The following is a 72,089-nucleotide window of genomic DNA, read 5'->3' as shown; positions in this document are numbered from 1 at the left end:
CATTTCTTGATTGGCCAACCTATTAGCCTCTAACAGATCTTGATTTGCTTTCATCATCACTTCAAGCTCTCGCTGCCTAGCTGCAGCCATATTTTGTTGCATCTCAGTTAAGGCCATTATCATTGGATCTGGCTGTGAAGTATTTCCCCGCGGGTTAAGTCGGGGTCTTGCCAAATCTGCCAATATTGGATCGGTCGGGTCAATAGGAGGATCTGGGGATTTTCCAATCCCGACTCAGAAGCATTTCCTGATAAACAGTTTATACAACATATCAATTCAGAAATGCCAGATATCAATATAATCAAATACCCATACATGGGCGCATGCATAACATGGCTCCGTGCCAAACATATAAAACATAAACCTATCTGAATACTACATCATCATATAACGGCCATATATCAAACTGATAGACATGTACAAAACATATACAGGCCATATACAAAATAAAGGATCAATGATCCATCAAATGCGAAAATACTAAAATACATCAAACACTCCAAAAAGGTAGTAGCCTACAGCCACTCAAAATCCGGTCTGTCAACTGCCTCAGCCACGTGTCGTGTCCCTGCCTAGTGAGGACTCACCGGAAATCTGGGCCCCTGAAAATGTGTCCCCAAAGAAGAGCATATATCCATATCATATCAGAGATGTGCGCCGTCATTCCCAAGGGAGGACCCCAAGCGGAAATCAACGCACGTGTTCCCGAGGGAGGACCCCAAAGCGGAACCAGACATATCAGAGGAGTACACCATCAGTCCCGAGGGAGGACCCCAAAGCGGACGTCCGGGTACTATACAATCAATGGCCAGAGATTGTTACAGAAATCATATTACAGAAGTCATATCAGAGCAAAACATATCATGTTATCAAATAACTCTATATGAATGCATCTATACAAAGCATCTAAATCACAGTCATACAGTCCAACCATAGTTCACTAACCATGGTGGAGCACTCAAGTAGGAAAAGACTCCTTAAACATAGAGCTTACCACTTGAAGCTTTACCAATACGCTTACTTGTGGAACAAGTTACTTTTATCGCTTCAAGAGATTTCCGATCCTTCTCAATCCCTAGGCACACCTAGAGAATAATTTACAATGCATCAATAAAATGATGCAATACCATGATTATTTCATAAGCATACATTTTATCGCTTATTTTCCTTTCTTTATATTTTTGCCAATTCTATGCCAATACACAAGTCTAGACCTCTATACACCCGTTGGCGTTCTTTAATTTAATCAAGCATTTACTTAAGAATCTTTCACATAAATCATGTTATTTTTCTTTAAAAGTCGCGGGCGTACCCTTAGGGACTCAAGGTATTTTTCAACCATTTGTCAAAGCATTTCACTTCTTAGCTCATCCATTGGTATATTAAAATGCAACCCATTTTATTAGAATAAAATGTAACCAATATATATATATACCCCTAAACATCCTATAGTTCGCAACATAGAGCAAGTATTTGTAGGATTTTTTTCTAACTTTGGCATTTCCACCAATTAATCCATTTACACTACATTCCAACATATTTTACCTTTTCAAACATACAATAAAAATTTGCATGATAAACCCTATATAAGCCATGAAGGCCGAAACCTAGGGGAAGAGTGCACTAGGGCTTTTCAATTTTTTTATCACAAATTAATGCTTACTAAACACTATCATTCCTATACAACAACAATCCATCATAATTTTCACCTTCTAACATCAAATATTTCCCACTCAAAACATGCTCCAAATTTTCAAAACATAGATCACAAAATAATACCATAGAAATAAAGGTTTCTTACCTCTAATCACTTGTACAAAGCCTAGAGAATAACCTCCAAGCAAAGCTCCATCAAAAACCCACTTTTTCTCCTCCTATGAATAGTAATCCGAAAATAAGAGGAGGAATAACTCTTCACACACTCAACTATAGCTCAAATGGATAGGTGCAATGGATTCCTTGAGTGGTTCCTAATCAATTTCAAGTGGTGGGTCATAAGATTTGGTTGAGAATTCAAGAAGAAATCAACAAAACAAGCAAAACCCTAACCCCCCCCTTTTCCATGGCTGAAGCTCGGCCCTTCAAGAGAGAGAAGAAGAAATTTTTGCAATGAATAGTGATTCATTTAAGTGGCCAAGCTATTTAGGCACATGTGGCCCTTTTGTCGGATGTTTTTCTATCGCGTATTTCACTTAAATTTACCGGAAACTTAACTTAAAGCTACGGATATATTTTTATTTTTCTAAAGTTATTTAAATTAATTTTTATTTCCTAAGGAACAATATTCATAATTCACAGTATGGTTTTTGCACCGTTTTTAACGAAATGCACTGTGAACCACTAACTGTACTTTATTTAATTCTGAAACTTAACACTTATAAACTTATCATTTTCTTGGGCCTATATTGACTCGCTTGGCATATATTGGACTTTCTTATTCTTATTTCATCAATTATTTATTTCTGGACTCTACCGGTTGCTTAAACAGCAGTACAAAATACCCGGTAGAAACACTATTCACGAGATTTTCACGGAAAGTGCCAGACTATACAATTTTTCGTTCTGAACTCATATTTGTCATCAGAATTTTCAAATTATGTTCCTAAAATTATTTTGCTCATTTTAAGCTCTACCGGTTAATTCACAAAACTGTAAATTCTCCGGCAGAACGCACTGTTCATAACATAGTCATGATTACAGTCAAAATACTCGAAATCGCTCACTGAATCTAATTATGGCATTTAAATCCTTAAATTAAATCTCTAACTAAGATTTACCAGTTAGGGTCATTATAACCACCACCATTACCACCATCGTTGCCACAACCACTGCCATCACCACCACCCCACCACCATCATTGCCGTCGCTGCCACCACTATCGCCACCATTACCATCACCACGTCATCGCCACTGCCACACCGTCACCAACACCACCACCACCATCTCGTCGCAGCCATTGCCGTCACCACCACCACCACCATGTCATCACCAACACCACCACGCCACCAACCACCGCCGTCGCCACCACCACCACCGCCACCACCACCACTATCGCTACCATTACCAGCACCACTGCCGCCGCCACCACTACCATCACCGCAGCCGCTGCCATCACCACCACCACCATGCCCATCACCACTACCATCACTATATCATCGTCACTACCACCACGCCACTGTCACCAACCACCACCACCACCATCACCGCAGCCACTGCCGTCACCACCGCCACCGCCACCACTACCACCACCACCATTACCACCATCATTGCCACAACCACTGTCGTCACCACCACCCCCACCACCATGCTTTCACCATTACCATCACCACGTCATTGCCACTGCCACGCCGTCACCAACCACCACCACCACCACCGTCACAGTCACAGTCACTGTTGTCACCACCACCACCATGTCATCACCAACACCACCATGCCATCACTACCACACCACCAACCGCCGCCGCCGCCACTACCACCACCACCATCGCCACAGCCACTGCCGTCAGTACCACCACTACCGCCGCCACCGCCATCATATGAAAAGAAAAGTGATGATCCAAAAAAAATTATGCTTGATAGGAATTATTTTTTATTATATTATTTGTTGTGTTATCAAACGCAATTCTCATTGTAAGAATAAAAATATAACATGTTATCAAACACATTTTTTTTCTCAGAAACTGTTCCAAGGCACAGAAATAGAAAAAATTGTTTCTTTTCAGAAATAGTGCCAGGGAACAGAATGGTTGTCATGTACACCCTAAACAGAATAAAAACTCCAAATGCATTGAATGTGTTTCTTAGGTCATGAAGGAGACAAAACTTTGGAAAAGCGGACAAATTCTCACCTTCACTCACATTAATTATTTTTTATTTCTTTAATATACAATTGCATTTTGTCATTTCTTACAAACTACTTATTTGGGAAAAGTTTCCAAGTAAAGCCAAAATATAACCAAGTGTTTTGGATTCGTGTTAATGGCTTCACCTAAAAATTCATTAAAAATATAGGGTTAAGCATTACAGATATGCTCACTACAATCCTAATCCTTATTTGTTATTATTATACGCACACACTCATTTTGGCTTCTGCAGCTGTCTCCTCTGTAATCCACATATACAACAGCAACTTTAATCCAATAGCAACTTATCCACCTTCATGTAAAAACTCACTATAAATATTAATATAGGGTTAAGCATCATATATATGCTCTCTCCAATCATAATCCTTATTCGTTGTTATTATGCGCACACACTCTTTTTGGCTTCTGCCGGTGTCTCCTCCTTACTCCACATATCCAATAACAACTTTAAGAGGTAAACAATATAACTTCAGCATTTGCACTACCAACAAGACTCATGAAGAAATCAACGAGCCTATTGCTCATATGAATTTCTTGAACCTTAGGAAGGAAATGCTAGCATTTTCCATTGAACCTTAGGAAGGGAGTGCTACCATTTTGCCATTGAAAAATACTGATTGTTAAGTGTGCAATGTGACTACTACATATCATTTCTATGAATTTCTATGGTTTAACAACATTCCATGCTGCCAATACAAGTTTATTAAGTACAACAAATACCATTTGTTCTGTCATCAGATATAACTATTTGTTATGGCCAATCCATTTTCAAAACCAACCAAATGTTTTTATTCATTCTATTCTCCAAATCTTACACTTTCAACAAAAAGGTACAAATTTTTAATTAAAGTCGCAAACAATCAGGAAATAAACAGTATCATTCATACTTCTAATTATTGAAATAAGAAGAAGCAAGAGAAGATTGAAAATTGTGCACCATAATTGAATAATATTAATTCAATATTACTCAAATTTAATTAATTGCTTGAGAATAACACATCAGAATTTTACATGAATACCAGCAAAGTCTAATCAAACATTAAAAATCAAATTCCTATACAGCATATTACTCTTCTTGGACACACTCCATCCCTCAATCTGAATTGTTAGAAAAAGCTCCCAAAAAATGGAAAATAACGTTTTTTTTTTTTTTTTTTTTTGCATTTGCTTTTCATATCAGGTATCCTAAATTTTAGCAGATGACACAGCCATTAGTGTCCTCCTCTTCCACACTTGTAACATAGTGATGCTGATTAGACTGTAGTGGGGTCATGTGATAATAAAGTGGATAGGCTTCATAAAGCTTAACAGGTTCTGGAACTTTTATTGAATCCTTCTTATCATCTTCCTTCTTTTTTTCTTCTTTAGCAGGTCCAACAGAAACTATTTCAGTATGACACCATTTCCTTAGCTTCCCCACAATATGAACTGGGTCAATGTCTCCCACTAATGTTAATTTCTTGTCTTTCATGTCAACAGACACTGATTCAACCCCTGCAAGATAATAACAAACACAATTTCAATTAAAAATCAATATAAGGATACTGTAAAACTAATCCACTATAACAAAGCATAGTAAAATGTTTTGCTTTTATTGCAACTTTCTAGCCAAGAAAGAACTACAGGTTTATTTTTTTTATTTTTATTTTTGTCTCTGTTTGAATTTTGTTGATTGCTTCTAGCATAAAAAAACCAAGTGGTTTAGCAAAGAAAAGAGATTAAGAAGTTGAAATTCAATACCTGAAATGCCAGAGACTGTTTTCATAGCTTTTTGCTTGATTCTGTCATCATACAAGTCTGCCTTCAACACTACTTTCTGTCACAGAACAAACCAAAGAGCTTTCAGGACTCAACAATTACTTCTAAGTCTACAATATGAAAGGAAATCATAACAGACAATGAACACAAAATTATTGATTTCATACTTTGAAAGTCAAAAAGATGTACACCAATTCAGACCAAAAAATTTAAAGCAAAAAAAAATATATATATCAGTCATGAATGGAGACAGAACAAAACTCGTTCAAAAAAAATAAAAATAAATGGGTGATTTAATGATTAGGTGATGAAGGGAAGGAGATAAATCAGATAATAGAGATTGGTTTAACTTGAGGGTAAAATTCTAACCTTCATTGTTGTTGTGAAACTTGTGAGAGCTAAGCAATAATTGTTGGTGACAATTGCAAAGGAAGGCCTAGAAGAGCTTGGGGACAACTTTGAAGAGATAAAACAGTTGAAGAGGAAGTGTATGAGATATCTAAGTTTTGTAGTTGAAATGAAGTGGTGGAGTGAAGGTGAGGTTGAGCAAGATTTTATAGTAGGAAGTGGTGAGAAACATTGAACACAGTCAACACAAGTCAAGGTCAAAAGTGTAGTGTTCTTCCTTCGTGGATGGATCCATAGAAAATAATGGTGTCGTTGAGAACTTTCCGAGAGGTTTGGTTTCGCTGGCATTTGTGTCAACATCAAGGTATTTGTCCACACTCTGAATGCTTCATTCATGAATCACGCGCTTGGCACTGGGTCCCATCCCAAAGGTAGTTCCATGGTATATTTGGCGGCCATAATTCACCACAGAAAATAGACATCAAATTATATTTACCTATATATTTTTGGTTTTATTCCCCCACCCCCACTACTCTCTTCTACCGTGATCATGTAATCTAAATATTTATTAAATATAGGAAAAAACTTTAAAAAATAAACCCAAGTGATTTAATCCCTATGTTTTATTCATCACTTATTTCCTTTACGTAGTGTTTGGTTGAAGAGTTTGGTTGAAGAGTTTTCAAAAAATTTCCAGTGAAGTGCAACTATTTGTTATTTGTCCACGTTTGGTTAAAGGATTCATGAGATTTATCCATCAAACACAGTTGCCTAGCAATTGAGAAATGCATGTAAAAAAGTTAATAATGCACTGTTAATGAAGCCCTCTCCTAACATGGTATTTGTGTGAAAACTGGATAAATGGAAAAAAAGGATGAAAACAGTGACAAGTTTACCCCTAGCTCTTCTTAACCACATGTGAGCAAAGTCTCTACTCCTCTTCGTAATTTCTATTCTTTTTCTCATCAAAATTTTATTTTCAACCAAACATACTTCAAAATATTTAACCTAATTTTTTCAATAATATTTTGCGGTACCAAACAATTTTTTTTCAACTTTCCTACCAAACTTACTTTCCAACATTTTTTCTTATAATTATATTTTCCTAGTAAAAAAAAATATTTACGGAACCAAACACTACCTTATAATTTTTTCATTCCACCTTTATCACTATTATAAATTGGAATAGTCTGTCCATTTCGTCTATTAATAAATTACAGATAAGTAATTAAAGAATGAAAATTTTACTTTCACCTCTTCAAGCGTATATGACTTAATTCTTTGTAATTTTAAACTTGTCACTTAAATTTATTGTGAGCACAAGTGCATCAATTAACCCATAAATGTTAAAAATATTTTTGAGTAAATACCTTTTTTTGGTCCTCGGCAAATTTCACAATGCCCGCTTTAGTCTCTAACAAATAAAAAGGCTATTCGTGGTCCATAAGAAATTCAAAATGGATCCATTTAGTTAAAATTGTTGTCCCTCACAAATTCAAAAAAGAGACATATTAGTCCTTTAAAAGGACTAAAATGGGTCCACTTTGAATTTCTTAGGAACAACGAATAGTCTTTTTATTTGCTAGGGACTAAAACGGACATCGTAAAATTTGCTGGAACCGAAAATACTATTTACTCAATATTTTTACTCAACAGAATCCTACGAATGCTGCATATTGTTTTAGAAGAGAAAATATGTACATCTTTAATGAGTAGGTAACATTTTTCATTAGATTTAGAAAAAGAAAGAAAGAGAATCATTCAACGATTCTGCTTTTCAATTATATGATCGAGTCACTTTCTTTGAAGGAATTAATGGGGTGAGGATGAGGATCCAGAAAACGACAAGACACCCTTTGGCATTTGGAAAAGAAACAAATTATAGAAAATATTTTTTTTTTTGGTGGATAATTATAGAAAATATTTTCCTGTTACTGTTTGTACCTATTTTCAAAAATAAGGGAAATATTAGAATTGTCCTAGCATTAAACTTATCAACCATACTATATATTCGTGGGAGGGAGTTTTACAACATAAGAGACCAAAGAAATTTTTTTATAAAAAAACTGAGTTGTATTTCCACGCACTAACATAATTGTTTTCTGTACATTCATATATAGCAGAAGGGAGGAAGAAAAAGCTATGTAACTAACTATGAACTGGCAAAACTAAAAGAGTATAAAAATACCAAATACAAGAAAAGAAATTTAGATGAAATACAAGAAAAGAAATTTAGATGAAATACATGAATAAAAAAAAATACACTTATACTCTCCTTAAAGATGCAGAGTGAATGCTAAGAACTCCCATCTTATATAAAAAGATGAGCAAAAAACTATTTTGGATTAAGAGCTTTTGTGAATAAATCAGCCAACTACTTGGAAGAAGGGATTGGAAAAGTCTGAATGTGACATTTGTTAATGTGCTCACACACCAAGTGACAATCAATTTCTATATGTTTAGTACGCTCATGAAACACTGGATTGAATTGCAGCCTAGTTATCACAGAATAAATGTGCTGGATTGGAACAAGGGATATGTAGATCATGGAATAGAGAGAGTAGCCATAAAATCTCACAAGTAGCATTAGCCATTGACGTATACTCAACTTCAGCATATGATCTAAAAATAGTATTTTGTTTCTTTGATTTCCATTAGACAACAGAATCACCAATATAAACACAAAAACCCAAAATTGATCGACGAGTATCCGGGCAAGATGCCTAATCATAATCAGAAAAAATATTTAGTTGCATAAAGGAAACAAGCAAAAAGAATTCCCTGACCAACAGTAGCCTTCAAGTAAGCAAGAACTTTATGAGCAATCTAGGTGATGATACAAATTGACTAGGGTAATTTAAAGCAAAAGGTAAATCAGCCTTGGTGATTGTTAAATAAAGGAGATGTCGAATCAACCTACGATAAGAAGTAGGATCTTGTAAAGGCTCACCTTCATGTAGTGAAAGACGAGGGTTGATATCCATAGGAGAAGAGCTCAGGTTATAACCAAGAAGACCAGAATCGATTAAGATCTATGGAACATATTTAAATTGACATAGAGAGATTTCTTCGGAAGAACGAGAATCCTCAAGGCCCAAGAAATATTTCAGATCACCAAGGTTTTTCATTTTAAATTTGTTGTCCAAATCTCAATAAATTGGTGCACTGTAGTAGTATCACTAGAAGCAACTAAAATGTCATCTAACATATACTAGTGTGTTATGGACCCGTATAAGGGGCCCATTAAGTGATAGACCCAATAAGGGGCAATCTAAGATCTGAATCAGTGATAATCGCGAATAGATATCCATCAAGGATACTAATCCTAATACGATAGCATAGCAAGCAGGCTTGAGCCCCCTATCAGAGGCACCAAAGGCCCATCCACACTACCCACAGATAACCTCTATAAATACAAGGTAAACCCTAAAGGTACGTTACGCTCTCTCTTACTGTTATGTTGTCACTGTGCGCACACACACACCGCATTGGCTAATGCTGTTATAGTATTCTGTGCACAGTGATATGCTTGACTCAAGAGTATCTTCTTCATAGATACCTTGGAGAAGGCTGGACATACATACCAGCCTATTGGGCTGGACATCTCTGTCCCAAGGACAGAAAATTGGCGCTGTCTGTGGGGAATTCTTCTCTGAATTTGAAGTTCCCACCAATTTGACGAAGGATGGCAATCCAAACAAGGAGCAGTAGCCAACAGCCACCCCAAAACCAGAACCAATCGCTGGATCCAGTTCTGAAAGATGTAAATCAACCTCAACACCAGCCAGGAAACGGTGTGGATTATGATCATGTCAATGTCAGTGAAGATGTCTCAGACACCGCTTCCACACCAGCGCGTCATGATAGGGGTGTAGCTCCAATTATGGCTCCGGTAAGGAATAATCCTCCCCAGCATTCTGGGAATTTTGCTGCGCACGTTGCCCAATCAGCGGATCCTGACTCTCGGCTGGCTCAGAATGCGTTTGCTGCAATTATGCAGCGAGGACAGAGATGGAAAATCGTAATAACCTCCAGCGGCAACAAGACTTCCAAACGATACAAGGAAAATAACAGGGGAATGCGAGACCTGGAACAGCGCCTAATGGGGGCAACTCGACCAGGGGCGAGAGGAAACGAAGGCCAAGATGGCAATGGCCGGGAAGGAAATCGCAACTTGGTTCATCAGAACTGGGTTACTGAGGTGGAAAAGCGTGAAAGGCCCAATCCGGTGAACACGGTGAATCCGAACCTGGAGAACCAGACAGTGGATGGTCAAAACGCTGCTGTGTAGGCCTTGACTCAAAACGCTTTAGCAGAAGCTAATGGGCAGAGAGACCGGGATGGAATTCACCCCAACTAGAATGCACAGATCATCAGAGGGCGCGTGGAGCCCGGTGCGTACAGAAGGAAGTATAGCAGGGGGCAGTATAATAACAGCCCTTTCACTGGTGAAATATTAAACGCTCATTTCCCAGAGGATTTCGATTCGGCATGCTTGCCGAAGTACGATGGAAGTCAGGATCCACAGGTCCACATAGATGCTTTCGATACGGACATGTATATCCGAGGAATTGATGAACCCCTCATATCCCGGATATTTGCCATAACCCTAACTGGGGCAGCGCAAGTATGGTTTTCAACCCTTCCTGCTAATTCCATCGGATCTTTTGAGGAATTCGGACAAAAATTTCTCTTAAACTTTGCAACCAGCAAAAAACATCCAAAGTTCGAGTTCGCACTTGGACAGATACGTCAACAACCCGGAGAAACTTTCAAGAGGTACCTCAATCGGTTCAAGGACGCTGCATTGCGGGTGCCGGGTTTACAAGAGAATGTCCACGTACATCTCATTGTGGCTGGTTTGGATGGAGCATCCAGGCTAGCCAAGTCGATTTATAAAGACCCAGTGAGGACGTTGGAAGAATTCAGAACTCGATCGAAGAAGTACCTCGAACTCGAGCAAATGGAGATTGCAAATGCGCAATCTGAAGAGGGAAAAAGAATAAGCCCGAGAAGAAGAAGCCCGGCCCTGAAAGAAAAAGAACGAGTTTATAATAAGAAAAAAGACTCTAGGGCCAGAATCCCAGACGGCCAAGATTGAGTTGGAAGATATGAGAAGTACACACCGTTGAATGCACCACGCTCTTAAATCTGGAGGGAAGTGGCAATGACGAAGATGAAGAAAGTAGAAAGACCTCGGCCCATATTTGACAGAGGAGGTTTGGACAAGTCCAAGTACTGTGCTTTTCATGATGGACCGGGTCACACTACTGATCAATGCTGGGATCTCCGAGATGCTGTGGAGAAATTTGTTAGAGATGGAAGATTACGCCAGTATATGATCAAAACCCAGGGTTCCAAAAATAACAAAAGGAAGTCGGGAAACATAAAGAGAAGTAAAAGCTTGGTTCCTGAAATGAAAAGCAAGGATGAAAGAAACCAGAATGATGATTCCAACCATGGTGAGTTCTCGGAAGTGGAATTTTACTGCAATGTAATTAGTGGAGCCCTTGGAGGAGGAGGAGACACTGTAAGTGCCAGACGAAAATATTTGAAAGAGGTCCTCTCTATTCAAGACCGTCCTAAATTCAAGGAAAACCTAAGCAAACCAAACCTTCATCTGTTGTATTTCACGAAGGAGGACATGCATGGTGTGTTGCCGGGACACGTAGACGGATTAATCATCGCTGGAACCTTAGTAAATTGCCGGGTTAAGAAGATTTTCGTCGATGCAGGAAGTAGTGCTGACATCATACTGTGGGATGCTTTCAAAAAGATGAACCTGGATGAGGAGGATCTCAAACCTTGCAAAATGACCTTGATAGCTTTTAATGGAGAGCATACACCTCCTAAAGGCTATATAGACCTCAGGTTGACCTTGGGAACAAAGGAAGCGTTCAAATCAGAACGGGTCAGATTCATAGTGGATGATTTCTCATCAGAATATAATATAATTATGGGAAGACCAACCATTCACCAGTGGAACATGCCGGTTTCTACAAAGCACCATAAGATAAATATGGTAAGTAGTAAGAATGAAATAATTACTGTTAGTGGAGGTCAAAAGGAGTCTAGGGGATGTTATTTCGACACCGTCAAAGAAAATGAAAACGGACATTCGAGTCCACCCCGGATTCATCCAGGGGATAAACTCGGCAAGAGCACAATTTCTCACCATTCAAAGAAGCCTGTTAATGTGGTTGAACTCGACATGAGAGAAGAAACCATACCGAGGCCCGAACCCGACGGGGAGTTAGAAAACCTCGAATTGGGAAAAGAACCTGGTCAATTTATCCGAATTGGTAAGACCATAGATCCTCAAATTAAAAAAGAGTTAGCCGATTTCCTCAAGAGCAACACAGATGTATTTGCTTGGAGGTCATCTGAGATCCCAGGTATCGATCCTGCCTTCTGTTGCCACAAGCTGTCAGTTTATCCCGGATCCATACCGGTCTCTCAAAAGAAAAGGAAATTGGGACCAGAGAGGAAACAAGTCATAGAAGAACACATGAAGGAGTTGCTGGATGCCGGGTTCATTCGAGAAATACAGTACACAACATGGCTTGCGAACGAGGTGATGGTGAAAAAACCCAAATGGAAAGTGGAGAGTCGGTACTGATTATACAGACTTGAACAAGGTCTGCCCAAAGGATTCTTATCCTATGCCTAACATAGACCAGCTGGTAGATAACTCGGCTGGATTTTGTTTGTTGTCATTTATGGATGCCTACTCGAGTTACAACCAGATTCCAATGTACCTAGGGGACCAAGAAAAATCCGCATTTATTGCTGAAAAGGCTAACTACTACTACAATGTGATGCCATTTGGGCTTAAAAACTCAGGGGCAACTTATCAAAGAATGATGAATAAAGTATTTGAAGATCAACTGGGCAAAAATATAGAAGTATACATTGACGATATGATAGTAAAGTCGTTTGATATGACAAATCATGTCCAAGATCTTGAACAGACATTTCAGAACCTCAAGAAGTATCGCATCCGTGTAAACCCGGTAAAATGTGCATTTGGAGTCCCAGCTAGGAAGTTTTTGGGTTTCATGTTAACCCATAGAGGAATTGAAGCAAACCTTGACAAGTGCAAGGCAGTACTTGATAGGAAGGTACCACAGAATAAAAAGGAGGTTCAACAGTTCAGCAGTTAACCGGTCGATTAGCTGCATTAACCCAGTTCTTACCAAAGTCTGCTGAGAATGCCCTCCCATTCTTTAAATTATTAAAGAAGGAAGCAATAGAAGGATGGAACCCGGAATGTCAAGCCGCGTTCGAAAAAGTCAAGAATTGTTTAGCAACCCCACCAGTGCTCTCAAAGCCAGAGCCAGGAGACATTCTAATTCTGTATCTGGCTGTGGGGGAGGAGGCAATAAGTGTTGTCCTGATTAAGGAAACCGATAAAGGCCAACAGCAGATTTATTTCATCAACAGAGCCTTACAAGGTGCAGAGGTCAGAAATCAAAAGCTAGAAAAAGCGGCTTTTGCTTTGCTAATCACGGGTAGAAGATTGCGGCCATAGTTTCAGGGACATCAAATAATAGTCAGGACCAATCAGCCTATACAGCAGGTGTTGCACAAGTCGGACCTGGCAGGAAGAATGACTAACTGGGCAATTAAGCTCAGTGAGTATGACATAACATATGAAAGTCGGAACTGGCTGACTTTATAATGGAGCTAACACCATTGAACCCAAAACGTGAAGAATCCGAGGATGCATGGAAGGTCTATGTAGATGGATCCTCCCACAATAAAGGAAGTGGAGCTGGAGTCATACTCGAAAGCCCAGAAGAAGTGACAATTGAACACTCCTTAAACTTGGGCTTCCCAACTTCGAACAATCAAGCAGAGTATGAAGCTTTAATAGCCGGATTGATGCAAGCTAAAGAACACGGAGCTAGAAGGGTAAAAATCTTCAGTGACTCACAATTAGTGACTTCGCAGATAGAAGGAAAGTATCAGGTCAAGGGTCCTCTATTAATGAAATACCTGAACAAAGTACAAGAGATGATGGCCGATTTCGATGAGGTGCAAGTCACTCATATTCCTCGGGGGGAAAATAGTCGGGCTGATATCTTGTCTAAATTGGCAAGTACCAAAAATCCAGGTAACCACAGAACTGTGGTACAACAAAGCATAACAATGCCGAGTTGCGCGATGGTTATAACCTCGACAAATGACTGGAGGTAACCCATAGTGGCATACCTTGAAAAAGGAGTATTTCCAGAAGATCGACTGGAATCCAGAAAGCTAGTCCGAGATGCGACACAATACACAATTGTGAACAATCAGCTGTTTAGGAAGGGTTTGCATATCCCTATGCTGAAATGTTTGAACTCGGAAGGAGCAGAATATGTTCTGGCTGAGATACATGAAGGAATCAATGGCCATCATATAGGAGGTAAAGCTCTAGCTAGAAAGGCCCTCCAAGCTGGTTATTACTGACCGACTATGGAGGCAGACTCTAAAGAACATGTCAAGAGATGTGACAGCTGCTAGAAGCATGCCAAGCTAATTCTTTCACCACCTGAAGAACTGAAATATATCTCGGTGCCATGGCTCTTTTTCAAATGGGGAATGGACTTGCTGGTGTTAGTATTTGGGTGTCCTAGAGACAATCTTATGATTAAATAAGGACATAGATGTAGACCTTTTTAATATTGTCGCAAATAAATAAAAGCACTCTTTATCTTGTTTCATAATTCTGTCTCGATATTAATGTTAATATATTATGAATAACTTGATAAACCCCGTGGAATAAAATAGGTATCTCTTGAATATCTGTGATGAGATCACGATCATGAGGATTCAAGAATACCGGATGCTTATTCCTAATATTATGTTCCTAGTCTAGAGATACTGAGAATGGGGTCAGTAATCTCGGGTAAGACTAGCATGACTTATCTACTTGTATATGGATACAAGGTATAGACCTCATGTGCTACAGATATGGAGATGTCTTAGCTAAAGTCGTGGGTGGACCTATAAGAGTATAGCTCGCACTGAACGGACCCACAAAGAGACTCTATGATGAAATCTCACAGATAGTATCATTAGAGTAGTCTCTTTATATTTGGGTATGTCTTTCCTTAGACCAGAAGTTATCACTTAGACTGTGTTCTAGAAGGCATGCTTTGACTGTATACCTCGTCTTCCTGAAACCTGGAGATTCATAGGTATGCTCTTGGGCTTGTCCTGATAGGGCACAGGGCTAGGGTGATAAGCTGAAGGAATTCGTCAAATCTCTGTGAGAGATTAGGTTATCCTTAAACTGGAGAAATCGGGATGACATTTACAGTGACTCGGGAATCTATGCATAGTAAAAGAGATCATAAGATGATCTGCCTTTAGAGTCAGTAAATTGAAGACTCCCTATTTCATAAAAAGCTAACCCTAAACCGCAAGGGATGATACGTTTCTTTACCCTAGGTTTTATGGGAAGGTAACCGAGACGAAGGGACAAACATACGGAAACCAAATATGTTTAATAGGATGATCAAATCATTAATCTAACTAGTTCTGGGGCAATAAAGCATTGCTAGTACTCTGTGTTGTCATTAGATGGGTTGTGGGCTTATTGAGCCCAAGCCCATTTATGTCAGTGGCTATGTTGGACCTAATGGGTCACACGCAAACACCTAATTGTCTAGATGCTCTAGCATTAAAAGTATTGGGCCTTATAATAATTATTAGCCCAAGAAGTAGTTTGGAACTCCACCTAAAGGGGTGGAGGGCGCATGGTTAATGTAATGAGCTTGGATAGTCCAAGTCATTACTAATTAATTTAATTAGTTAAATTAATTAATTATCAAACATTTAAATTTTGAATTTTGGAATTTAAAATTTGAATTTTGAAATTTAAATTTTGAATTTGAATTTTGAAATCTGAATTTTGAATTTGAAATTTGAATTTTGAATTTTGAAATTTGAATTTTGAATTCGAAATTTTGAATTTTGAATTTTGAATTTTGAATTTGAATGTTTGAAAGTTTAAATTTGAATATTTTAATATTTGAATTTAATAATTAAATTAGAATTGGCTATGAAAATTGTTTCATTACGAAAAAGGATAAGATAAGATCTTGTTTGAAAAAGACAAGATAAGATCTTGTTGGAACATAACAAGATTAGATATTGTTGGAACATATCAAGAGAAAATCTCTTGGACATAATCCAAGGAGATATGGGGCGCTAATATGCCTGATGATTAGTCATCAGTATCAGCTTCAGAAGATACAATCTGTTGAGAGAATATTTGAGTGATTTGATGACTCAAATGTATCTGGTCATTATTTAGGCTATATGGGGCGCACCATATAACTGATTATATGATGATTTATGATCAGATATTTGATTAGGTTTTGAACCTAATATATCATAAAGATAGGATAAGATGTTGTTGGCAAGATTTGATGAGATTTGATTTGCAACAAATCCTATTCTCTCTCTCTTTGATGGAGCGCCCTTTTGGAAGGGATTTTTATTGATTAAAAATCTGATTTGTTTTTAACAAATAGGCTCCTCTTGTGCGCCTCTTTATATATGTTCCTTCTAGGTTTTTAGAAAACCAACCAAGCCATTCTCTCCTAATTTCCTGCGCCACTTTTGTGAGGTTTTCTCTAAGAAAACTTCACTCTTCCAAACACTTTTACATAGCCTCCTCTCATCACACATTGAGCGAATAGCAAGCCTCTTTGTGGTGATCAATTGGCGGCTTTACTGGAAGGAGTTCCTGTATCTAGACGCAGGTGGTGTGGATCAACGTTAGAGGGTCTGGACCCTTCAGACCTACCTTTGATCGTCTTGAGTTTTTCACAAACAAGGTATAACATACGTCTTAAAGTATGTATCTTGATATGCATGTGTATTCCGCTTGCAGAAAAATTTTGTTTTTCCCCTCTCACATGCTACGGCCTTCAAGGCCCTCTTTTTACTTTCAGCTGGGATCCTTCAAAGCTGTAGAAGGGCAATTAAAGTGGTTGATTGTAGCTGTGGATTACTTCACAAAGTGGATAGAAGCAGAACCAGTCACCACAATCACCTCGGCTAGAGTACAAATGTTCTTTGAACGGAACATTGTCTCTAGATTTGGGATACCGACCAAGGTGGTAACTGACAATGGCACACAGTTTGCTGATAAAAGATTCCAACAGTTGATGAAAGACCTATAAGTTAAACATCGCTTTGCATCTGTGGAAAACCCGCATTTGAATGGACAAGCTGAAGCAGCAAACAAAGTAATTGTGAATGGTCTCAAAAAACGAATGTTCGATGCTGAAGAAAGCTGGGTTCAGCAGCTATACTTTATCCTTTGGGGATACAGAACGAGTACCCAAACTGCAACGGGAGAAACCCCTTTTCGACTGACATATGGTTGCGAAGCTATGATCCCGGTGGAAATTGGAGAACCCTCTTGGAAGAGGTTGAATAGTGTCAAGCAAGGCCTACAACAAAACAACAAATTGCTAACAGTTGAGTTAGATCTTGTTGACGAAACCAGAGTTACAGCTCACTGCCGGGATATGATGGCTAAACAACAAACAACAGTCAAATTTAATAAAAAAGTGAGACCAAGAATCTTTGAGAAAAATGACTTGGTACTCAAGAGGGCAGACATTGGCAATAAAAATGCCAGAGATGGAAAGCTAGCTGCAAACTAGGAAGGCCCATATCGGGTTAAAGAGAAGCTCGGAAAAGGAGCTTATGTACTAGAAGCAGTAGAAGGCAAAGGAATTAAGAGAACTTGGAATGCGGATAAGCTCAAGATATATTACAGCTAAATCCGGGATCCGGCCTCGTAGTTTTAAAATAGATCAATTCAGTTGTATTTTCCTCTATTAGGGATTTAACTAAAGCCGAATATGCCGGCAAACTCATGTAGCAAACAATTTGATATCAATAAATGAGGAATTTTTCTTTTTTAAAGATTTGTCCTTGTCTATTTTTTATGCATCAATACAAAAGGTACAAGCACAATTTTTCATAGTGACTCTGATCAAGTCAAAATGCTCCTTATTTCGGTCTACGGACCAAAAGAGACAGATTACAGTGTTGTCTTTATCTTAGATAAAGTTGAATTACAAAATTCAAATTATATCAAATGGTTAAGTCAGTAAAGACGAGATCCATTACTAGCACAGGCTTACCAAAACGGGTAAGTCAAAACAAACATGCGTCATGGAAAATGACATAAAGCGGAATCCGTACAATGCTTTGACCTCGGCCAGATCAATAATATAAAACTCGTAGAATGCACGGGTTTAGTAAATTTATCCAAGTTGGAAAAATTACCAATAAATATAGGGTAAAACTTGGATAAAGCTTAATGCATAACTCGGAAAAGCCTTGATTTCCAAAGTAAAATCAACCCGACTTGCAACTCATCCAGATTGGGGCAACACGGACACGGTTTAAAGTATGTGAAAATTGCCTAAGTTATAAACTTAGATAATAGAGGCAGAAGCCCATTTGTCAAAAAGGCGAAGACGAGTAAAACTTTTAGAGAAATTGAATAAAGGCTCCAGGAGAACATGCCAGATTATGAAAATCAAAATACCTAGATAAATACATCTATGGTAAATTCGGGAAGTAAGAAATGCAAGACGTCAAATCATAAAGCAGAATATGAGAAGAAGATAAAAGGCTCAAAGAGAAAATTTAACCCGGAGTAAAACCGGCAATATTCAAAATAAGTAAAAAGGGGGCTCAAAGGCCCCAAATAGAAATTACAAAGGTAACCGGCATCCCGGACTTTCATTGAGTTTTGCCAGCAAGAGGATCTTCCAACACCGTAATCTCCTTAGCAGATTGGTTGCCTTCCTCTTCCCCATCCTCAATGGTAGCACATTCTCTCTCAGATTGAGTAACCGAGACACCAGAGCGAGAGGTAGCAACAAGTGCAATGATTTGACCATTGCTGACATATGCACGAGCATTTAAGCCTATTATATTCAAAGACACATTCAGATTAAGTACTTGGAGTTGGTTAAGGGCATTATAGAAGGAGCTAGCGACCGACTTCTCAAGTTCACCACGGTAAAGCTGGGCATTACGCTCAGCTTCCTTCAACCTCTCCTCCAATCTTTCTTACATAATCCGGAAGTCATTCATCCTCACGGCTTCAGCAGCTTGCTCGTCTCGAAACTTTCCAAAATCTGCCTTGACCTTCACCAGCTTGGCGGCAGTTTCGTCATAGTTCTACTTCAAAGAGGACAAATCGCCCTTCACCTTCAGAAGCTCAGCATATGTTTTGGCATTCTCCTCCCGGGATGCGGATGCCTCATTTAAAGAGCGAAGATACTTTTGCTTAAGAGTTAGCAAAGGTCTGGCCAACCCGGCCATCTTCATACAACAAAGTTCCAACTATTCTACCTCCCTAATTTGGGCAACTGTAAGAGCGGAGGAGTTGTAGAAGGCCTCAGGAGCACAAATTGCATCCCGGAGAGTGTTGTTCATTCCGCCTTGCCACACCATGTGCTTCACAATCTCGAGTGGTGGAGGAGGAAGAGCTTTCATTGTTTGATAAGAAGAACCAGAAGCACAGGTATCAGCTGCGCCCACCTTATCTTTGGCACTACTCGCCGTAGCAGTCCCTTTAACAGCCGACATGTCTTTTGCTTTACCGGGGTCATCCTTCGAAAGCTTAGAAGCTTTCCTTTTCTTTGGCAACCCGGCAGAGGTAGCCTTGGATTGGTTCAAAACCAACAACCAGCTAGGAGGATCATTTTGTTGGTTCTCCATGCTGGGTGCTGCAAAAAAGAAACAGTAAGATACAATCATCAAAAGCAGTATATCAAATATGAAAATATAGGGTTGGAGAAAACGATCCATACTTAGTTCATCATCAAGATCCTCTTGGGTTTTGAAAAGAAGGGATGCGACACTAGCATGCTTATACGATAGAAGGTATGTGCCAATGGAAATGGCATTGTCGATATCAGATGGGCTCAGCTGGGTGTCCTTGAAACGGTAGCTCGAGGGGGGAAGGTGATAACGGTATTATAAAAAAATTTGAGACGAATGACCGTATCATGTCACATGTTATCTCGTTACCCACCCTAATGAGATTGTTAGGGTATTGTCATGTGACATTGATCCTGTTAGCCATCCTAACGACACCTAAGCAGAATTATGTAACAAAAGAATTTTATGATATATGATGGTTAATATCCTATAATTTTCACATTGAATACTAATTAAAAGGAATAAAATGACCATAAAACACGATTGTCTCAAAACGTGACGGGTGCAATTCATAAATTGTTATTGTTTTAGACCCTAAAGTCCATGTTCTGGCCTATAAAGGCTCATTTAAAGGGTCACTATTATGCCTCCCTAAAATGAGTGATAAACATATAGTTATTTGAGTAAATATATCGGTTGTAAGTTTATCAATAAATTGTCTATACCTCATAATGTAGGATCTCTTGTCCCTTGTACAACTCAATGGCTGTGCAAAAAATCAAAAAGAAGCAAACCACTTTGAAAACCTAATCAAACCGTTTCATCGTAATCGATTTTTTAAAAATGGCGTAAAACTGAACCATATTTTATATATATATATATATATATATTTTTTTTTATAACAAAACCATATTTTATATTTTGAATAGGGATGAGTTTTGATATTATTAAAACAGTTCAGACATCTAAATTGACCGATACGTTATTATGTCACATTCATGCCTCTCTAACCTCAAAGATCACCAACAATTAACTGCTTTATTTGTTGAGTTTTCGGTTTTGGAACCTTATTTGTTCGAAGAGAGTTATATTTACAAATTTTTCGTTTACAAATTACGCTATGTTCTCCTGAGAGAACACTAGGTTATACTATGTTCTCCCGAAAAAATATAGTGTAATTTGTAAAAAAAATTTATAAACGGATCTTCTTCTATTTTTTTATTTATATTATGCATGATGTATGGCCAAAAGTTCTTTGGATGTCATGTATGCCGATAGCGCCTGGAATCACTAATGATATTGACCCTAGTCTACAACACTAGTTTGATATTGTTACCCTTACTAGTTGGAGCAGTCAGCTTGTAATTTTGTCACTTTCATCTACCTTTATAAAATTCAGAGTAAATAGTCTTTTTAGTTCTCAACAAATTTCACGATAATCATTTTAGTCCCTAACAAATAAAAAAAGTATTCGTGGTCCTTAAAAAATTCAAAATTGACCAATTTAATTGGAATCGTGGTCTCTCACAAATTCAAAAAAGATTCTAAAAAAGAAAAATCCATTTTGAATTTCTTAGGATCACAAATAGCCTTTTTATTTACTAGTGACTAAAGCGGACGTCGTAAAATTTGCCGATGATCGAAAATGATATTTACTCTGAAATTTATTTGGTATCATCACTTGAAATCAAAACGAATTGGCAGTTCAATATGCATATATAATAGCAAAAATAGGTATGAAACTTATTACAGATAAGGTCGTTGAGTTCAGTTCCAGAGAGGCAAATTTGGGGGAAACGGGTTGAAAAAAAGATAATAGAAATAGGGATTTGCATTTATCATTTAACATGACACAACAAACTTTTCTACACACACAACATTTTGTGGGACCCACACTTTTTGAAGAAAAAATAAAAAAATAAAATTACGGCACGCAAAACGAATCTCTTTAACATTACACAATCATTTTTCCTACAACATAACTCTTATAAAACCCATAGAAATAAGGAAAAACTACTCTTATGCTACATGTGATAAATTTCTCTCCTACACACCCTTCGATAACTGTGCCAATTTTTTTCTTTTTCTTTTTATTTTTCAGGTGATGGAGCCCACAAGTTTATCTCTATGACATGAGATAACTTATCTCCTTTAACATGAGATTAATAAAACCCATAGAAATATGATAATTATTATTAAACCATCGGATTCAATGGGAGCCCATGACGGGAAATATCTTTGTCTATGGTTTGTGGAGTGAAACATGGAAATTATAATAAATTAGGAGATGTTATACTTATTAACTATTTTTTCTTCCTATCTTTTACTATTAAATATTAATCATTGATTTCCGTCAATCTAACAATTGTAATTTATGAAGTTATGCTTATTACTTAATTATTAATTTTCAATAAATTATAACCATAAGATTAGCGAAAATTAACGATTAAGGTTTGGTAATAAGAAGTAGTAAGAAAAATAAGTACTAAATATAACCTTTGCTTATTAAACTATGATCAAATCACGTCATTAAGAATAATATATATAGCAGAACTCATTTGTATTATTTCTTTGTTCATTTATTCAAGGGTTGGCAAAACGGATCAACCTGACTCGACCCTACCCAACTCGCATGCAATCTGAAAAAAATAGCCGGGTTAGGATTGATTAAAAAAAAAATGAGCCAAAAAATCCAACTCAACTCGACCCGAGTCGGGTTAGGGTTGGCTCGCGGGTTGACTCGAAAGTATGACTCATGGGTTGGCTTAAAAAAATGGCTCGCAGGTTGTCTCATTTTTAGCTTATTTAAATGAACATGTAGTATTAATGCACCAGCAGTTGTGGCTTCCATCAGCTTAAACAAAACAATTGTCTTATATAATAGTTTATAAAATAAATTAGAAAAAGGTTACGTAATGAGAAGCAAAAGCAAAATGTTTTAGTTTCGAATTTTTTTCGCAATAAATTTGTATCAGCATCGAAAAACAATCAGAACTACTTGCTACCAAAATGAGTAAGATATTTAAACCAAACAGAGCTAGCACAACCTAATAATATAAAAATGACAACGACGTGAGAAGATCAAGGACTTATGTTTATAGAAGGAAGAAAAACGATGACACATAGGTGGGTTTTGTTCATTTTTATATATTAAATTTTGTATTTAAAAAAAAAAAAAACTCTCAACCCTCGAGCTGGCTCGTCCGCGGGGTTCGCTTGTTTTTTCTGAATTGACTCGAATCAGATTAACAATTTATTTTTGCCAACTCAACCCAACTTATTTTTGATGGATTACGAGTCAACTGACCTCAATTTTGCCGATTCTAATTTATCCGTTTTCATATTTGTCTCTTTGTAGCTAACGGAGATTAAATAATCCAAAACTTTCATTTTTGTTTGTTTATTAATGTTGATAACACTTTCAAACATAAAAGTAAGAGATTTATAACGGTTATGTTACAGCAAATTGCTTATATTATGTCATAAATTGATCGAAATTCGTGCCTGAAACTTTTGTTTTTTTTTGTTTTTTTAAATAACACTAGGTCCCATTTATATTGTTTCTGCAAGAAATTATAAAATCTTCTTATCACATGACATACATAAGCCCTAAAAATAAACCTATTAACCTATTGATGTAACCACACACACAGCGCAAACTAATTTAATTGGTAATAATTTGGTTTAGTTTATTAGGAAACTAAACAAAGCCACCGTTAACGCGAATCACTTGACCATTAACCCATTCAGCAGAATCAGTGGCTAAGAACCCTACAACAGGGGCAACGTCTTTGGTCTCACGTGTTTATATTAAAATTTTATTTAGATTTTCACTTGTATATTTGTGTATAAATATTATTTTATTAAAAAAATTAAATTATAAAAAATTTATAATTTGTATAAAATATGTCAAGAAAGTGTTAAATATTTATTTGTTAAAATATTTTTTAATGTATTGAATATGATAAAAAAAAATTATACAATTATAATTTTAGATAGCCGGCGGGCTGACCCTAACCAATAGGGCTTTTGGCCGGGCCTTTGTTATTGAGGTTCATTTGTTCCTACGGGCTTTTGTACCCTAACCCACACGGGCTTGGACCAAATGGGACGGGCTGGTCAATTTTGACATCTGTATATATTTTGAATGTTAGAGCTATTTATTAAATGTAAAAATAATTATGAAATGATTTACTAAATAATATATAATATTTAAATTTTTTGGGTCAAAATTAAAAGAAAAAAATTCAATTACCAAATCAGTTATATTGATAATAAATTTAATATTTTTAAATTTGGAAAGATTTCAAATCATATCAAAATCATGTAAAATTGATTAAAGATTTCGAAAAGATTGGCAAATTTTTTTGAAGTTAGGATTAAAGGGGTAGTTTTGCCAAGGAAATCAATATCTATATAAACAGCTAGCAACTGTAAATTAGGAGTAGAAAAGCTCTAATTAAACGATTGAAAAAGAGAAAGAAATTAAAGAAGAGGTTCTTGCGTTTCTTGATTCTTTTGTGGGAAGATGAAGGCTTCGATTGAGGAGGAGAGTTGGAGGGTGGAAACACAAGAAAACATAAAGACAAAGAAGAAGAAGAAGAAGAAGAGAAAAGTGAAGGAGGACAGACTAAGTAACTTGCCAGATGAAATTATCCTTCACATACTTTCTTTTTCGGACGCAAAAACAGCAGTTCAGACGAGTGTTCTCAGCAAGCGATGGAGGTCCCTTTGGACTTCACTCCCCGTCGTCAATTTCCTCGACTCGTCCTTCGATGATCCTGTCCTTTTCCAATGTTTCGTGCAGCATGTGTTGTCCCGTAGAGACGCTTCCACCAATCTCAACATGCTTAAACTCGTGTTCGACGATCTTCTTGATGTTCTTGATGATGTGGACATCGTAGATTCCATCATTGACTACATTAAACCAACAGATATTCAGGATCTGAGCATCACTACTAAATGTTTTATTTGGAATCTACCTCAACTCTCTGCTTGTCGCTCCCTCACCACCCTGCACCTGGCAGGCATAGTAACTAACAGCGCAATGTTTGATTCTGTTTCCCTACAACACTTGTATCTTTTTCAATGCGAGTTCGAGTATCTGGTCCATGAGAATGATCCTTTCAGCGGTTGTCCCAATTTGAGGTGTCTGTCCCTACTTGATTGTTCTTACGTTGGCAATATTCACAAGTTTCAAATCCATGCTCCCCAGCTGACGGACTTGACCATATCCAATATGCGAAAGGAATCAGGCTTTGCGATTGAGCTTTTTACTCCAAAGATTCAATCTTTTAGATATAGTGACAACTATTATCTTTGTGATTTTTTCATTAAGGGAAACCTTTCCTTTGTAGAGAGAGTGAATATTGATTTAGGCGGTTTTCGGCCCAACGAAGAATTCACCAAGGCCACTAATTTGTCTCTTAAGCTGAGTAAATTGTTTGAAGCGATGGGGAGTGCAAAGTTTGTATCCTTATCACCTCGTATCATTCATGTAAGTATATTACTTTGTAATACCCCATATTTTCTTTTAATAAAATAATAATAATAATAATAATATAATAATAAATATTTTTGGATAATAATGATATTTAGTATTTTTGTAATTAATAATATTTGTATTTAATATTTTTAATTAATGAGTTAATAATAGTTAAAATAATAAGAGGTAAGATAATAATAGTAATATTATTTGATTTATGTGATAATATATAATTTTATATATATATATATATATTATATATATATATTATATGATAAATTATGATTAATTGATTTATTAATTGATTGGTGATTTATGTATTTATGTTTGATGATTGATTAGTAATTTGTTTAGATATGATGAGTCAACAAACGTAAATTGTTTAGATATGATGAGATGAGTCAACAAACATAAATTGTTTAGATATGATGAGTCAACAAACATAGATTGTTTAGATATGATGAGTCAGCATTGAGTCAGTAATGTATAAGCCCTAAACTTCAACTATAAATAGAGGTCTAGCCTAACCAAACTAATTCACTCTTCAACATTTCTCCTCTACTATTCTCTCTTCTTAGTTCAAAAACTTAGTTTATTTTATTTTATATTCTTCTGATTACCAACCGGTTCTCTGCCTCAAATTACTCTTTTTTTCTAGAAGTTAGCGAAAACGGAGACCAGGTAATCCTAATCTCTAGGTGGTTGTAGATTCGTTGTGTATGAAATTTTTATTGTGTGTATCCTAATCTTCAGATAGTTATATGTTTGATGTATATGTAATCCTAATCCTTAGGAAATTTTAGAATGTTTTCATTTATTATATGTACCCTTAGGGTATTTAAATTAAATTATTTTAACCTCTATAAATTAATTGGATTAATTATTGGATTTTGGCTTTATCCTAATAGATATGAATATTTGAATTTTGATTTGAAAAATTATGATATGATGATTGGATTTGAATTTTACCCTGGTAGATGTTGAATATGAAAATTATGATATTCTTGGATAATGGATTTGGAAATTATGATATTATTGAAAGATTGACTTTGGAAATTATAATCTTGATTAAATTGATGTGGAAATCATGAAAACTATTTGACAATTATGAGAATTGTGACAAGATTGAATTGATTGTGTGTGATTGTAATAATTAATAGTGGGAGGATAGCTTTGGGATGGTACCTCCCAAGGTGATGAACACAACTTTTGGGCTTTATGCCTCCGATGTGAAAAAGATTGTATCCGTTCTTTCCAAAGTGGTATCTGGCAGGGTTTCCCGGGATACTAGTAGCAACTTTGGGAAGAGGTGTGCACACTAGGAAGATGTGAATTGATTATGGCCAATTTTGATTATACGTGGCTGGTAACAGTGGTTTTTTCCCGGGTCACGAGGTAGACCGGCAGGGTTTCCCGGGTCTACCATGGTTCTCTTCCCACTAAGTACAATGAACTTAAACATGATTAATAATGAAACGTCATTTGATTTGATTATGATGAATGTCATTGAATTGTGAATATTACCATTTATGTAATATTATGATTAATGTTGTGCTAAATATGTTAGTTGACAATTACCCTTATACACTAAATGGACTAAATAATCTTAAACATGATTAATAATGATATTAATACTTGATTTGAGTTATGATTAAATGACTTATTTGAATTATTGCTTGATTTATGATTAAACTTCTTATTTGAATTATTACTTGATTATGATTAAATGACATATTTGAATATTGCTTGAGTTATGAATAAATGACATATTCGAAATATTAATTGAGTTGATTATTCTTAAATAAATGTCTTGATTGATATTGGGTTATATTATCCTCGTTTTGTATCTTGATTGGGATTACCAGCTTTGCTGACTTTTGTGTTTGTTTGACTGTAATGATCCTGCGGCTGCGGGGGAGCAGATTTTCAGTGAAGCATGTTGCAAAGGATAGGGCTAGCTGTGGGCAGTGAGGATCACGACTCGGATATTTCTAGCTGTCATAAATATTATGTATAAAAAAAAAAAAAACTGTAGTCTTAGATTTTTATTTGAATGTAATAGAGTTAGCCTTGCACTTGTCCTTGTACAAGTGCGGCGGTAACACTTCCCAAATTTGATCATTTTGAACTTTCGCTGTTATTTATAAAATTATTGAATTTATTTATGCTATTATAAATTGTTAGAAATTTGGGGTGTTACAACTTTGTCGATCCAATGACCAAAGCCATTGAATTAATTAATAGTTGATTGTTTACCGTTCTTTGAACTAACTTCTTTGTCTGTCTTTGATTTTTCCTAGGTTCTGTCTGTGGTTCATCCTCCTCTACGGTGTGGTCGGTCTTCTCCTTTCACTAGCTTGAAGAATTTTGAGTTAATAACGGATACACATATCCCTCTTGCCATACCAACCAATGTGATGGCCTACTTATTTGGTGGATCTCCTGGATTTGATTGAGGAAGGTATACAAAGGGTGTTATATTAGATGAGGATTTGGATCCTCACCGTTCTTGAATAACAGGGTAGAGGAAGACTCGCAAAACTTTACGAGATATCATAAAAAAAAACCTTGCTTTAAATGGTTTTTTGTTAGTTTTATTTTTTTATAGAATTCAATGGCATGGATTATAATTCATGTACTCAACTCCCCCTCCTGGGATAAGACATCGTTGTTATTGTTGTATTAAGCCTCAATTTGATTTGTTAGGAAGTATGTTTCATGATCCATCTTCATTGTTAAAACTATATCACTTCGGTCAAATTTCTGCTTCCACAATTGTATATCTGACCACAAATAATATATAATATTTAAATTTTTTGGGTCAAAATTAAAAGAAAAAAAATTCAATTACCAAATCAGTTATATTGATAATAAATTTAAAATTTTTAAATTTGGAAAGATTTCGAAAATCATATCAAAATCATGTAAAATTGATTAAAGATTTCAAAAAGATTGGCAAAAAATTTTGAAGTTAGGATTAAAGGGGTAGTTTTGCCAAGGAAATCAATATCTATATAAACAGCTAGCAACTGTAAATTAGGAGTAGAAAAGCTCTAATTAAACGATTGAAAAAGAGAAAGAAATTAAAGAAGAGGTTCTTGCGTTTCTTGATTCTTTTGTGGGAAGATGAAGGCTTCGATTGAGGAGGAGAGTTGGAGGGTGGAAACACAAGAAAACATAAACACAAAGAAGAAGAAGAAGAAGAAGAGAAAAGTGAAGGAGGACAGACTAAGTAACTTGCCAGATGAAATTATCCTTCACATACTTTCTTTTTCGGACGCAAAAACAGCAGTTCAGACGAGTGTTCTCAGCAAGCGATGGAGGTCCCTTTGGACTTCACTCCCCGTCGTCAATTTCCTCGACTCGTCCTTCGATGATCCTGTCCTTTTCCAATGTTTCGTGCAGCATGTGTTGTCCCGTAGAGACGCTTCCACCAATCTCAACATGCTTAAACTCGTGTTCGACGATCTTCTTGATGTTCTTGATGATGTGGACATCGTAGATTCCATCATTGACTACATTAAACCAACAGATATTCAGGATCTGAGCATCACTACTAAATGTTTTATTTGGAATCTACCTCAACTCTCTGCTTGTCGCTCCCTCACCACCCTGCACCTGGCAGGCATAGTAACTAACAGCGCAATGTTTGATTCTGTTTCCCTACAACACTTGTATCTTTTTCAATGCGAGTTCGAGTATTTGGTCCATGAGAATGATCCTTTCAGCGGTTGTCCCAATTTGAGGTGTCTGTCCCTACTTGATTGTTCTTACGTTGGCAATATTCACAAGTTTCAAATCCATGCTCCCCAGCTGACGGACTTGACCATATCCAATATGCGAAAGGAATCAGGCTTTGCGATTGAGCTTTTTACTCCAAAGATTCAATCTTTTAGATATAGTGACAACTATTATCTTTGTGATTTTTTCATTAAGGGAAACCTTTCCTTTGTAGAGAGAGTGAATATTGATTTAGGCGGTTTTCGGCCCAACGAAGAATTCACCAAGGCCACAAATTTGTCTCTTAAGCTGAGTAAATTGTTTGAAGCGATGGGGAGTGCAAAGTTTGTATCCTTATCACCTCGTATCATTCATGTAAGTATATTACTTTGTCGATCCAATGACCAAAGCCATTGAATTAATTAATAGTTGATTGCTTACCGTTCTTTGAACTAACTTCTTTGTCTGTCTTTGATTTTTCCTAGGTTCTGTCTGTGGTTCATCCTCCTCTACGGTGTGGTCGGTCTTCTCCTTTCACTAGCTTGAAGAATTTTGAGTTAATAACGGATACACATATCCCTCTTGCCATACCAACCAATGTGATGGCCTACTTATTTGGTGGATCTCCTGGATTTGATTGAGGAAGGTATACAAAGGGTATTATATTAGATGAGGATTTGGATCCTCACTGTTCTTGAATAACAGGGTAGAGGAAGACTCGCAAAACTTTACGAGATATCATAAAAAAAAAACCTTGCTTTAAATGGTTTTCTTGTTAGTTTTATTTTTTTATAGAATTCAATGGCATGGATTATAATTCATGTACTCAACTCCCCCTCCTGGGATAAGACATCGTTGTTATTGTTGTATTAAGCCTCAATTTGATTTGTTAGGAAGTATGTTTCATGATCCATCTTCATTGTTAAAACTATATCACTTCGGTCAAATTTCTGCTTCCACAATTGTATATCTGACCACAAATTAGTTAGCAAGAGCGAAAATGGTAAAACTTGGACATCTCTTTCTTGTTTTAAAATATGTATGGTACAGAGCATTTTATGTGTTTACCATATCTGTGTAAGCAATAAGTTGATGGAATTAATCTCAGCTTAATCAAAACCAAGGATTGACAAAAACAAAAACAAAAATAAAAATGTAACACAATAGTAATTTTTTTTCCTGAATTTTTTATAATGATTTGGCACGTGTGTTGACTCTTGAATGGGTTAGTAGTTCCTTCTACTTCGTTCCATACAAGAATTATCTTTGAATCAATTAACACCAACAGTGTTGTTGTGTTCTCTTTTCGCACAAGTTTCATTTTTGAGCTTTATATATCCCTTCAGGTTGAGTCCTTTTCGTATTAATTAATAATTATGAATTGTCATCATGAATGTCGCTTGGCTTCAATAATTGGTGCTGTGAAATATTAAGCAAACTCATTGGTCATTTGCACAAGGCACAAATTGTGAAGAATACTTCTTGTCTCCTATGCAACTAACTGCTATGGTGCACATCTCTTGACCCATTGATCTTCAGAGACCTCATAAAAAAAAGGGCAACGTGGTTCTATAAATCTCTCTCGAAAAATACTTTGAAATTTAAGTGCATAATTTTATTTTATTTTAACAAAAGATGACACTAGTAGGAACAAATAACTTTCCAAATAAATATTATTTATTAGAGCATGACAATAATATATATTTTAAATTCACTCTTATCAAAGTTTTTTCCCCTAGTTGGGGGCGAGCAAAACATTGCTCCCTGCACATGAGCAATAATCGAATAACTATATACTAGGTTTGAGTTGGGTTGGGATAATCTTAATTGCTTTTCTTATTAATCAATCAAGATTTAGACATTAATGAAACTAGAAATTGCATCAATATCCCTATCCTTGAAAAATTGCAATTCAGTGAGTGCCAAATTTCTTGCCTCTTCAACTTCTTCCCTTAATCCATTTAGCAGCATTCCTTGCATCATCCCCACATAAAACCCATATTTCCTCAATCTCTCAGTGTCCTCCTCACTACCACTTCCTAACACAGCACCACATGCAGCCCCACACGCGTGCAACCCACCTTCATTTTTTTTCCACAACCCGCTTGATGCTTTCCACGTGGCGACACTCCCTGCCGTTCGATTGAGTTTTCCGGTAGTGATCGTCTATCACACCAACGGAACCCACCGTACGTGAGATCTCAATGATCACGCGCAAGATCCGCTTCGAATTACCTTGGGCCGGCTCATAGTTTTATAATTTTTTATTGGGAGGAGTTATAGTTATTATCTTTTTTTTCTTACTACTTGTTACTACAAAATCTTAACCGTTGATTTTCGTAAATCTAACGGTTATAATTTATTCGAATTAATAATTAATTAATAAGTGTGACCCAATAAATTATAATCGTTAGATTGGCGAAAATCAACGGTTAAAATTTAGTAGTAACAAGTAGTAAGAAAAAAAGTAGTAATTATAACCTTTTCCTTTTTTATTACATTGATTTTGATCAATCTAATAATTAAAATTTATTAAGAATAAATAATTAATAAAATATTGTTAATGAAGTATGAACAAAATTTAATCATTTTAGCATATTAGTAGCAAGATATGGATTAACCGAATGGTTAAGTGAAGTTTGTCTTCACTCCTAAGGAAGGGTAACAACTAGAATTTGTCTTCTATACGTTGATGGTTTTGATGTTTGAAAGTATATTATTGTGATCTTCCAAATGTCAGTGAGCCAAGTTGGACTAGCAATTAATAAAAAAAAAAATTGTGTTGTAGTTGACGAGTTATGAGATCCAGCCATATATAAAATCTTGTCTGGCATAAAACTGCTACACCAAATCATTAAGGGCTCAAGTTCTGACCGATGAAAAAGTGATCATTGAATGAAAATAGTCTATAACTTTTGTTATTCAATCTAGTATATTCGATTCAATTCACCCCCTAAATCCTTCTCCTTACAAACAATAGCAGGAAGGAACACCAAAAGAACATTGAACAAAAATCTTCTGGCATAGTTTAAATATGCCAAATTTTGCACACATATGTACATGAATAATGAATCCAAGAAAATCAAGATGACCCTGATAATAGACATTGAAAAGAAAAAAGAAAGAAAGATAGCGATACAGAAATACATAAATCTTACCCCATCAAGAGCACCATTACCGTTAGGGATGTGCATGGGTCGAACCGAACCGAATTTTTTGAAAAATCGAACAGAATTGATTTAAATGGTTCGGTTCGGTTAGAAACGGTTCGGCACCGGTTCGGGTCGATCCTATTTTGAAAAGAAAAAATTTAAAAAATTAAAAAATAAAGTTATAAAAATCAATTTGGTTCGGTTTGAAAACGGTCCGTTTCGGTTTGAAAACGGTCCGGTTCGGTTCGGAAACAGTTCGATTCGGTTCAAAATGGTTCAGTTCGTAAACTGGTTCTTTGTGACCTTGTATGTTATATATTCTTAAAAGTCGAAGTTTAGTGTTGACCAACTAATTAGAATTAAGTTTGACTAGTCTTGAAAAAATGGACCAATGAATGGAAAGTTTGAAAGTCTAAAAGTGTCAAATGGACAAGTAAGCAATCCTAGTCATCTTTCTTCAAAGTCAAGTGGTTCTTTCTTGTAGAAGTATTCTAGAATCTTTACAAGGTGATGACAAGGTTATTGTGAAGAAAAGCAACCAATAGGAACTAAGCTTTGATGTAAAGTTGTAAAGTGTAAAGTTAAGTAACTTTAGTGATTTTTTTCAACAAATAACCGGTCATATTCTTGCTCCTAAAGGGAACCACAAAATTTTCTTCATCTTATCTCATCCATGGTCGTGACATAGGTTAGTGAGAGAGAGCTTGAGAGTTCAAGTGGTTCTAGGCAATTTTAGATAAAACCTATTACATAAAAGTTGTAGCTTTTGGTCTTGTGAACCTAAATACTCTTTCTTTTCTTATTGAAGAGCCTTGTAGTGAGAGAAACATTCATTCAAAGAGGGTTGGTACTATTCATCTAGAGAGAAAGTTAGGGTTTTGAGAAATTGATTGGTGGAAAAGAAAGCATGATGTTCAAGGAAGCTATTCAAGGTATTACATCTAAATTTTGATGGTTGGAAGTTATTTTTTAAGCATTTTATGACGGGTTAGGGTTTGACAATATCATGATTAATTGATGTTATTTCATGTGGTTTTAATTGGTTTTGAGGTTGGTTGTTAAATCTATGTAAAATTGTACATAGAAAGGATTAAAAATAAGCTTGTGGGATTAGTAATTTTTCAAGAAACCAATCGGCCATATAGTGTTAAATAGGGTACACCATGTGTTTGTAATAATTTCAAAGTGAAATTGAAGTCATGGTATGATTGGATTTAAGATTCAAGTGGTGGAACAATCAAAGAAAGTGAAAATGATGTATGAACTTGGTTATATGTCAATTTGGGGATGACATTTTAGAAAAATCATATCTGAAGCTATATGAATCCAAATGAAGATTGGTTTGTTGCAAATTAAAGAAACATGTGTCTACTATAACATATCAAGTATTCAGATCAATCAGAGTTGAAATGGAATTTTCGTGAATTAAATGACACAGGATGTCAATGTTGGAAAATGAGGTGTGCATTTCGGCCATATAAAATTAAGGGATAAATTAGTCTTATGCAGCAGGAAAGAAGAAACATCTTCGGCTGACAGTTCGATTTCTGTGCCAAACAACTTTTCTTTTTTCTTTTTTGTTATACACTGGCCCCACGTAATTTTTTATCTCACCGACAGAAGAGAAAGACTTACCTGCAACAGAAGAGTCATAATTCCCTAAAATTAATTGTTCAAATCAAGTGTTTAATTCATGGGCTATGTAAAACCATGATCTTTAGGACATTTAATGATGATTGGTTAGTATTAGAACCAAAGAAAATGCATGAAATGTTATTTGGGTCTTGTATATAGGTTGGTTATATTAGAGTTTTGTAGTTAAGGTGATGAGTAATAAGTAATAAATCTTGAAAATATTGAGAAATTGTCTATGACTTGTTTGGTGGCATGAATTGGTATTAATTATATTTTGATGGTACATAGGTTGAAGAAAAAGTTTTAGAAGCATTGGATTAATTCTTGGGGTTCAAGTAAGCATTGGATTTGAGTTTTTACAAGTAAGCTCTTGGTTTCAGAATTTTCTCTATTTTTGTTGTTCCACCAAAATCCATTATGGATGATGGTTAAATTGTATATATGATTGACAGTGAGATAGTATAAGTGCATTCATATAGACAAATACATTGATGATGTGTTTAAATTATGTACAATGGTATTGTAATGTGAATTTGTAATATAATGTGTTTAATTTATAGACATTGATATTGTGATGTGATATAATGCAAGTAGACAGGTAGAAAGTGGGATAGGGAAGTACAAATGCTTCCGTTATGGTAACAAGTGGAAAATACAAATTCTTCCGTAACATTGTCATGAGTGAAGTATAAATCTTTCGTATTATCACCAGGCAAGGAAGTATGAATCTTTCGTATTATCATCAGGCAGGAAAGTACAAATGCTTCTGTATTATTATCAGTGAGGAAGTATAATGCTTATGTATTAATTCAGTGAGATAAATTGATTGGATTGCATGTTGTATTATATGCTTTATATCTGACCTTTCATACAGAAAGTGAACTCATGGGTGGAGATTACTCCTTAAACCCAGAGTCTTATTAGGATTCATTTCTCACCCCGTCATGGGGTTGTAATTTAAATTACAGGTACATCAGCAGCAAGAGAACCTTCAAAGGGAAAAAGACCAGTGCAGTGAGGATAAAGGACTCAATAGGAATGGACACTTAGTTGTTTTGAATGTCTGGATAGACATGTTTTGCTAGTGCAAGAAGTATATGATCATGCATTTTCATAGGCATGTGTTTGCCTATGGGTATTTGTATATTGTAGATACATGATCTTTATGTTTATGTTTTGTACACGGTAGATGTAATCTGAATGGCACCGAGCCATATTTCAGTTTACATACATTGGATATGGAATTGTCTGTTATCAGGTACAAGATTAAATAGTGCTAATTGTCCAGTTTACAGCTGTTATGCTGTCCGCTAGACTCTGTACGGAATGGTATAAATTATCATATCTGTATAGTCATTGGTCATTGATTATGATCACATGAAATTTAATTTGAAATTTTGTACGAGTATGAGACTGTACAGTTTATTGATACAAGGCATATAGTATAGATATAGCAAAGTATAGGAATGAATTAAAAGGAAAAGATGCATCGTGAAATTACTTTGATAAATTGCAACAAAAAAAATAGTAAGTCTTCTGCTACGGTAATCAAGTTCTATGTGTTTTTATACCATTAGTAAATTAACAATCCGATTATTAAATTGAGGCGTTACAACAACCTCCTTGAATGTATTCTACAATTACAATTCAACATACCTTTAGTGTGATGGTTATAGAATATATCAAAGGTCATGAAAACCAAAGAGTCTCGTGTTATAAACCATATGAAAGTTCATTATAATATTTTACAACAAAAATGAATATTTCAACAGTGATATGTTTTGACAGATATTTTTATATGCGCATAAAAAAAATTCTATTGATATTTAAGCATGTTATATATCCAAATTTGTATTAAAACATATTGTATACAATGTTCTATAGTAATTTTGTGGATAATAATAACAATTTTTTTTTTGTAACTATAGTAATATTAAAAAATCAATGATTTTACTTTCAAATATATAGCATATTAAGAACATTTATTCAATATTGGTATTAAGATAATTTTTCCATCATTACTTTTCGTTTTCCACTGTATTTGTTCTATTCTTTTATGATTCCCATTGAGAAAATCTTTATTTGATAGTATCATTTAATAATGAAGTTAGTAAAAGTAGTAACTAAATTTTCATTTATATTAAAATTTTATTTAGATTTTCACTTGTATATTTGTGTATAAATATTATTTTATTAAAAAAATTTATAATTTGTATAAAATATGTCAAGAAAGTGTTAAATATTTATTTGTTAAAATATTTTTTAATGTATTGAATATGATAAAAAAAATTATACAATTATAATTTTAGATAGCTGGCGGGCTGGCCCTAACCAATAGGGCTTTTGGCCGGGCCTTTATTATTGAGGTTCATTTGTTCCTACGGGCTTTTGTACCCTAACCCACACGGGCTTGGACCAAATGGGACTGGCTAGTCAATTTTGACATCTGTATATATTTTGAATGTTAGAGCTATTTATTAAATGTAAAAATAATTATGAAATGATTTACTAAATAATATATAATATTTAAATTTTTTGGGTCAAAATTAAAAGAAAAAAATTCAATTACCAAATCAGTTATATTGATAATAAATTTAATATTTTTAAATTTGGAAAGATTTCGAAAATCATATCAAAATCATGTAAAATTGATTAAAGATTTCAAAAAGATTGGCAAAAAATTTTGAAGTTAGGATTAAAGGGGTAGTTTTGCCAAGGAAATCAATATCTATATAAACAGCTAGCAACTGTAAATTAGGAGTAGAAAAGCTCTAATTAAACGATTGAAAAAGAGAAAGAAATTAAAGAAGAGGTTCTTGCGTTTCTTGATTCTTTTGTGGGAAGATGAAGGCTTCGATTGAGGAGGAGAGTTGGAGGGTGGAAACACAAGAAAACATAAACACAAAGAAGAAGAAGAAGAAGAAGAGAAAAGTGAAGGAGGACAGACTAAGTAACTTGCCAGATGAAATTATCCTTCACATACTTTCTTTTTCGGACGCAAAAATAGCAGTTCAGACGAGTGTTCTCAGCAAGCGATGGAGGTCCCTTTGGACTTCACTCCCCGTCGTCAATTTCCTCGACTCGTCCTTCGATGATCCTGTCCTTTTCCAATGTTTCGTGCAGCATGTGTTGTCCCGTAGAGACGCTTCCACCAATCTCAACATGCTTAAACTCGTGTTCGACGATCTTCTTGATGTTCTTGATGATGTGGACATCGTAGATTCCATCATTGACTACATTAAACCAACAGATATTCAGGATCTGAGCATCACTACTAAATGTTTTATTTGGAATCTACCTCAACTCTCTGCTTGTCGCTCCCTCACCACCCTGCACCTGGCAGGCATAGTAACTAACAGCGCAATGTTTGATTCTGTTTCCCTACAACACTTGTATCTTTTTCAATGCGAGTTCGAGTATCTGGTCCATGAGAATGATCCTTTCAGCGGTTGTCCCAATTTGAGGTGTCTGTCCCTACTTGATTGTTCTTACGTTGGCAATATTCACAAGTTTCAAATCCATGCTCCCCAGCTGACGGACTTGACCATATCCAATATGCGAAAGGAATCAGGCTTTGCGATTGAGCTTTTTACTCCAAAGATTCAATCTTTTAGATATAGTGACAACTATTATCTTTGTGATTTTTTCATTAAGGGAAACCTTTCCTTTGTAGAGAGAGTGAATATTGATTTAGGCGGTTTTCGGCCCAACGAAGAATTCACCAAGGCCACTAATTTGTCTCTTAAGCTGAGTAAATTGTTTGAAGCGATGGGGAGTGCAAAGTTTGTATCCTTATCACCTCGTATCATTCATGTAAGTATATTACTTTAATACCCCATATTTTCTTTTAATAAAATAATAATAATAATAATAATATAATAATAAATATTTTTGGATAATAATGATATTTAGTATTTTTGTAATTAATAATATTTGTATTTAATATTTTTAATTAATGAGTTAATAATAGTTAAAATAATAAGAGGTAAGATAATAATAGTAATATTATTTGATTTATGTGATAATATATAATTATATGTATATATATATATTATATGATAAATTATGATTAATTGATTTATTAATTGATTGGTGATTTATGTATTTATGTTTGATTAGTAATGATTGATTAGTAATTTGTTTAGATATGATGAGTCAACAAACGTAAATTGTTTAGATATGATGAGATGAGTCAACAAACATAAATTGTTTAGATATGATGAGTCAACAAACATAGATTGTTTAGATATGATGAGTCAGCATTGAGTCAGTAATGTATAAGCCCTAAACTTCAACTATAAATAGAGGTCTAGCCTAACCAAACTAATTCACTCTTCAACATTTCTCCTCTACTATTCTCTCTTCTTAGTTCAAAAACTTAGTTTATTTTATTTTATATTCTTCTGATTACCAACCGGTTCTCTGCCTCAAATTACTCTTTTTTTCTAGAAGTTAGCGAAAACGGAGACCAGGTAATCCTAATCTCTAGGTGGTTGTAGATTCGTTGTGTATGAAATTTTTATTGTGTGTATCCTAATCTTCAGATAGTTATATGTTTGATGTATATGTAATCCTAATCCTTAGGAAATTTTAGAATGTTTTCATTTATTATATGTACCCTTAGGGTATTTAAATTAAATTATTTTAACCTCTATAAATTAATTGGATTAATTATTGGATTTTGGCTTTATCCTAATAGATATGAATATTTGAATTTTGATTTGAAAAATTATGATATGATGATTGGATTTGAATTTTACCCTGGTAGATGTTGAATATGAAAATTATGATATTCTTGGATAATGGATTTGGAAATTATGATATTATTGAAAGATTGACTTTGGAAATTATAATCTTGATTAAATTGATGTGGAAATCATGAAAACTATTTGACAATTATGAGAATTGTGACAAGATTGAATTGATTGTGTGTGATTGTAATAATTAATAGTGGGAGGATAGCTTTGGGATGGTACCTCCAAGGTGATGAACACAACTTTTGGGCTTTATGCCTTCGATGTGAAAAAGATTGTATCCGTTCTTTCCAAAGTGGTATCTGGCAGGGTTTCCCGGGATACTAGTAGCAACTTTGGGAAGAGGTGTGCACACTAGGAAGATGTGAATTGATTATGGCCAATTTTGATTATACGTGGCTGGTAACAGTGGTTTTTTCCCGGGTCACGAGGTAGACCGGCAGGGTTTCCCGGGTCTACCATGGTTCTCTTCCCACTAAGTACAATGAACTTAAACATGATTAATAATGAAACGTCATTTGATTTGATTATGATGAATGTCATTGAATTGTGAATATTACCATTTATGTAATATATGATTAATGTTGTGCTAAATATGTTAGTTGACAATTACCCTTATACACTAAATGGACTAAATAATCTTAAACATGATTAATAATGATATTAATACTTGATTTGAGTTATGATTAAATGACTTATTTGAATTATTGCTTGATTTATGATTAAACTTCTTATTTGAATTATTACTTGATTATGATTAAATGACATATTTGAATATTGCTTGAGTTATGAATAAATGACATATTCGAAATATTAATTGAGTTGATTATTCTTAAATAAATGTCTTGATTGATATTGGGTTATATTATCCTCGTTTTGTATCTTGATTGGGATTACCAGCTTTGCTGACTTTTGTGTTTGTTTGACTGTAATGATCCTGCGGCTGCGGGGGAGCAGATTTTCAGTGAAGCATGTTGCAAAGGATAGGGCTAGCTGTGGGCAGTGAGGATCACGACTCGGATATTTCTAGCTGTCATAAATATTATGTATAAAAAAAAAAAAAAAAACTGTAGTCTTAGATTTTTATTTGAATGTAATAGAGTTAGCCTTGCACTTGTCCTTGTACAAGTGTGGCGGTAACACTTCCCAAATTTGATCATTTTGAACTTTCGCTGTTATTTATAAAATTATTGAATTTATTTATGCTATTATAAATTGTTAGAAATTTGGGGTGTTACAACTTTGTCGATCCAATGACCAAAGCCATTGAATTAATTAATAGTTGATTGTTTACCGTTCTTTGAACTAACTTCTTTGTCTGTCTTTGATTTTTCCTAGGTTCTGTCTGTGGTTCATCCTCCTCTACGGTGTGGTCGGTCTTCTCCTTTCACTAGCTTGAAGAATTTTGAGTTAATAACGGATACACATATCCCTCTTGCCATACCAACCAATGTGATGGCCTACTTATTTGGTGGATCTCCTGGATTTGATTGAGGAAGGTATACAAAGGGTATTATATTAGATGAGGATTTGGATCCTCACTGTTCTTGAATAACAGGGTAGAGGAAGACTCGCAAAACTTTACGAGATATCATAAAAAAAAAACCTTGCTTTAAATGGTTTTCTTGTTAGTTTTATTTTTTTATAGAATTCAATGGCATGGATTATAATTCATGTACTCAACTCCCCCTCCTGGGATAAGACATCGTTGTTATTGTTGTATTAAGCCTCAATTTGATTTGTTAGGAAGTATGTTTCATGATCCATCTTCATTGTTAAAACTATATCACTTCGGTCAAATTTCTGCTTCCACAATTGTATATCTGACCACAAATTAGTTAGCAAGAGCGAAAATGGTAAAACTTGGACATCTCTTTCTTGTTTTAAAATATGTATGGTACAGAGCATTTTATGTGTTTACCATATCTGTGTAAGCAATAAGTTGATGGAATTAATCTCAGCTTAATCAAAACCAAGGATTGACGGGTTAGTAGTTCCTTCTACTTCGTTCCATACAAGAATTATCTTTGAATCAATTAACACCAACAGTGTTGTTGTGTTCTCTTTTCGCACAAGTTTCATTTTTGAGCTTTATATATCCCTTCAGGTTGAGTCCTTTTCGTATTAATTAATAATTATGAATTGTCATCATGAATGTCGCTTGGCTTCAATAATTGGTGCTGTGAAATATTAAGCAAACTCATTGGTCATTTGCACAAGGCACAAATTGTGAAGAATACTTCTTGTCTCCTATGCAACTAACTGCTATGGTGCACATCTCTTGACCCATTGATCTTCAGAGACCTCATAAAAAAAAGGGCAACGTGGTTCTATAAATCTCTCTCGAAAAATACTTTGAAATTTAAGTGCATAATTTTATTTTATTTTAACAAAAGATGACACTAGTAGGAACAAATAACTTTCCAAATAAATATTATTTATTAGAGCATGACAATAATATATATTTTAAATTCACTCTTATCAAAGTTTTTTCCCCTAGTTGGGGGCGAGCAAAACATTGCTCCCTGCACATGAGCAATAATCGAATAACTATATACTAGGTTTGAGTTGGGTTGGGATAATCTTAATTGCTTTTCTTATTAATCAATCAAGATTTAGACATTAATGAAACTAGAAATTGCATCAATATCCCTATCCTTGAAAAATTGCAATTCAGTGAGTGCCAAATTTCTTGCCTCTTCAACTTCTTCCCTTAATCCATTTAGCAGCATTCCTTGCATCATCCCCACATAAAACCCATATTTCCTCAATCTCTCAGTGTCCTCCTCACTACCACTTCCTAACACAGCACCACATGCAGCCCCACACGCGTGCAACCCACCTTCATTTTTTTTCCACAACCCGCTTGATGCTTTCCACGTGGCGACACTCCCTGCCGTTCGATTGAGTTTTCCGGTAGTGATCGTCTATCACACCAACGGAACCCACCGTACGTGAGATCTCAATGATCACGCGCAAGATCCGCTTCGAATTACCTTGGGCCGGCTCATAGTTTTATAATTTTTTATTGGGAGGAGTTATAGTTATTATCTTTTTTTTCTTACTACTTGTTACTACAAAATCTTAACCGTTGATTTTCGTAAATCTAACGGTTATAATTTATTCGAATTAATAATTAATTAATAAGTGTGACCCAATAAATTATAATCGTTAGATTGGCGAAAATCAACGGTTAAAATTTAGTAGTAACAAGTAGTAAGAAAAAAAGTAGTAATTATAACCTTTTCCTTTTTTATTACATTGATTTTGATCAATCTAATAATTAAAATTTATTAAGAATAAATAATTAATAAAATATTGTTAATGAAGTATGAACAAAATTTAATCATTTTAGCATATTAGTAGCAAGATATGGATTAACCGAATGGTTAAGTGAAGTTTGTCTTCACTCCTAAGGAAGGGTAACAACTAGAATTTGTCTTCTATACGTTGATGGTTTTGATGTTTGAAAGTATATTATTGTGATCTTCCAAATGTCAGTGAGCCAAGTTGGACTAGCAATTAATAAAAAAAAAAATTGTGTTGTAGTTGACGAGTTATGAGATCCAGCCATATATAAAATCTTGTCTGGCATAAAACTGCTACACCAAATCATTAAGGGCTCAAGTTCTGACCGGTGAAAAAGTGATCATTGAATGAAAATAGTCTATAACTTTTGTTATTCAATCTAGTATATTCGATTCAATTCACCCCCTAAATCCTTCTCCTTACAAACAATAGCAGGAAGGAACACCAAAAGAACATTGAACAAAAATCTTCTGGCATAGTTTAAATATGCCAAATTTTGCACACATATGTACATGAATAATGAATCCAAGAAAATCAAGATGACCCTGATAATAGACATTGAAAAGAAAAAAGAAAGAAAGATAGCGATACAGAAATACATAAATCTTACCCCATCAAGAGCACCATTACCGTTAGGGATGTGCATGGGTCGAACCGAACCGAATTTTTTGAAAAATCGAACAGAATTGATTTAAATGGTTCGGTTCGGTTAGAAACGGTTCGGCACCGGTTCGGGTCGATCCTATTTTGAAAAGAAAAAATTTAGAAAATTAAAAAATAAAGTTATAAAAATCAATTTGGTTCGGTTTGAAAACGGTCCGGTTCGGTTCGGAAACAGTTCGATTCGGTTCAAAATGGTTCAGTTCGTAAACTGGTTCTAAAAACTGGTTCGGTTCATGAACTGATTTTTAAAAACCGGTTATTTTAAAGGCGGTTCGGTTCGGTTCGGTTCGGTTCATGGTTCGGTTTAGTTTTTTGATTATTTTGCACACCCCTAATTACCGTTATTCCCAAGTCTCATTGCTCACAAAAAAGACAATAGTCACTCCCTCTCTATACAAATTACAAAGATTGACTAGCAACCATTTCCAGCTAATACAAACTCCAAAAGACATAGTATATAATTCCAAAAATACAAAGTTGCATTCTTTTTACCACACAATTTTTCAGCAGTCAAGAAAAGAAATATATTAACTGATTGAGAAAACGCAAACAATAAAATTTAAAATTAAAATTAAAAAAAATGGTTTACTGAGGATAAATAGGGTGTGTTTACTCAATGTTGCTCCCTTTGATGAGAGTATAAATAAGGAAAAGAACAACAACGCTACACATTGCTTCCACACCACATCTTGAACCCTTCTCCTTATTGGCCTTCGAAAATCTATGGTTCTTCTCCTCATATTCCAACCCTTATAAAAAAAGATGAAATTTAAGAGCAGAAAAGAGAAAATGGAGAAGAGAGATCTACTGAGTTTGGATCTTTGAGGGATAAAAAGTGGAACTTTGGAGAAATCTTTTAGTTTGTTTTGGTGGGCACAAGCCCAAAAGAGCTTTGTGGTCACTGAATAATAACAGAAAGAGACCAAAGGAAACAATTGGGAACGGGAGGAGTGGGCTTAGTATGATTCTGTTTATCTCCTTATCGTATACAACTGCTAGTCTGCTACAAGGAATATATTTTTTTAGAGAAATGTTTTTCTTATGTTGATAGAGATAAGTTATCTCATGTTAATGACATAAAATTATAAGAGGAATCCACAAATAATTGAAAAAAGAAAAAATAAAGGTGGGATCAACCTTTATTATGTGTGTATAAGAATTTAGTTTATTTCATGTTGAATGAGATAAATATAACTCATTTTTTTAACATACCCAGTTTATAAGTATTCGAATACTGAGACAAAAAGTATCCGAATACTACTTAAAAGTATTCGAATACCACCTGACCAACTGGAACAATGTACATATACAACAATTCTAAAGATTTCCAGTATTAAACTTGATTGAGCTATCTTAGTAATGCCACTGGTTTCACTTAAAAATGATTTCTGTAACTCAAGATATGCGTAAAACAATTCAGCTATGTCAGAAATCAACATATAAGTGAACAACTATAGATATAATCATGTGCCACTCATAATTTTCAACATTCAAACCAAGCACATGATTTTATCCATTACCTAAGGCCTAAAGGATATATACCTCATATTCATTGGATTCACATGTGAATAAGCATAAGAGGTAAAGATATTTGATACCCTGGCCTTTGTAATCAAGTGGAGACTTTTTCTTATCCATTGCTTCTCTTTTTGGATTTTGAACCTTCTGGGTTCCATCTTGTGCAAGTGAGAAGCTTTGGCTAAAGTTCCATTACTTCTTTGATTGATAATTCCATCATTAGGCCTATGAAGCATTTTCTTTGATGATTTCTTTTTCTCTTGACCTTTTTGTCCATCATTTTGAATAATTTTCTGCACATTGGAAAAGCTAGGAGGACTTTTTGGTACCCATTTCATCTTCGGTCCTTGAGGGTTAGGAATAACATTTATAGAATTTTTGACAACCCAAACCGATTTATTTCTCAAACAAGAATTTCTTCTATGATAGCACAAATGAGAAATATGTCCTACTTTACCACAATAATTACATACAGTGTGTTTGCAAGATAACTTGTTCTCAACTTTCAAATTTCTGACTTTCTTGTTATTATCATTATTCAAACTATTATTTCCACAATCATTTATAGGTTTTCCATGTACAAAAGTATCATTATTATTTTCATTTTCAAACATGGAATATGAGCATGTAAGATTATCAATTATAGAAAGTTTGGATGATAGTTCCTCAACTTGATTATCAACATCAATGCAATTTTTAAGAATGGTTGAGGATTCATAATTCAAGGATATGTTCTCTTCTTGAAAATCATATATATTTTTCAAAGATTCAATTTGATTTTCAATGAAGCATATACTTTGTATTGAAGCCAAATTTCTATTTTTCAAGTTCAACAAGCTATCATTCAAATCATCGTACGCACATTGCAAATTATCATGTGAAGGATTATAATCAAGGTTTACCTCAACTTGAATGTCATCATTGTCACAAAGAGGTTTTGAGCTTCTTTGATCCCTTTCGATCCCTTCTTGAGTGCATTTATCATCTTTTTCTTCTTCCAATGGATTTTGCAATTCTTGCTCTCTATATGCATCTTTATGCACAAAATCATCATTGACAAGATAGATAGCAATAAGAGTATCCCATATATCTTTAGCATTTATGCAATGTTTAATCTTAGCATATGCATCATCATATACACTTTTTCTAAGCATTTGCATAGCCTCAAGATTGAAGACAAAACATCTTTTATTGAAATCATTCATGCATTCTTCTATTTTCAATAAAAAACCTTCATCTACAACATGCGACATATAAATATGAATTGATTGAATAAAAACTTCCATTCTTTTCACCCAATATTCAAAATCCTCACCATCAAAGAATGGTGGTTTATCACATTCAAAGCCTTGCATTTTTTTGTTTGATTTAAAATTAAATTATATTGGAAGCCTCAACAAGGATCTTTAACTCTAGGTGGTTAAACCTCTAACTGAGCACTAGGCTCTGATACCACTTGTTAGGAATGTGGCTTCCATACTCAAGAGGGGGGTGAATTGAGTATTACAAAATTTTCACAAAAGCCCCCTTCTAGTTTCTAAATAATCATTTCAAGCAAACTTTAATATGTGAAAAGCTAATCCATACATTCAGACAATCCAAAATATATAATATATCACAATTATAGAACTTATACTAGCACATACAAGATATCAAAGAAGCAATTAAAGTGCTAGAAATAAAGAGTTTAGAGTTTAGAGAATTGTTAACACAATATATCCTGGTTCGGTCACCACCACTTGTGACCTACGTCCAGACTGAAGCCGCTCGATCAACTCTTTCACTAATGGTCATGCTTCACGGGTGCTTGACAAACCTTTACAATCTTCCAAGATTTCGGGTTCTTGGATACCTTTCAATCTCCAAGTTTACAGGTACTTGGTAACCTTACAATTCACTCCAAATTTACTTAGGTATTTGGCTACCTCTCAAATAATGGGTCTCACAACCCTTTCAACTCAAGAATACAAGAAGGAGAATATTAGGAAATGAATATACACTCTCAAAGTGTGGATATACAACTTGAAGCACTATGGGTATATGGATTTTCAAGATATGAGCTCAAATATGTTTGATCTTTGAAAGATATGAAAGAATATGCAAATGATAGTGTAGAAGCTCTCAAATCATCATTGAGATGTGTAGGAATGGTGATCTCTTCGTTTTAGGGTCATAAGGAATGTATTTATAGTGTTTCCATTGAAAACTAGCTGTTTATAACCGTTTATGACCGTTTTATGCATTCTGCCCAGTAAGTATTCAAATACTTTTTGTGTGGTATTCGAATACTTCATTTGTAGCCGTTTATGGCCGTTATAGGCCTTCTTCCCAGCAAGTATTCGAATACTTTTCGTGTGGTATTCGAATACTTAATAAGGTATTTGAATACTGCATCAGGTATTCGAATACTTTATTGACAGCAAGAACACTGTTTCGTATTTTGGGCATAACTTGAGTTATACTTGTCGGATTGATGTGATCTTGGTCTCGTTGGAAAGATAAAAGAAAGATCTACAACTTTTATGAAGAACACAAGATCCAGATCCATCATATTAGATACGAAAAGTTGTATGGAAGGCAGAAGCAAAATTAAGCAACAGATTTTTGGTTCAAATGTGTTCTAGCTTGCTTCCAACCAGTTTTTGTGAAAGATCTTGACTTGATAAAATTGTTTTGAAGTTATAAAATATGTCAAGGATCTTTTCCTTGGATTTTTCAAATTTCTTTCAAGTATATAAAGATTATGATTATGCAATTTGAAAAACATGTTTATTTTGAGAAAAACTTTGAGCTCATGCAATGCAATCAACCATATACCCTCACATATATTCTAAGTCCTAAAGATATATTCCAAATATGATTTTAAACTTAGCTTTATGTCTTTGTGTCTTGGATCTTTACTTGAACTTGATGCTTTGACTTGTTGAATATGACAATGCTTGGCACTTTGTTGGTTTTGATCATTTTTCACCATGGTTATGATATTGAGCTTCTCTTAGATGTTGTCCATGGTTAGTTGTCTTTGATCTTGGTGTTGCTCTTCTAATTGTTCCTTGTTGCTCTTAATCCAATGATCTTGCCACTTTGATATGACATCACTCTTCTTGTGTGGCTACATCATACATCTTCAGTATCCACATATGGTTGATGTTTTTTGCTCTTGATTAAAGCTCTTCTCTTTTTGTTGTTGCCACTTTGTTATCATCAAAACATACCTTGTATCTACAGAATTGTGTTTGATAACACAATAAATAATGAGATTTGCATTCATCATTTAACATGACAAGAAAAAATTTCCTACACATATAATATTTTGTGGGACCCGCATTTTTTGGATAAAAAAAAAACTATGACACGCAAAACGAATCTCTATAACATAACACAATCATTTTTCCTACAACATAACTTTTATAAAACCCATAAATAATAGAATCAAAAATCATTCCTATTAAGTACAAAAAAGTTTCAGATCATTACTTTCCTTTTCATATGGTGTGGTGGCGGTGGCGGCGACGGTGGCGTGGTGGTGGTAATAGTGGCGGAGACATGGTAATAGTAATGGTATTGGTGGTGGTGGTACGACAACAGCGACAACGATGGTAGCGATGGTCGTGTCGGAATGATTGTGGTGGTGGTGATGATAATGATAGTGGTGAAAAGTGAACAAAAAAATGTTTCTCATTTTGTGTCCAGGAAAAAAAATAGATTTTTTTTATTCTTTTTTCTATTTCTCAGTACAGAAATTGAACCGGTTAATTCACGGGAACAAAAAAATAAACCGATTTTGTCCAACACTATTTCTATCCATTTTTGTTCCCGATAACAAAAATAAAAAATAATGTTTTTGGGAAGGTCATTTATAGCCTCAAAGGCGGAGGCAAGGAGTAAAAACCTGCACCGTTAATTAAGGGACTTAATTAATTAAATATGAGAATTAGGAAATAATTCTATAATTGACCCTAATAATTATTATGAGGCTCTAATAATTATAGTAAGTGATTAAGAATGATGAAAGTCGTTTTTCGGACGAAAAGCACAGATACCGGTTCTGCTAGTCAGTATAAAAGCGTACCGAAAAAGTATCCCAGAAAATTATAATAAGCGTGTGATAATCCCTCGAATAATATATAGGACTTGTAAAACGAGTTTCAAGTTAAAATAATGAGAACTGGTGCCAGAAACTGATACTGGCTATGAAAAGCGCGTACCGAAAAGGTGCTCCGAAAAATATAAGAAAAATATGTTAATTCTTGTAAAATTGAGTATGTTAAGAATCCAAAGTTTGGGATTAAATTGCTAAACGTAGCAATTAAAGTTAATACTGTGTGTTATTGACTTAAACCGCTACATATATGTTAGTTGGACACTAAACCCTAGGCCTTACAACTTTCCCTACGTGACTTGAGAGTGGCTGACCAGCCTTGTGCCTTGTTTCCTGGTCTCTTCACCATTGTGAGAGTTTGTGACCTTTTCTTCCAGTTCTTCTTCTCTTTGGTGGAGTAAACAGTTGGGTGTGTGATTGGGAGTGTGTTTGGCACCTTGTTTCTGAGTGTTGGTGGCTGTGTTGTGCTTGTGAGGGGGCTGAGTTGGTGGGTTGTAGTGTTGGAGCCTTGGTCTTAGTGGTTGAAGCTCCAAGTGTCCACCTTTGTGAAGAAAAAACCAATTCTTCAGCACCATTTTCGTGTGCAGTGGAAGTCAGAACCTTGGGAGTGTCAAGTGAGCTCCAAGAGCCTTTTTGTTCTGAGCTTGAAGCTTGGGTATGTTGTACCAACCTTTGATCTTGAGTTTAATGCTTAAAAATGGAACCTTGATGCATGTAATGAGCTAAGTTGATAACTTAAGGGTGGGTAAGGTTAAACACACCTAGAAATGCATGTTTAAGCTTCTGTAATCGGTAAAAGTTGGACCTTTGGTTTAGATTTTGGCGAAAAGCAGAATCTGGGTTCTGACACGAAGAATCTGGATATTTCATTGTGAATATCTGGATATTGATATCCGGATATGGGTATCTGGATATTGATATCCGGATATGGGGATTTGAATATCCGGATATGGATATCCGGATATTGGAAGAGAGATATCCGAATATTGAATTCCGGATATGCCCCCGATGAATATTCAGATATTCTGGGATTTTGAAGAACAGTAGCTGCATTGTTCATACAGTAGCTATTGGGGGTTTGTGGACCCTAGATTGATGAAGTTGAACTTCTGTTTTAACTGAACTAAGTCAGAATCAAGTGGTTAAGGGCTTATGGCTTTGTGTGAAGCCTTAAGACATAAATCGTAAGAGGAAAATGTAGTCTTTATGTTTATGCTTATGAGCTATGAGTGTTGATATGCTTGCTGGTCCTAATCAGATTGTGATCTGTTGTGTGTTGGACTTGAGCTGTGTGGACTCTTGGCATTGGATAGTGAGCTTGCAAGGTAAGCTTTCGTGTCTTCGGTTTAGCCATGTTGTGGTTCCACCATGTCCCATGGAGGTATGGTTATATGCATGCTATGTTACTGATGAACCCTTAGTTCATCAGGTTTTTAAGCATGAATTAATATCAATTTGTGTGATTAAATGGATGGAAAAGAGGTTAATGTCCTGGAAATCTCTCAAATACAAGTTCTGAAGCTTATGTTGAAAATTTACATTGTTTTTGTAGGGAAATGAAGCTCAAGAAGCAAAAGAGAGAAGGAAGAAGATTCTGAAGAATGGAAAAATTCTGTGTTAGGCGCTAAAACGCCCAAAACTGAGCGTTTTAGCGCCCTGTTGCACAAAAGATGCTGGTGCTGAACATTAAAACGCCCAAAACTGAGAGTTTTAGCGCCTGAACATCAAAACTGAGCGTTTTAGCTCCCAAGATAGTTAAAAGCAGTTGGGCATCCGTCAAGGTTGAGCGCTAAAACGTCCAGAAATGAGAGTTTTAGCGCCCATGTCAGTTTTCAGTTGTAATCTGTAAATTATAAAAGGACAAGGGGCCTTCACATTCTGACAGATTCCAGATATCAGATCCAATCTATCATATCTCATTCTGACTTTTCCCATCACACTAGGAGAAGGGAGATCAGATCAGGTCTTTCATAGATCTGATCTGACTCCTCATTTTCTCTGAATTTCCAAATTCTTTAGGATTAGTTCTTGTAATAGTTAGTATTTCCTAAGTAATTGTACTTGGAGATTGAAGACTCAACTATCATGACAATGGAGTTTGATCTATCTTTCTTCTCTTGTTTGTGTTTCAATTATGTCTGAGTAGAGTCCTTTGTAGTCTGATTCAATGGAACTCAAGTTTGAATTTATGAATGGTTAATTAGATGTTTTGTTTATCTATTATGTGATTGTATGAAGTTGTCTTGATTAATTCTTCATGTTGAGGAATAGTGTAGAACAGACATGTTTACATTGTTTCTCTATTTTTGACAACTTCATCATCAGTGTTCTAGTAGTCAAGGGATTGATGCTAGGATTCTGATGTGTTCTTAAGACCTTATTAATTAATGCATGTATTAAGAAAGGAATCACCAAGAGATTGGGGTTTCTGATTAATGTGTCTATCAGGGTAGTAAGGGATTACATCTTGAGATGATAAGAAAAAGGTTGATCAACATCACATGGTAGATAATTCATAATGGAAATTGGTTCATCTATAAATTCATGTTTGAGGGAAAATGACATTTGACTACTTGTTTACATTATAATTTACATTTTATTTATTTATCAAGTTTTAATTCAATTCAGTGTAGTTTCTGGTGACAAGAAATCTATGCAATCTATGAACTTTTGTTTGATTCAACTCAAGTACATATGGTTAGTCAGTGCTTGACACAAATCCTCGTGGGAACGATCTTTACTCATCATTTTATTACTTGTACGACTAGTACACTTGCTAGATCTGCAACAAGTTTTTGGCGCCGTTGCCGGGGATTTTTTCTTCAACATTGACAGACACCATTAATATTTGAGATTGAATCTTTTATTTTTCAGCAATTTATATTTTCATCAATTCTGGTCCAGAGTGCTAAAACGTTCAGACGTGACCGTTTTAGCGCAAGGCTACGCACAACAATGTGCACTTGTCTCTGGAGACCAGCGCTAAAACGCTTGATTTCAACGTTTTAGCGCTGGTCCACTCATATGATTTACATGTTTCTGGGTAGTTTTCTCTTAGTTTTATTTTGCTGTTAGTTTAGTTTTGTAATTCAGTTAAGTACATTGGGATATTCACTGTTTTTGCATGATGCACATTATGATAGTACTGATGCTATTGGTTTATAAATGAATGTGTTTCAGTGATCCATTGTTGTTTCAGATTTGAATTAGTTGCTGGGGACAACAACGTTTAAATCTGGGAATTGGGTGTGAATGAATGGCATGCAAACATCATGGAGATGTCACACAAATTGATGAGCCAAAACAGGGAAATATCTCAATCTTTTTCTTTTTCTTTTTAAGTTTTCTGTGTGATTTAGATTTTAGCTGTAATATTGAATTTGGATTTCAGTTGTGATATGGAATTCCATGAGGATTTGACTGATCAAAGTTTTATATGATTGATCAAATTAAGGATACAATCTTATACCTTGTATGTTGAGCTTAAATGAAATGATTGCATGACTCATTCAATGTGTAAGAGTAGAAAGATTAGTTTTGATGCATATAGAGAAAGTCAAGCATACACTCTGAACTGTGAGGAAATTGAGCCTATACAGAAAATTTTGTTCAGAGAGCACTTCACTGCATGAATAGCTCTAGAACTTGCCCTGTTTCTTGCTTGAAATGGTTGATGATGTGTAGGGTAGAGGCATTTCCTTCTTGAACCAGAAAGTCAAATGGCCAACCTTTAAGTTCCAATTGCATGAAACACTTGAGCCTAGCCTGTTGTCTATCAAGCCAAGAACCACATTTATTCCAATCCTTCAGATTAAAAGTTTCAGATAAGTGATAAGGGATTGAGTGTTCTGTGGGGAGGAAAGTGTTTTTGCAATAAGTGAATGCAAGGTGTTGGAAACATAAGAAAGAAAGAAGGAAAAGAAAGAAAAGGTTATGAAACACAAAGTGTTTGGAAGAGACAGAGGGAAGTATTAAAGACACAAAGTGTCTGAAAGAAAAAGAAAATTTTTTTGTTAAAGACACAAAGTGTCAGGAAGAAAAGGAGGAAGAAAGGTTCAAAGAAAAGAACAAGGAATGAAAAGGAAGAAAGTTGAGGGAATTAGGAAGAAATTGATTAATTACTGTGAATTCCCTCTTATCTGAATCTGATTCATTTGATCTGAACTTACCCTTTCACAGAAATCCTTACCTTTAGTCAAGCCACACACCAAGCCTCATTGCTAATCATACCAAAACCTTTTTGATCTACCTTATGGATCATTGTTACTATGAATAGTGAGAAGATGGGCAAGCCTATGGTAGTTTGAGTGCAGTGAAGAGTGAGTGATAAGTACATCCTTAAACACTAGTGTGCAAGAGTGTTAAAATTCTCATAATTTTTGGGAAGTTCCTAGTGAGGGGGTGTTGTTGTATGGAAGTCTCTGTATATCATCTTTACTGATCTGTTGAAAAGTCACAAATGATGTTGGGCAAATCATAGGAAATAAGAGATTGCATGGTTATAATTTTGTATCATGAAATGTTGATCTTTTGTTAATTGAAGTCCATCCTCTTGAATTTCATCTGTAAAGAATCTCAAGTCCTTCTCTGTTTTAATTCATTGTTGAGGACAACAATGTTCAAATCTGGGAATTGTGATGAACCCTTAGTTCATCAGGTTTTTAAGCATGAATTAATATCAATTTGTGTGATTAAATGGATGGAAAAGAGGTTAATGTCCTGGAAATCTCTCAAATACAAGTTCTGAAGCTTATGTAGAAAATTTACATTGTTTTTGTAGGGAAATGAAGCTCAAGAAGCAAAAGAGAGAAGGAAGAAGATTCTGAAGAATGGGAAAATTCTATGTGTTAGGCGCTAAAACGCCCAAAACTGAGCGTTTTAGCGCCCTGTTGCACAAAAGATGTTGGTGCTGAACATTAAAACGCCCAAAACTGAGAGTTTTAGCGCCTGAACATTAAAACGCCCAAAACTGAGCGTTTTAGCGCCCAAGATAGTTAAAAGCAGTTGGGCATCCGTCAAGGTTGAGCGCTAAAACGTCCAGAAATGAGAGTTTTAGCGCCCATGTCAGTTTTCAGTTGTAATTTGTAAATTATAAAAGGACAAGGGGCCTTCACATTCTGACAGATTCCAGATATCAGATCCAATCTATCATATCTCATTCTGACTTTTCCCATCACACTAGGAGAAGGGAGATCAGATCAGGTCTTTCGTAGATCTGATCTAACTCCTCATTTTCTCTGAATTTCCAAATTTTTTAGGATTAGTTCTTGTAATAGTTAGTATTTCCTAAGTAATTGTACTTGGAGATTGAAGACTCAACTATCATGACAATGGAGTTTGATCTATCTTTCTTCTCTTGTTTGTGTTTCAATTATGTCTGAGTAGAGTCCTTTGTAGTCTGATTCAATGGAACTCAAGTTTGAATTTATGAATGGTTAATTAGATGTTTTGTTTATCTATTATGTGATTGTATGAAGTTGTCTTGATTAATTCTTCATGTTGAGGAATAGTGTAGAACATACATGTTTACATTGTTTCTCTATTTTTGACAACTTCATCATCAGTGTTCTAGTAGTCAAGGGATTGATGCTAGGATTCTGATGTGTTCTTAAGACCTTATTAATTAATGCATGTATTAAGAAAGGAATCACCAAGGGATTGGGGTTTCTGATTAATGTGTCTATCAGGGTAGTAAGGGATTACATCTTGAGATGATAAGAAAAAGGTTGATCAACATCACATGGTAGATAATTCATAATGGAAATTGGTTCATCTATAAATTCATGTTTGAGGGAAAATGACATTTGACTACTTGTTTAAATTATAATTTACATTTTATTTATTTATCAAGTTTTAATTCAATTCAGTGTAGTTTCTGGTGACAAGAAATCTATGCAATCTATGAACTTTTGTTTGATTCAACTCAAGTACATATGGTTAGTCAGTGCTTGACACAAATCCTCGTGGGAACGATCTTTACTCATCATTTTATTACTTGTACGACTAGTACACTTGCTAGATCTGCAACAGTTACATGCTTTTGATGTTTTGGAAATGCTGTTGAGCTGTTATATGCTAGTGCCTTTATGATATGCATGTGGTGTTCCACCTATACGGTAAGCCTGAGTATGTAGTACATACGATATGGTGAGACTGTGGGTGAGGTGCAAGCGGTGTTCCTTGTACTATCTGTAGGTAATAGACGTATTCCTGCATTTCTCTGGCCAGTAGAATAGTATTGACACACATGGCATGAATATATGTTGCACTATATTGAGTTTTGGAACTTATGTTGAATTACTGCTTTTGGAACTTATATTGCACATGTAAGTGAGCTTGGGGTGGAAGATCCTTGAGGACCCCTTGTTTTACTGAAATTTTTGGTTTAGAGATCTCACCCCACATTTGAGGAATGCTTATTTCAGGTTCAGGTAATGCGGGGGTTGAGACCTCTAGTGGCAGGAGGCCAGAGCTTAGCTGATAGATGTTACATGTTTATGCTGCTTTGTTGATATGCTGTTATGATTGGATGTTGGATCATGTTTACTATCTTATGCTTTTAGATTCAGTTTATGGATTTATATGTTGAGACTCTGTTGGTTATGCTGTTGATTTGGTGAGCATGAGGATTGTCCATGCCACTTAGACTCGATTATGTCTTGATTTATTTAGAGTTGTAATAATGTATCAGGATATTGTCCGGATTACGTGTTGTAATGCTGTGACTTAGATACTCACTTTATATATATTTTGAGGTATTTCAGTTAGATGTCTATTTGCATTTACATACAGGCGATGTATTTTATGAAATTGGTTAAGTAATCAACTTGGCTAAGTATAATGATGTCATGATTGAAAAGAAAAAGATATTCCATATTTTTAATTAAGCACAGGTTAATACGATGATATGTTAACAAACCGGGTATACACGGGGTGTTACATTTTATGGTATCAGAGCGACGGTTCAAGGGAAAAGGCTTATATGTATTGCAATGATTAAGATGTTTGGTTGTGTCTGTCTTGTGTGCTTGCTCCGTTGGGCTTTATTATGATGATGCGTATGTGATCACACTGCGTGGGCCTGATCAACTCATAATTTGTGTAACTTGTGCAAGAGTCATGGTAATACCCAGGAGAACATGAGAGACTGTTGAGGGTCAATCCGACCCAAATCCTGACTGCATTGGCTGAGATGCAGGAGGCCACTGATTGGCCAACGTGGCAATGATGGAAGCCGCTTGAGAAGCGAGCCAGAAGGCCACGGAGGATGATCTTGAGGCAAATCGGCTGGCGAACATGACCTTGATGCGGGTTATGTTGGAGGAAAAGAGGGTTGGCCCTGCTGTTGGTCAGTATCCTCCGCCACCACCTCCACCGCCACCGCTGTTGCCACCTCCACCTAGTGTTCAAGATGAGAGCCTGAGTCACATTATTAGTGCTACTCATGTCGCTGGGGTGATGGAACCCTATTTGGAGCCTGCTAAGGACCGTGATGTGATTGACCGATGGCTGAACGCTTTCAGGAAGCATAAGCCGCCTTCTTTTGATGGGTCTCTGGACCCTATTGCTGCAGTGAGATGGCTGCAATCTTTGGACTAGATCTTTCGGGTCATGCAGTGTACAGATCCGCAGAAGCTGATGTTCGCTACTTGCATGCTGGAGGGCGATGCCCATGAATGGTGGACGAACACCTCTCGTGCTTATGAGATGCATGGTCATGTTATGACGTGGCCATTCTTTGAGGACTGCTTTTGGGCAAGTATTTCCCTTTTGACGCGCAGGAGAGGAAGCAAGGGGAATTTGTTAGATTGGTTCAGGGCTTAATGTCTGTTGACGAGTACCTGGCTAAGTTCATTGAACTTGTGAAGTTCGCACACTTTCGGATGGCGGTGCCTACTCCGATGTTTTTGGCTGCTAAGTTCCACAGAGGACTTAGTGAGGTGATTGCAGAGCATATTACTGGAGCTGCTTCGAGGGATTTTGGTACACTGGTTCAGCAGTGTAAGGACTTTGAGAATGTCTGCATTACGAGCAAGGCCAAGAGGGCCAAGGTTGATGAGACCAAAGGGACGAGTGGTTCCACTTCCTGGAAGGACATGAGGTTTGCTGAGAAAGGCAAGGGAAAATAGTTCGCGACTAGGCAGGCGCCTGGTCAGTTCAAGAGGACTTATCTGCAGCAGGGAAGCTTTGCGAGGCCTCCTTCCACTCCTAGATATTTGGGGTGTGGAAAGGAGCTTGTGGGACGTTGTGCTTCGGAGCAGTTGGTATGCTTCGGTGTGGCAAGGAGGGCCACTTTTCTAGAGACTGACCATCGTCGACGATGAGAGCTGCAGCTGTTCAGGCAGTTCCATTGCAGATGGTTCCTTTGGCACCTACTTCGGTACCTGCAGTGCCACCTGCTATTGGGCGTGTCTACATGTTGGTTAGGCAGCAGTCGGATTGAGCTCCGAACCTTGTCAGAGGTACTGTGTCTGTTAGTGATTCATCTGTTGATGTATTATTTGATTCCGGGGCTACGCATTCGTTTGTTGCAACCCCGATTGCTTTGGAGCTTGAGTTGCCCATGTGTGTGCTTTCTCCACCGTTGCGGGTGACTATCGCCACCGGAGAAAAGTGTGATTCTACCACTGTACATAGAGATGTTGTGTTTCAGTGGGATGGCCGTGAGTATTCGGTAGATCTGATAGGATTGCCGATGGCTAACTTGGAGGTTATTCTGGGCATGAATTGGTTGTCCAGGAAATGTGCTTTGATTGACTATTGTGCCAAGCGTGGGGTGATGTCATTGTGTGATTCCACAGCTAGTTCCTCGCCGTACATTTCTTTGTTGCAGGCTAAGAGAGGCTTGAGAGCTGGGGCATTTGGATATATCATGTTGGGAGGTTTGGTGAGTGGGACACAGGAGGATATCACTGGCATTCCTGTGGTGAAGGAATTCCTCGGAGTATTTCCGGAGGAGATTCCTGAGTTTCCGCCACAGAGGGAGATAGAGTTCTCCATTGACTTTTGTTGCCTGGTGTGGGGCCAATTTCGTTAGCTCCATATCGGATGTCGCCACCAGAGTTGGCTTAGTTGAAGTAGCGTTCTGAGGGTCTTTCGGTGAAAGACTTCATCCGACCGAGCGTGTTCCCTTGGGAAGCACCGGTCATGTTGTTTTTGAGGCAAGATGCCTTACGCCATTACTTTAACGTGATGGTGTTCTGTTTGAGGATGCGAAATTCTCTTCAGAGAAACTGAGTGTGTAACATTTGGAATTTGTGGCAGCGGCCACGCGCAATCTTGTATATGCGAGACAGTGCATGTACAAATCGTCTGTGAGTTGAGTGGACTCCATGACTCTAAGATCTTATGTTGATTATTGATATGCTTCATAAGTAGTTCGCATATTAACATCATGGTTGGTGTCAAGCATGAAATGAGTACGATAGATTGTTGTAATGTATCAATGTCATTTCACCTTTAATTGAGTTTCAATTTTGCAGAGGTCATGGAGATTGAGGTATACTGTTGCATTTAGTATTAGAATTATTATGTTACTAAGATTGAAAATTTTGCAGGTGTACGTGAACTAAGGTACGTTATTATGTGAATGAATATGTTAAATGACATGTGTTGGCTGAAATGAGTATGATTTTGATTTCGTACAATAAACATGAATATGAAGTTATTTTGAAAATAATGATTTATCAAATTGTGAGACTAGTCGATGTTAGAGTCATGGAATAGGACCAAACTCACTCGAGTTTGGTGTGGATTCTTGAGTTGTGGGGTTAGGTCACCTCTATTGAGAGAGTGACTAGTGATCCTAGAGTTTTAAATGGCATTTTTGATGTCATTGTGAAACTTCGAGTTTTGTCTGTGACCTCGTTGTTGGGGGTGCACTTCTCGAGATAGAGACTGTGAGAGTCTTGAATGAGCTCATGGAGAAGATCCAAGAGGCACAAGTTCAGAGAGAGTGTCTGGATTACGTGAAGAACCAAGATGATGTGTCTTGGAATGAGGATGGACTTCTGTACATCGTCTTGGAATGAGGATGGACTTCTGTTGTTTCAGAAGCAGATTGTGATACCTCAGGTCCTTTGACCGAAGAGTTTATGGCTGAAGCCCATAAGGGATAGTTTACTGTTCATCCTGGTGCGACAAAGATGTATCAAGACCTAAAGAGTAATTTTTGGTGGCCAGGAATGAAGAAGGACATAGCGGTGTAGGTGTCCAAGTGTTTGATTTTCCAAAAGGTGAAGTTAGAACACCCGAAGCCGTCAGGTAAACTTCAACCTCTTGAGATTCCAGAATGGAAATGGGAGAGCATTTCCATAGACTTCGTTGTGGGTTTGCCTAAGACTCAGGCTGGCTGTGACTCTTTTGGGTTATCGTGGACAGATTGTCTAAGTCTGCCCACTTTCTTCTGGTAAAGGTGAGCTTTTCTTCAGAGCAGTTGGCCAAACTGTATGTTCGCGAGATCGTGAGGCTTCACGGGGTGCCCAAGAGTATCATCAGTGATAGGGACCCGAAGTTCACATCTCGGTTCTGGGAGGCGTTGTAGGGAGCTTTTGGAACTCAGTCGAGACTGAGTACAGCCTATCACCCTCAGACTGTCGAACAGATTGAGCGGACCATCCAGATCTTGGAGGACATGTTGAGAGTTTGCACTTTGGGGCAGGGCTCAGCAAGGGATAGGTACCTGGCATCGGTTGAGTTTTGTGAAATTGTGTTTTTCCTTGCTAGCCTGGGCATGGAACCCTGCGAGACGCTGTATGGTAGGAGGTGTCGGACTCCTACCTGTTGGTCTGAGGTTGGAGACAAGGAGCTTTTTGGCTGGGGCTTTGTCCAAGATACCACCCTGCAGATCCAGATGATCAGGGAAAAGCTGAAGCAGGCGCAGAATCGCCAAAAGAGTTACTACGATGTCAAGCATCGTCCACTGGAGTTCAGTAAGGGTGAGCACATGTTTGTGAAACTTTCATTGTCACCGGTGTTGTTTGGGCACTCGGAGTGAGAAAACTGAGCCCGCGATTCATTGGGCCATACCAGTTACGTGGTAGAGTAGGACCTGTTGCCTACCGGTTTGCCTTGCCTCCGAACTTGGCCAACACCCACGATGTGTTTCACGTGTCTCAACTTCCCATGTTTGTAGCGGATCCTTCGCACGTGATGCAACCGGATGTTGTGGAGGTTCGGGAGAACTTGAAAACTCCCGTCGGACCACTTAAGTTTCTCGATCGTGGCGAGGAGCAGTTGAGGAGCGAGATCATTTCGATGGTCAGAGTACGTTGAACAGGAAGAATTCCTGAAGGGTGATTCTGGAAGCGAGAGGACGAGCTTCTCCGACAGTATCCCGCGCTTCGGGACAGGTATGTTTTCTGACTTTGAGGACAAAATCCTAAAAAGGTGGGGTGAATGTAAGAACCCGCACAGTTAATTAAGGAACTTAATTAATTAAATATGAGAATTAGGAAATAATTCCATAATTAACCCTAATAATTATTATGAGGCTCTAATAATTATAGTAAGTGATTGAGAATGCTGAAAGTCACTTTTCGGTCGAAAAGCGCAGATATCGGTTCTGCTAGTCGGTATAAATGCGTACCGAAAAAGTATACCGGAAAATTATAATAAGCGAATGATAATCCCTAGAATAATATATAGGACTTGTAAAACGAGTTTCAAGTTAAAATAATGAGAACTGGTGCCGGAAACTGATACTGGCTATGAAAAGCGCGTACCGGAAAGATGCTCCGAAAAATATAAGAAAAATATTTTAATTCTTGTAAGATTGAGTAGGTTAAGAATCCAAAGTTTGGGATTAAAATGATAAGCATAGCAATTAAAGTTAATACTGTGTGTTATTGACTTAAACCGCTATATATATGTTAGTTGGGCACTAAACCCTAGGCCTTACAACTTTCCCTACGTGACTTGAGAGTGGCTGACCATCCTTGTGCCTTGTTTCCTGGTCTCTTCACCATTGTGAGAGTTTGTGACTTTTTCTTCCATTTCTTCTTCTCTTTGGTGGAGTAAACACTTGGGTGTGTGATTGAAAGTGTGTTTGGCACCTTGTTTCTGAGTGTTGGTGGCTGTGTTGTGCTTGTGAGGGGGCTGAGTTGGTGGGTTGTAGTGTTGGACCCTTGGTCTTGGTGGTTGAAGCTCCAAGTGTCCACCTTTGTGAAGAAAAAACCAATTCTTGAGCACCATTTTCGTGTGCAGTGGAAGTCAGAACCTTGTGAGCTCCAAGAGCCTTTTTGTTCTGAGTTTGAAGCTTGGGTATGTTGTTCCAACCTTTGATCTTCAGTTTAATGTTTAAAAATGGAACCTTGATGCATGTAATGAGCTAAGTTGATAACTTAAGGGTGGGTAAGGTTAAACACACCTAGAAATGCATGTTTAAGCTTCTGTAATCGGTAAAAGTTGGACCTTTGGTTTGGATTTTCGCGAAATGCAGAATCTGGGTTCTGTCGCGAAATATCCGGATATTTCGTTGTGAATATCCGGATATTGATATCCAGATATGGGTATTTGGATAGGGATATCCGGATATGGGGATTTGAATATCCGGATATTGGAAGAGAGATATCCGGATATTGATATCCGGATATGCCCCCGACGAATATTCGGACATTCTGGGATTTCGAAGAACAGTAGCTGCACTGTTCATACAGTAGGCTATTGGGGGTTTGTGGACCCTAGATTGATGAAGTTGAACTTCTGTTTTAACTGAACTACGTCAGAATCAAGTGGTTAAGGGCTTATGGCTTTGTGTGAAGCCTTAAGACATAATCGTAAGAGGAAAACATAGTCTTTATGTTTATACTTATGAGCTATGAGTGTTGATATGCTTGCTGGTCCTAATCAGATTGTGATCTGTTGTGTGTTGGACTTAAGCTGTGTGGACTCCTGGCATTGGATAGTGAGCTTGCAAGGTAAGCTTCTGTGTCTTCGGTTTAGCCATGTTGTGGTTCCACCATGTCCCATGGAGGTATGGTTATATGCATGCTGTGTTACATGCTTTTGATGTTTTGGAAATGCTGTTGAGTTGTTATATGCTAGTGCCTTTATGATATGCATGTGGTGTTCCACCTATACGGTAAGCCTGAGTATGTAGTACATACGATATAGTGAGACTGTGGGTGAGGTGCAAGCGGTGTTCCTTGTACTATCTGTAGGTAATAGACGTATTCCTGCATTTCTCTGGCCAGTAGAATAGTATTGACACACATGGCATGAATATCTATTGCATTGTATTGAGTTTTGGAACTTATGTTGAATTACTGCTTTTGGAACTTATATTGCACATGTAAGTGAGCATGGGGTGGAAGATCCTTGAGGACCCCTTGTCTTACTAAGATTTTTGGTTTAGAGATCTCACCCCACATTTGAGGAATGCTTATTTCAGGTTCAGGTAATGCGGGGGTTGAGACCTCTAGTGGCAGGAGGCCAGAGCTTAGCTGATAGATGTTACATGTTTATGCTGATATGCTGTTCTAATTGGATGTTGGATCCTGTTTACTGTCTTATGATTTTAGCTTCAGTTTATGGATTTATATGTTGAGACTCTGTTGGTTATGCTGTTGATTTGGTGAGCATGGGGATTGTCCAAGCCACTTAGACTTGATTATGTCTTGATTTATTTGGAATTGTAATAATGTATCAGGATATTGTCCGGATTACGTGTTGTAATGTCGTGACTTAGATACTCAATTTATATATATTTTGAGGTATTTCAGTTAGATGTCTATTTGCATTTACATACAGGCGATGTATTTTATGAAAACTGTTAAGTAATCAACTTGGCTTAGTATAATGACGTCATAATTGAAAAGAAAAAGATATTCCACATTTTTAATTATGCGCAGCTTAATACGATGATATGTTAACAAACCGGATATACACGGTGTGTTACACAAGGAATAGGTCATTTTTGCATATTATTAAATGGATTATATTATGAATTTTGCTTTTTCCTTATGAATTTTAAGCAAAATTAAGCCACGTTTTCCTTAATTTTCGTAATTTTTGCATATTTTTATGTATACTCTCATAAAATAATTAATATTTTATATAAATTTTTAGTTATTAAAAAAGTTTGTGTGAATAATGTAATCTTTACTATAGTATAAAATTTACCAATACAAAACAACACAAAAGAAAAAAAAAGCATGTACCTAAAAATAAAAAATAAAGAAAGTAATAAAAAAAGAAACTTAAAAATTTTCTGCATATTATTGGGATTAATATTTCTCATATTGTAGAAGATAATTTTATTTTTTATACACACATAAAAAATTCTAAGGCCCTGTTACGGACCCATATATAAGGCCTACTAATTGACAAGTCCAACAAAGGGCAAACCAAGATATAAATCATATATAACTATGGAAGGATATCCATCAAAGATATCAATCCTAATACGACAGCATAACATATGGGCTTGGGCCATCATCAGAGGCGCTAAAGGTCCAGAATCCACTACCCACAGGTAAACTCTATAAATAAGAGGTAAAACCTAAGGCTACGGTACGCTCTCTATTACTGTTATATTGTTATTGTGCACACATACACCCCCCTTTGGCAAAGCCGTTTATTATTCTTCTATGCACAGTGATCCGGTTGACTCAAGATATCTCATCCATAGATACCTTGGAGAGGGCACCTAGATCCAATAGCAACATACTAGTACATTGGGGTAGACATATTTATCTCTAAGACAGAACACTGGCGCCGTCTGTGGGAATCGATAAATTCGATATTCCCACGATCACGACTGACGATGGCGGTTCGTACAAGAAGTAACAGCCAACAACCACAACTTAACAATCTTCCATTGGATCCCGTATTAGAAGAAGTCAATCTGCCTCAGAATCAACCAGAAAATGAGGTGGAATATAATGTAGTCCATGTGAGTGAGGACGTCTCGAAAACTGCCTCGACCCCAGCCCCCCGCAACTGAGTTGCGTACCCAGCTCCTCCTCCTATGAATCCTGCAGATGCAGCTTCCCAAGTTGTGCTTGCAACAGATCCTGACTCTCGCCTTGCCCAGAATGCATTCGCTGCAATCGTAAGGCAGATTTAGGATATGGAGAATCGCAACAACCTCCAACGACGAGAAGATTTCAGGAAGAAAACACAAGAAGAATGCAAGATTTGGAGCGACGCTTACTAGAGGAGAGGGGATTGGGCCTTAAAAAAGTACAGATCCGATATGATAATGATCAGAATGTGGATCATAACTCGGATACTCAAATCTGGGTTAGAGAAACTGAGATCCAGAGAAGATCAAATGCGGAAGCAGCTGTGGACCCAAACCAGGGGAATTTGGAAGATAATAATCAGAATGTGAATATGCGGCCTCCTACACATAATGCTACGACAAGAGGGAGTATGCAAAGAAATCGGGAGGAAACACGTTTTAACCAAAATACTCAACTATCAGAGGACGTGCTGAAATCAGTGTTTACAGAAGGAAACACAGTAGGGGCAATACAATAATAGCCCCTTTACTAGCGAGATACTAAATGCTCCATTCCTGGAGGAATTTGATTCGGCACATTTGCCGAAATATGACGGAAGTCAGGACCTTCAGATCCATATAGATGCATTCGACACAGACATGTACATTCCAGTGATTGATGAGCCTATCATATCCTGGATATTTGCTACAACCTTAACTGGAGCTGCGTAGACATGATTTTCGACCTTGCCTGCTAATTCCATTGGATCTTTTGAAGAATTTAGAGAAAAGTTCTTGTTGAACTTTGCAACAAGTAAGAAGCATCTGAAGTCCAAGTTCGCACTCGAAAAAATACGACAACAGCCTGGAGAGATCCTTTAAAAGTATTTGAACCGGTTTAAAGATGTCGCATTGCAGGCACCCGGTTTGCAAGAGAATGTCCATGTACATTTAATTGTAGCTGGGTTAGATGGAGCATCTCGACTGGCAAAGTCAATCTACAAAGATCCTGTAAAGACGTTAGAAGAGTTCAGAACCTGGTCAAAGAAGTATTTGGAACTCGAACAAATGGGGATAGCAAATGCACAGGGTGAAGAAAAAAAGAGGATAAGCCCAAAGAGCAGGAGCTCGGCTCCCAGAGAAAAAGAACGACCCGGCAACAAAAAGAAGGAATCCTGCGGAAGAAAATCGGATGACAGATATCGGGTTGGAAGATATGATAGATACACTCCATTGAATGTGTCACGCTCTCAAATATGGAGAGAAGTGGCAATGACCGAGATGAAGAAAGCAGACAAACCCCAGCCTATATTCGACAAAGGAGGTTTGGACAGGTCCAGATTTTGTGCTTTCCACAATAGACCTGGACATACTACTTATCAGTGTTGGGACTTCAGAGATGCTGTGGAAAAATTGTCAGAGACGGAAAGCTGCGTCAATACGTTATCAATACGTAACGATGGAAAAATAATAAGAGGAAACCCAGAGGCCATAGTAGAAGTAAGAGCCTGGCTCCCTAAAAGAAAAAGAAAGAAAATAAAAAAAAGGATGACTCCAACAATGATGAATTCCCGGAAGCCAAGTTCGACTGCAATGTGATTAGTGGAGATCTTGGTGGTGGAGGAGATACGGTAAGTGCAAGAAGAAGGTATCTTAGAGAGGTACTCTGAATCAGGGATCAACCAAGGTTCAAAGAAGATCCCAGTAAACCAGATCCTCCTCTACTCTATTCACTAGAGAGGACATGCAAGGCGTGCTTCCAGGGCATGTAGATGGTTTGGTAATCACAGAAACCCTAGTTAATTGTTGGGTTAAAAAGATCTTCATAGACGTAGGCAGCTGTGCAGATATCATCCTATGGAATGCTTTCAAAAGAATGAACCTGGATGCAGAAGATCTCAAGCCTTGTAAGACAACCCTGATAGCCTTTAATGGAGAAAATACACCCCCTAAGGGGTACAAAGATCTCAGATTGACTCTGGAAATGAAAGAAGCATTCAAATTAGAAAGAGTAAGATTCATTGCAGCTGACTTCCCCTCTCCGTATAATGTGATCCTAGGAAGACCAACCCTGTATAAGTAGGACATGCTAGTCTCCATAAAACATCAGAAGATAAAGATGATAAGCAATAAGAATGAAGTCATCACCATTCATGGGGATCAAAGAGAATCTAGGGAATGTTACTTCGAGGTTGTCAATGAAAATGAAGGTGGACACCTGAGTCCACCTCAGATTCATCTAGGAGATAAAGCCGGGAAAAAGGTAACTCCTCACCATTCAAGTAAGCCAGTTAATATGGTTGAATTGGATATGAGGGAAGAAGCTATTGTCCCAAGACTAGAACCAGATGGTGAGTTAGAAGATCTTATGTTGGGGGATGAACCCAGCCAATTCACCAAAATTGGTAAGACCATCAACCCTAATATTAAGGCGCAATTATTGAATTCGTGAGGAACAACAAAGACGTCTTGGCTTGGAAGTCATCCGAGATCCCATGCATTGATCCTAAGTTCTGCTGCCATAAGTTGGCAGTATATCCGAGATCAGCGTTAGTTGCACAAAAGAAAAGAAAGGTAGGACCAGAAAGAAGACATGTTTGGAAGAACATGTCAAAGAATTACTCGATGTCGGGTTCATAAGAGAAATCCAATACACGACCTGATTTGCTAATGTCGTCATGGTGAAGAAGGCCAGTGGAAAATGGAGGGTCTGCACAGATTATACAGACCTGAATAAGGTATGTCCAAAGGACTTTTATCTGATGCCCAACATAGACCAGTTGGCTGACAATTTAGCCGAGTTCTAGTTGTTATCCTTCATGGATGCTTATTCTAGCTATAATCAGATCCCAATGTACTCGGAAGATCAAGAAAAAATAGCCTTTATTGCTGAAAAGGCAAATTACTACTACAACGTGATACCTTTTGGGCTCAAAAATTCTGGACCCACATACCAGAGGATGATGAACAAAGTGTTCGAAGACCAACTCGGAAAAATATTGAAGTATACATAGATGACATGATTGTTAAATCGTTAGATATGACAAGTCATGTCCGGCATCTGGACCAAACATTTCAGAAGCTCAAAGCTCATCGCATCCATTTGAACCCGGTGAAATGCGCGTTTGGAATCCCGGCTGAAAAATTCGTGGGTTTCATGTTAACCCACAGGAGAATTGAAGCGAATCCATATAAATGCAAAGCAGTGTCAGACATGAAGGCTCCTAAGAATAAAAAATAGGTTCAACAACTAACAGGTAGACTGGCTACCCTAACCAGATTTTTGCCTAAGTCGGCTGAAAATGCCCTCCCATTTTTCAAATTGCTAAAGAAACAAGCGGAGCACGGATGGATCCTGGACTGCGAATCCGCGTTCAAGAAAATAAAGAAATGTTTGACAGCCCCACCAATACTCTCAAAACCAGAACCAGGAAAGATCCTGTTCTTATACTTGGCTGTTGGAGAAGAGGCAATAAGTGTCGTGCAGGTAAAAGAAACAAATAAAGACCAAGAGCCAATATACTTTGACAGTAGGGCTCTGCAAGGGCCTAAATTAAGGTATCAGAAGTTAGTGAAAGTGGCATTCGTCCTACTTATCATGGCGAGAAGACTATGACCATATTTTCAAGGACATTAGCTAATAGTCAGAACTAACCAACCCATACGACAGGTTTTGCACAAGCCGGATCTAGACTAATTGGGCCATAGAACTTTCTGAATATGATATAACTTATGAAAGTCGGCATGCCATTAAATCACAAGATTTAGCCCACTTTATAATGGAGTTCACCTCGGCAGATCAAGGGACTAAAGAACCAAAAGACCTTTGGAAAGTATACGTTGATGGGTCATCCAATGCCAAGGGAAACAGAGCCCGGATAATACTTGAAAGCCCGGAGGGAGTGTCAATAGAACACTCCCTATATTTGAACTTTCCAACTTCAAACAATCAAGCAGAATATAAAGCCCTGATAGCCGAATTGATACAAGTCAAAGAACATGGGACTAATAAAGTTAAAGTCTTTAGTGATTCCCAACTCGTAACTTCCCAAATCGATGGAAAATATCAAGCCAAAGGACCTCTGCTGATGAAGTATCTGAACAAAGTCAAAGAAATCATAACTGAGTATGAAGAAGTAAAAATCACTCATATTCCTCGAGGAAAAAATAGCAGTGCCAACATCTTGTCCAAGTTAGCAAGCACTAAGAACCCGGATAATCACAGAACTGTGGTTCAACACAGCATTACGGAGCCGAGTTATGTGAAGGTAATCACATTGGCTGATGATTGGAGGCAACTGATAATTGCTTGTCTTGAAATAGGAACAATACTAGAAGACTCGATGGAATCCAAAAATTGATCTGAGATGCAACGCATTATACAATCGTGGAAGATCAGTTATATAGAAAAAGGGTTGCATACCTCAATGCTGAAATGCCTAAACTTAGAGGAAGCTGAATATGTCATAGCCGAGATACATGAAAGAATCAATGGCCAACACATGGGAGCTAAAGCCTTAGCTAGAAAAGCTCTTCGAGCAGGATATTACTGGCCGACTATGGAAGCTGCCTCAAATGATCATGTCAAAAAGTGTAGCAACGGCCAGAAACATGCCAGGATGATGTTCTCACTTCCAGAAGAATTGAGATATATCTCCTCTCCATTTCCCTTTTACAAATGGAAATGGACCTGCTGGGACCTTTCAAAGCTGCTGAAGGACAACTTAAGTGGCTAATTGTAACCGTTGATTACTTCACCAAATAGATAGAAGCTGAACCCGCCACTACTATAACCTCAGCTTGAATTCAAAGATTTTTCCAAAGAAACATTGTTTCCAGATTTGGAATACCAGCCAAGGTGGTGACTGCGTTTACTGATAAAAGATTCCAAGAGTTAATGAAAGACTTAAAAGTTAAGCACCATTTTGCATCTGTGGAATATACTCAATCAAATGGGCAAGTCGAAGCTGCAAACAAAGTAATTATGGATGGACTCAAAAAACGAATGGAGGATGCCAAAGATAGTTGGGTTCATTAACTATACTTTGTTTTACGGGGATACAGAACAAGCACCCAAATAGAACGGGAGAAACTCCATTCAGACTTACTTATGGATGTGAGGCTATGATCCCGGTGGAAATAAGGGAACCTTCTTGGAGAAGGATGAACGCTATCAAGCAAAAAGAAGAAGAGAATAGCAAGGTTCTTGCAACCGAACTAGACCTAATAGATGAAGTCAAAGTCACGGCAGATTACCTGGATATGGCAACTAAATGGTTGATAGCAGCCAGATATAACAGAAAAGTAAGACCAAGGGCATTTGAAAAAGATGACCTGGTACTTAGAAGGGTAGATATCGGCAACAAGAATGCCAAAGATGGAAAGCTAGCTGGAAATTGGGAAGGCTCTTACCTGGTTAAAGAGAAACTCGAAAAAAGAGCGTATATCCTGGAAACGACAGAAGGAAAGCCTATCAAAAGAACATGGAATGCGGATAAACTGAAAATGTATCACAGTTAAACTTGGGATCCAGATATGGCTATTTTTAAAGTCTTTTCAATTTCTAGGCGAATTATTTTGCTTTGTAAGGATTGTTTAAAGCCGACTATATCGGTAAATTCATGTAATCAGAATCTTTGATATCAATAAATGAGAAATTTTTCTTTTCGAAATTTGTCCTTACACGATTATGATGTATCAACATAAATCCGAGATATAAGTGTGGTTTATCATGCTGACTCTGGTCAAGTCGAAATGCTGCATACTATGGTTAAAAGACCAAGGTAGGACATGTGACAATATTGTCTTTACCTTGGATAGAACCGGGTTACAAAACCTAGACCATGATTGAAGGAAACAATGCTCACCTTCATCACTAGTAACTTAACAAAACGTTAAGTTAAAATTAAAAGCGTCATGGAAAATGACAAAGAAAAATGCGAAATCCGTACGATATCTTTTGATCCCGGCCAGGTCAATGAATAGCACTCGAGATGTATATCCGGGTTGACAATATGATCTATCTCATATGGAAGAAAAATCTTGATAAGGTTTGAAATACTTAGAAGTATATCTAAGTTACAAACCTAAGCAATAAATGTTACTTGGAACGTATATCTGGGTTAACAATATGATCCATCTCAGATGGAAGGAAAATCTTGATAAGGTTTAAAATACTTAGAAGTATATCTAAGTTACAAACCTAAGCAATAAATGTTACCTGGGACGTATTTCCGGGTTAACAAAATGATCCATCTCTGATGGAAGGAAATTCTTGATAAGGTTTGAAATACTTAGAAATTTATCTAAGTTATAAACCTAAATAAAAGATACGCAAATCTTGCTTTTCAGATCAAGAAAGCACCAAATTGCTTAGGCAAAGACGTGTTGATAAATGCTAAAAAAGAAAGATCGGGTGAAATACATCAAGCGATCCGGCAATAGATAACACTTGAAATAGTTTGAAATACTTATATATATATATATATGACTTATCGTTTCTCAAGTTGCCGGAGATAATTTTATCTCTGGCTAATAAATCATAACCGTACAAAGATGAATCAATGGTAATGAAGGAAGAGAGGGAAAAGGGGAATCATAACCATTTAAAGGTGAATCTATTAATATAAGGAAATAAATAAACAAAATGACGTCGTTTTGGGGTAGCCGGAGATAAACTTATCTCAAGTTGCCGGAGAAATATTTTTCCCATATATATATATATCTAAGTTATCAGGCAGGTATGAAATATAAGAATGCAAGACATCAGTATAAAAACGAAATTATCCAAAGGCACGGAGCTGATAAAAATGCGTCAGAAATATCAAATGAAAAGGATTGGGTAGAAACCCAGCAATATTCACTACAAATTAAAAAGGGGCTCAAAAGCCCCAAGAAAAGAAAAAAATTACAAATAAAATCGGCATCCCGACCCTTCATTCTACGAGAGTCTCAACTTGTTCCATCTGAACATCACCCACTTCGACAGCATCCTGATTAGTAACCTCCTCGTCTCCTTCAACTCGGTCGCCCTCAATCTGGGTCGCCGAATCACCAACAGGGGATTCCGGAGGAGGAGGAACAATATGGCCATTGCTGACGTAAGATTTATGATGCAAGTCAGTGGTATTAAACTCGAGGTCAGGATTGAGAACCTTAATCTGATTGAGAGCATTGTTAAACGAACCCAATACTGACTTCTCCAACTCTCCTCGTTAGAACTGGGTATCGTTCTCAGCTTCCTTTAACTTACTCTCAACATGTTCATGAATAATTTTAAAATCCTTTAAGGATTGAACATTGTCGACATGCAAACATTGAAGGGAATTATGTTCCTGCTGAAGGGTTTTGAGGTGCTCTTTCACCTTTAATAGCTTAGCAACAGTCTTACCCTTCTTCTCCCGTGCTGTGCTCATCTCATTCGAAGTACGAACATACTTATTCTTTAGAGAAAGTAGAGGTTTTACCAGCGAAGCCATTTTCATGTAATTCACCTCAATTTTTTCTAGCTCCCTCACCTCAGAAGCAGTAAAGGGAGTAGAATTGAAGAAATGGTCTGGTGGACAAATGACATCATGGAAGTCGCCACTGACCTCGGACTGCCATAAAGCATTTTTCGTGACGCCAATGGTAGGAGGAGGAGGAAGGGTTTTGACTAAAATTTGAGTTGAGGCAGGGGCACCCTTATCAGTCGAGATCCCTTTGGTTTTTTCACCGGCAGCAGACTTCTTGATCTTGGGCTCATAGGTCTTCCTCTTCCCGGTTATCAAGTCGACAACCGCAGCTTTTTTACCCCGGCTTAGGGAAGCCAAAAAAACTCGGTTGCTCATTCTGCTGACCCTCTATATCTGAAACTGCAAGTAGAAGACACGAAATCAGGTTATAATCAAACATCATAAAGCAAAAATGCATAAGTGGGTAAATAAAAATCATATTCATTTCCGAATTAAGTTATTCTTGAGACTTAAAAATAAAAGAGGTGACACTGGCATGACCACGCAATTGGACATACTCGCCTATGGAAATAATCGTGTCAATATCATCATCACTCAACTCGGTTTCCTTGAAACGGTAGCTTGAAGAAGTGAAGTTATAATGATCAAGAGACCAATACAAAGGGAATTTCCCTTCGACATCCTCAGAATCAGAAGCTTTAAGGAACCAAGGTTCTCTTCCAGGTTGTGTGGAAACTTTAAAGAATTTTTCATTAAAGTTCTTGAAAGTTTCAGTACAAACATTAAAAAGTTTTCACTTGCCAACACCCTGGAGCGTGACCCAACCCTTTCTTTCCGGTGGTTCACGGCTAGTACGGGGTGTAATGTCCTGGAAAAAGAAAAAGAAGACAGAAACGGTGCAGGGTAAGGCAAGGTAGGCACAAAAACGTTCAAATGCTTTGGCAAAACCCCAACCATTAGGGTGGAGTTGGGAAGGGGCTATATGGAGGTGATTCAAAATGCAAATTTGAAAATCGGTTAAGGGGAACCGAATGTCAAGTTGAGTCATTATGTCCCGGTAGAAAAAGAAAAAGGAAGGCTCATCCGAGTTGCTCTATGAACAAACCTGTTCATCTTCATGGGGAGGAACTAAGTCAAAATTTTCCAACTTTCCTACATTAAGCCCAGACACATCCTTCACACTCATCTGGAGGTAGTATTTAAAACTTTATAAGTTACCCAAGGAAACCGGGTTATTAAGGCGGCAGGAGGAGACTCAGAATCTGACTCAGCAGAATGAGACTCCTCTACAATCTCTGGTGGAGATGACACCATAAATACCTAAAACAAGGAGAAGCATAATCAGAAGAAATAAATAAACATACCTGAATCAAAAAAGCTACTAATAAAAGAATCACTAATAGATCAAGATGTGAATTTCTCTGAGATTTCTATCGGATCATCTGCCTCACCAGAAGCCGAGGTAGATCCCGGAACATCTCTATGACGATAACTCGCCAAGGTAGACTCGCCTAGAAAGTCACACCCTTTCTCAACAAGTTTAGAACTCAGAAAAACACAAGAATAACATGGGCCAATTTGTTTAGGATTGGAGGATTAGGGGAGAACTCGGGAAGTGGATGATACATCAGAACCCAGATTAGAAGCGACATTGGAAGGATCTAACCCGATTTGCGGGAAATATTGAGGAAT

At 36.7% G+C, this 72,089-nt stretch overlaps 5 protein-coding genes and 1 long non-coding RNA gene across 6 annotated transcripts; 5 read left to right on the top strand and 1 right to left on the bottom strand.

Annotated features, from left to right (window-relative positions):
* Window positions 1-4,974: 4,974 nt before the first annotated feature.
* LOC133290764 (heavy metal-associated isoprenylated plant protein 39-like) lies at window positions 4,975-6,133 on the bottom strand. The gene is made up of 3 exons (XM_061488880.1): window positions 5,991-6,133; window positions 5,604-5,679; window positions 4,975-5,357 (listed from the first exon to the last, which is right to left on the bottom strand). The coding sequence occupies exons 1-3, from the start codon at window positions 5,994-5,996 to the stop codon at window positions 5,056-5,058; spliced, it is 384 nt and encodes a 127-aa protein (XP_061344864.1). The 5' UTR covers window positions 5,997-6,133; the 3' UTR covers window positions 4,975-5,055.
* An 18,056-nt stretch (window positions 6,134-24,189) lies between these two features.
* On the top strand, window positions 24,190-27,602 carry LOC133290763 (putative FBD-associated F-box protein At5g22720). The gene is made up of 2 exons (XM_061488879.1): window positions 24,190-25,158; window positions 27,447-27,602. Exons 1-2 carry the CDS (start codon window positions 24,190-24,192, stop codon window positions 27,600-27,602), a joined length of 1,125 nt encoding a protein of 374 aa, XP_061344863.1.
* A 670-nt stretch (window positions 27,603-28,272) lies between these two features.
* On the top strand, window positions 28,273-29,507 carry LOC133290762 (putative FBD-associated F-box protein At5g22720). The gene is made up of 2 exons (XM_061488877.1): window positions 28,273-29,241; window positions 29,352-29,507. Exons 1-2 carry the CDS (start codon window positions 28,273-28,275, stop codon window positions 29,505-29,507), a joined length of 1,125 nt encoding a protein of 374 aa, XP_061344861.1.
* Window positions 29,508-32,644: 3,137 nt separating this feature from the next.
* Window positions 32,645-35,014, top strand: LOC133290765 (uncharacterized). The gene is made up of 3 exons (XR_009748736.1): window positions 32,645-32,950; window positions 33,942-34,015; window positions 34,622-35,014. It is a non-coding gene; the product is annotated as an uncharacterized LOC133290765 (long non-coding RNA).
* A 1,483-nt stretch (window positions 35,015-36,497) lies between these two features.
* LOC133290761 (putative FBD-associated F-box protein At5g22720) lies at window positions 36,498-39,901 on the top strand. Its single transcript, XM_061488876.1, has 2 exons — window positions 36,498-37,466; window positions 39,746-39,901. The coding sequence occupies exons 1-2, from the start codon at window positions 36,498-36,500 to the stop codon at window positions 39,899-39,901; spliced, it is 1,125 nt and encodes a 374-aa protein (XP_061344860.1).
* Window positions 39,902-66,722: 26,821 nt separating this feature from the next.
* Window positions 66,723-67,304, top strand: LOC133290760 (uncharacterized). The gene has a single exon (XM_061488875.1). The coding sequence runs from the start codon at window positions 66,723-66,725 to the stop codon at window positions 67,302-67,304; it is 582 nt and encodes a 193-aa protein (XP_061344859.1).
* Window positions 67,305-72,089: the final 4,785 nt, after the last annotated feature.

The sequence above is a fragment of the Gastrolobium bilobum genome, unplaced genomic scaffold (genome assembly GCF_033153095.1).
Source record: "Gastrolobium bilobum isolate Gb01-03AN ecotype WA unplaced genomic scaffold, APGP_CSIRO_Gbil_v1 utg65947, whole genome shotgun sequence".
NCBI classification, from domain to species: Eukaryota; Viridiplantae; Streptophyta; class Magnoliopsida; order Fabales; family Fabaceae; genus Gastrolobium; species Gastrolobium bilobum.
Note: the sequence above shows the minus strand (reverse complement) of the source record. Positions and strands in the feature narration are given on the sequence as shown.

Bases quoted from the DNA above. Each gene is read 5' to 3' on its own strand.
- LOC133290761 (XM_061488876.1), top strand. From the start codon at position 36,498: ATGAAGGCTTCGATTGAGGAGGAGAGTTGGAGGGTGGAAACACAAGAA. The intron at 37,467-39,745 runs GTAAGTATATTA...GATTTTTCCTAG, and splicing joins TATCACCTCGTATCATTCAT to GTTCTGTCTGTGGTTCATCC.
- LOC133290762 (XM_061488877.1), top strand. From the start codon at position 28,273: ATGAAGGCTTCGATTGAGGAGGAGAGTTGGAGGGTGGAAACACAAGAA. The intron at 29,242-29,351 runs GTAAGTATATTA...GATTTTTCCTAG, and splicing joins TATCACCTCGTATCATTCAT to GTTCTGTCTGTGGTTCATCC.
- LOC133290760 (XM_061488875.1), top strand. From the start codon at position 66,723: ATGGAGTTCACCTCGGCAGATCAAGGGACTAAAGAACCAAAAGACCTT.
- LOC133290764 (XM_061488880.1), bottom strand. The intron at 5,358-5,603 runs GTATTGAATTTC...ATTATCTTGCAG, and splicing joins AACAGTCTCTGGCATTTCAG to GGGTTGAATCAGTGTCTGTT.
- LOC133290763 (XM_061488879.1), top strand. From the start codon at position 24,190: ATGAAGGCTTCGATTGAGGAGGAGAGTTGGAGGGTGGAAACACAAGAA. The intron at 25,159-27,446 runs GTAAGTATATTA...GATTTTTCCTAG, and splicing joins TATCACCTCGTATCATTCAT to GTTCTGTCTGTGGTTCATCC.